General features: G+C 29.7%; 5 protein-coding genes and 1 non-coding gene across 9 annotated transcripts; 1 reads left to right on the plus strand and 5 right to left on the minus strand.

The window, feature by feature from the left end:
• Nucleotides 1-3,312: 3,312 nt before the first annotated feature.
• LOC114194004 (LEAF RUST 10 DISEASE-RESISTANCE LOCUS RECEPTOR-LIKE PROTEIN KINASE-like 2.1) lies at nucleotides 3,313-13,948 on the minus strand. 3 transcript variants are annotated; one of them, XM_028084027.1, is made up of 4 exons: nucleotides 13,702-13,948; nucleotides 8,537-9,139; nucleotides 7,670-7,699; nucleotides 3,313-3,643 (listed from the first exon to the last, which is right to left on the minus strand). In XM_028084027.1, exons 1-4 carry the CDS (start codon nucleotides 13,874-13,876, stop codon nucleotides 3,627-3,629), a joined length of 825 nt encoding a protein of 274 aa, XP_027939828.1. In that variant the 5' UTR covers nucleotides 13,877-13,948; the 3' UTR covers nucleotides 3,313-3,626. The 3 variants fall into 3 exon arrangements, with proteins under 3 accessions (XP_027939828.1, XP_027939827.1, XP_027939829.1); XM_028084026.1 differs by lacking the exon at nucleotides 13,702-13,948 and having other exon boundaries at nucleotides 8,537-9,436; XM_028084028.1 differs by lacking the exon at nucleotides 13,702-13,948 and having other exon boundaries at nucleotides 3,313-3,800; nucleotides 8,537-9,436.
• TRNAR-UCU lies at nucleotides 13,345-13,416 on the plus strand. Its single transcript has one exon. It is a non-coding gene; the product is annotated as a tRNA-Arg (tRNA).
• Nucleotides 13,949-20,849: 6,901 nt separating the features above from the next.
• Nucleotides 20,850-27,993, minus strand: LOC114195204 (rust resistance kinase Lr10-like). Its single transcript, XM_028085595.1, has 3 exons — nucleotides 27,220-27,993; nucleotides 26,908-26,940; nucleotides 20,850-22,091 (listed from the first exon to the last, which is right to left on the minus strand). The coding sequence occupies exons 1-3, from the start codon at nucleotides 27,950-27,952 to the stop codon at nucleotides 20,968-20,970; spliced, it is 1,890 nt and encodes a 629-aa protein (XP_027941396.1). The 5' UTR covers nucleotides 27,953-27,993; the 3' UTR covers nucleotides 20,850-20,967.
• An 8,062-nt stretch (nucleotides 27,994-36,055) lies between these two features.
• On the minus strand, nucleotides 36,056-42,165 carry LOC114193863 (rust resistance kinase Lr10-like). Of its 2 annotated transcripts, none has more exons than XM_028083827.1 (3): nucleotides 41,209-42,165; nucleotides 37,929-37,968; nucleotides 36,056-37,316 (listed from the first exon to the last, which is right to left on the minus strand). In XM_028083827.1, the coding sequence occupies exons 1-3, from the start codon at nucleotides 41,965-41,967 to the stop codon at nucleotides 36,286-36,288; spliced, it is 1,830 nt and encodes a 609-aa protein (XP_027939628.1). In that variant the 5' UTR covers nucleotides 41,968-42,165; the 3' UTR covers nucleotides 36,056-36,285. The 2 variants fall into 2 exon arrangements, with proteins under 2 accessions (XP_027939628.1, XP_027939627.1); XM_028083826.1 differs by lacking the exons at nucleotides 36,056-37,316; nucleotides 37,929-37,968 and adding exons at nucleotides 37,390-37,409; nucleotides 40,934-40,963 and having other exon boundaries at nucleotides 41,193-42,144.
• A 9,153-nt stretch (nucleotides 42,166-51,318) lies between these two features.
• LOC114194305 (rust resistance kinase Lr10-like) lies at nucleotides 51,319-52,339 on the minus strand. The gene has a single exon (XM_028084433.1). It carries the CDS (start codon nucleotides 52,135-52,137, stop codon nucleotides 51,319-51,321), a length of 819 nt encoding a protein of 272 aa, XP_027940234.1. The 5' UTR covers nucleotides 52,138-52,339.
• Nucleotides 52,340-60,213: 7,874 nt separating this feature from the next.
• Nucleotides 60,214-61,896, minus strand: LOC114195540. The gene is made up of 2 exons (XM_028086046.1): nucleotides 61,046-61,896; nucleotides 60,214-60,300 (listed from the first exon to the last, which is right to left on the minus strand). The coding sequence occupies exons 1-2, from the start codon at nucleotides 61,599-61,601 to the stop codon at nucleotides 60,242-60,244; spliced, it is 615 nt and encodes a 204-aa protein (XP_027941847.1). The 5' UTR covers nucleotides 61,602-61,896; the 3' UTR covers nucleotides 60,214-60,241.
• Between the last annotated feature and the right edge of the window lie 10,193 nt (nucleotides 61,897-72,089).

A 72,089-nucleotide genomic window follows, 5' to 3' on the forward strand; every position in this document is an offset into this window, starting at 1 on the left:
TTCAGTTAGACATATAACGCATCTAGCTGAAAATTTATTTTCATTTTGAAATATATTTTTTCTTGACGCTACATCAACATGGGAGAGGCAAAGATGGTTACGTTAAATGAACTTTAAGTATTGTCTCACTGATATGTATCAGTCGTTGACTTACCTTTTCTATAGTATTATGTGTAAAAATAGAAAAAAATGGAAAAACTTACGGAAGCAACTCCACACACGTAAACCAAAATTCCACCACACTTTTGAAGTTGTGGGTTTGGAAAATTCAAAAATTAGAAGTGTGTTTCTCTTTTGGTCAAGAAAATTATTGTGTAATTCTTAACCAAAAACAAGAGAATTTTAGAATAATAATTTGCCCTTGCTTTCAATGTCCTAGGTCAAAAAATTATCCATCCCTTGACCATGGGAATCCCGCTTGTATTTATAGATAGCATACAACAATAAAATTATTTTCTCCTAAAATATCTCTTTAAAATAATAACAAACAACCTCTCCCTAAAAACCTACTCGAATATTCCCAAAAAATATTCTCTAAATCTCCATATTATGTACTCTCCCGATAATATCGGGCCTCAACTACCTCTGAGCCCCCTTCCAGCACCTCGGTTCTACCCCGAGCTTCCCCTACATCCATCAACTCGTCCCTTAGCTGAAATCACTTCTTCTCTACCACAGCTTCCCCCATCTCGGATTCAAACTCCTATTGTCCCTATTAGCTCGCTCTCTAACCGACGCCACCTCTGGATGAGTACAGTTTCGAAGAATTTAACAAAGATCTGCAAAATACAATGTCAAAATATCATTAATTGTATGGTTAGACCTTGACCATGATAATTCGTCATCTTGAATTAAGTGGCGGATCTTGATCAAAATTTATGGGGAACCAAAATAATATACTTCAAATTTTTATATTTAATATTATTGATACCCATTCGATGAAAATGAATAATACTTTAGTATAGCTATAATTATAAAACAAACTATACTATCTAACGGATTGTCCATCGTATGCGTAACAATGTTGTCATATTTTTATCTTCACTCATTTTTTATCAATTTTAAAAAATGAATTTATTCTTTTGTTTTTCATTAATATACCTATTTAAAAAATAAATTTAAGACTAAAAAATAATTTATCATAATATAACCAATAATTGAGAGACATAATTACTAAAAATTTATGATAAACAAGTCACAATTAAAAATTGTCTATAATATATATATATATATATATATATATATATATATATATACAAAAGGGTAATGAGATAAAAAGATAGTGGTAAATATTAAACGAATTTCATTACCAAGTGAGACGAGAGAAAATTATTTTTTTTCTTTTTTTAAGAATAGAAGGAGAAGATATAAAAAATGAGGGCGAGATAATAAGTTTTTTCTTAACTTTTTTTTTTCTTCGTAACATAACAAAATGAAATTAGGTAAAGGTGAAAGATAAATACAACATGTGAAAAACTAAAAAGACAATTAGAATAGAAAATAAAAATTATCTTAATAATTTATTTTCTTTATTATATTTGATTTTATATTTTACAATTTATTAACATTAAATGTTAACTCTATAATAGAAATAAAAAAATATCTAATTTTGTTTTTATTAACTTTTCAATATACTATGATCTAATTTAAAAAGATATATATTTAAAAAATTTGAAAAAGAATGAGGGGGGGGGGGGGGGGGGGGTGGCCCCTCCCTGCCTCAACTATGCTCCACCACTGCTTGAGTTATATATAAGACGACCTAGATTCTAAACACTTAAATAATAATTAATTTTAGTGATCGAAAATACATTTAGAGACCAATTTTCTAATTAGAAACCAATTGTTTTAATAGTTAATGTTAGTGACAAATGTAAGTACAACTATTTCAATGCACACAAATTTTTTTAGTGATTCATTCCAATGGAACTATATCTAGATGATCAAGACAATCTTAGCTTGATCTTCGACTAACACAAGAGAATCTACAATAATTATTATACTTGAATTCTTGAAAATACAAATCACACTACCCAGTTTCTTGAATCACACAAGAAACACTAAAACATATACCAAGAAACATTCTTGTAGACAGTGGCGGATGTTGTGGCAAGGAGGGGCCATGGCCCCCCCCCCCAAAATTTTGATTTTTTTTTATATTTTAGGTATTTTAAATTTTTTTATATTATAGATATTAGACAATATATTATAAGTTAATGATGATTAAATTAAATATTTTATTTCTTTTATAAATATAATAATTAATGTTAATAAATAATAAAATATAAAATCAAACATAATAAAAAATAAATAATAAAAATATTTATCAAGATGTTTTTATTATTATTTTTCATTATGGTTTGAGCTTCTTATAAATCATTTTCATTTTTTATTCTCACATGTTTTATTTTGTTTTTGAAGAGAAAAATATCTATTCTTTTGCTCTTATTTCACTTTGTTCTCTTTCATTCACGAGGAGGAAAAGAATGAGGTAATTCTTTCATCTTACTTGATCATGAAATATTAGTTTAAAACAATTATTTAATAAGTCTCTTTTATATTAATTTTCATTGTATGAACATAGAAGTAAAAGTATCTTACTATGTGTTTTCTTATAACCGGATTTTAACTGTAGTTCCATTATATGACTTGAGTTTCTCACGAATTGTTCTCATCTCCCATTCTCACCTATTTTCTTTTGTTTCTAAAGAGAAAAAGATCTACTATTTTTGCTCTCATATATAAGTTGTTGTCTTCCATTCTCGAAGAAATAAAGGAGAAGGTAATTCTCTCTTGTATCACATGATAGTGAAATATTAGTTTAATAATTTATTTAATGAGCTTGTATATTAATTTTTTATTTTATGAACATAGAAGAAAAAATATTGTACTGTGTGTTTTTTATAACTAGATCTTAAGTGTGGTTTGATTATCATCCAATTCAAAGAAATCCCCAAATCCTAATGAATCCCCAAACTCAATTTGACAAATTATAAACCCTAAAACTCTCTAATTAAAATTAAAAGGCCAACATAGTAAAATAACGGCCACGTCATTGAACAGTACTCCACGTCATAAAAATGAACCATGCTTGCAACTGTTCCATTAACTATTTAGACGGAGTTAAGGAAAATGATCTAATTGAATGAAATTAACGAAAGGTAGGACCAAATTAAAAACAATTTCAAAAGTAAGACCAAACTGAAAAAACTTGACCAAAACCAGGATCAAATGACTATTTAAGCCTAAAGATTAATAAGCACAAATACTAAGTATTTATCAAACTTATCAACTTTATTATGCATTGTCAAATAGAATGCTTCACTATGTTCAATTTGTTGATTTCACTTAACCTAAGTGAAATCAGCTGATTGAATAATATTTCAGTCGATCAAATAATATTTCAGTCAATCAAATATGTTACTTGCAAAACTATAACAACAAGTCATTTAACCTATTAAAAACCATTTTAACAAATTGAAGGGCTACAACCAGACACAAGAAACCTATTTTATGTCAAATAGTCTTCAAGTGAAGCTCCATTTTCAAGCTTGAAGAACTTTGCATTTAGTCTAGTTCAATTTCCACTTGAAGCTTGATTAGATCAATCAACCTTCATCAATTCTTCATATCTTCATCAAACCTGTATCATTCTTTCATATCTTCATCAAATTTCTATGCACCAAAATAATTTTATGCTAACAATCTCCCCCTGATTTCATGAAGTCAACATCCATTGATTTCATGATGCCAACATCCATTGTTTTATTGTTGTACTCATAACTATTAAGCTTAAGGATCTGAAAAACAGTGAGAAAAACCAACATATATAAGATTTCAAACAATATTTATATATCATGATGACTTCCCCTATCATATATAGCTTGATTTTTTGTTTGAATTAGATTTACACTAGTGCAGATTCGGGCTTTTAAATTGCCCTTTATGCCTTGGTTACAGGAAACAAAAGCATATTCAAACGCAGTGCTAATTTTGTAATTTTAGCGAACTTTTAACCCTCGGTTGTCCAACTAACTGATGCATAAAGCCTTTTTGCCTCAGTTCTAATACAACTGGAGCATAAAGTCTTCCAGATTTTATAAAGTTCCTGCTATTTTGAATTTTTTTATTTGAATGCAACTAAAGAGATACTATAATCCTCTTCAAGGTATAAAATAGGATGATGGGTTAGATATGTTTTTAGTCCCTGAACTTTGACGCGAAATTGGAATTCTTCCCTGTCTTAAACTTTGATATATTTTGGTCCCCAAAACCTTAAAAATAAATAGATAAAGTCTTTTTTAACTCAATTATGTTAAATATTTTAACGTGTTAATTTTACATTGAAATACATTTACATTTATTATTTAAATAACAGGTACAATAAAAATGCAACAATAGATATTGTAGATATAAAAACATGGTTTTCATTGTTTAAATGAACAACAAATATAAAATTTCATTTTAATTCACCTTGTTCCTCTTTTTCTCTTTTCCACCGATGCAATGTGAATTCTCTCCATTTCTTCATGCAACCTTCTTCTCCTTACAATCCTACAACCTTCAACTACCTTAATTTCAATCACTACTAGATGAATTCATTCAAAATCATTTAGATAGAGCTAGTTGTTTGATCCTCTAAACTCATTTCATCAGGAAATAAAGTAGGTTTTGGAGGAATTTCCAAGTCCTCAATGCCTCCCTCAAGCATTTCCACTACTTTGTTCATTGAAGGACGATCGTTTGGTTTCAATTGTATACACCAAAGAGCAACTATGATAAGTTTTTTTGCTATTATCTTTTCCTCTTTAGTCAAATCTTTTATATCTATATCTTCCTCTTCTCTAATATGATTATAGATCCAAAGGGGAAAGTAAAGTTGACTTGAGTGTTCTACATGGGGATTTAGATTCTTCCTTTTGCTTGCCATCTCCATCAACAACATTCCGAAGCTATAAACATCGGCTTTATGAGATATTCCTCCAACATTATTGTAGAACAATTCTGGAGCCATATATCCAATAGTTCCTCTTGTTGTCGTCATTGTGACAATGCTATTATCTATTGGATATAGCTTTGCTAATCCAAAGTCAGAAACCTTTGGGATAAAGTTTTCATCGAGTAAGATGTTATGGGGTTTGATATCGAAATGCAAAATCTGCATCTCACACCCATGATGGAGATAAGCAATTCCACGAGCCACTCCAATTGATATATTATATATTTTCTTATAGCTTAAATCTATACTTCCTCTTGAAAATATAAGTTTATCAAGAGATCCATTGGACATGAATTCATAAACAAGAGCGCGCTTTGAGCCACTAGCACAAAATCCAATTAATTGTACCACATTTTGATGATGTATCCTTCCAATGGTTGCAACTTCATTTATAAAATCTTGTCCATTTCCTTTAGATTTACCTAACATTTTGATTGCCACAAAAGGTCCGCTCCGCAACTTTGCCTTAAAGACAAAGCCAAATCCTCCTTCACCTAATTTCTCTTTAAAACCTCTGGTCATCTTCTTAATTTCCTTGTATGAATATCTAATAGGTGCCAAATGATTTTGTTCAAGGTAGTTTTCAATATTCACATACGTTGATGCATGTCTTTTCCTCCATTTACATATAAAAATCACAATTAAGAATGGCAATCCAAACAAAATTTTGTAAGCCCATGCTAGAGAAATATAAATTCCAATATCTGCAAGAAATTTTTACCTAAGTCATTACATTTATATTGTGATATAATAAGGTATTTTTTAAAACAAAATTTGCATTCATAAAATAAAATTAATTATAGCATAAAAAATAATAATAAATTCCATTTTTGACACTATTAACATTGATGTGTTCTAAGTAGGGATGTCAATGGGGCAAAGTGGAGATGAATTTCGCTATCACATACTCATCGCCGGAGAGAAAATTTCATCATCATACCAAAAAACAACGAGTATAGAATTTTTGTCACATTCCTATCCCCACTAAGTAACAGAGATATATTTGTACCCATACCCGTATCCATTTTCTATATCAATTAATTAATTTTTATAAAATAATAAAAATTTACAATAAAGAAAATATAATATTATCAAATTATCAATATTAAAAGGAGGGTATTTTTGTTTCTTCAATGTCAAATATTTAGAAACAAATTATAATTATAAACATTTCAAATTAAAATATCAAATAAAATTTCATGAGAGTCAAAATATTTATTAAATTTGTAAACATTAATGTTACCTAGTTATTAAATATAATTTTTTTAGCAAAATATAAAAGGTAAAAAAATATTTAAATTAAAAATATTTTAAATGAATGTGATAAAAAAAATATTCATGACAATTAAATTATTATATTATAATAAATAAAATTTATTTATACAATTATAGTAATAAAATTACACATATGATAATAAGTTAGAAAATAAAAATAAAATTAAAATACTTTTTTGGTCCCAATTTTCGTCAAGTTTTTTCAAATAAGTCATAATTTTGGTTTTGGGTTCAAATAGGTCTCAATTTTCGTCAATTTTGTTTAATTGAGTCATTTTTTGCTAACACCGTTTAAATCATTAGCAGCCATCAACAAATGTATAATTAAGAATATGATAAGATGAAAAAAATCGTAGAAATCTAAGAAAAGTTTTTAAATATCAACCTAGTCAAATAATTAATAGATAATAAAAATGGTTTTAGCGAAACAAAAGTGTAACAAAAATTAATAATAATAGAATACAAAGATAATTTTTTTATATTATCTAATAAATAAAATGTTTATGCTATTGAACACCTAAATTAATAGTGTTAAACATTCTCATGTGAAAGAAAATATACAATAAATACAAATATTAAAAAAGAGTAGAAATATTTAAATGTAAAAAATAAAAAATATTTAATTGACATATATCATTTGAACATAATTACATTTGAACATTAATTACACAAAAGTTGTAATAAGAGAAAAAAATATTTTAGAGATGTGAATGAATTTTATGACGAGTCAAACAACTAAAAGAAATAAAAAATGTGGAGTATATATATATATATATATATATATATATATATATATATATATATATATTAAATCATGATGAAATAAAATAATAAAAGTATATTTTTTAGCTTATCTAATAAATTAGAAATATTTTACTAATTTAAAACAGAAAATAATTACGATATCAATTTCCATTTAATTTAAAAATATTAAATATTACTCGTATTTATATTCATACTCGTGCAAAATAAAAGTTTTCCATCATAATTAAAATAAAGTTTGATAAAAGCAATTATTTCTTTATCCCTTATCAAAATCAAAACAAATACTAAAAAAAGTATACATACAACAAGTTATCATATAAATATGATGATATATTACTTTCGACAAAACATCAAAAATAACCATCATTACGGAGAGATGTGAAAAGTTTAAAAATAAAAGAAAATTAAAAAAATACACCGGTTTAATCATAAACGGTACTGGTCCAAAGTGGTTGAAAATTTTTAGAAAAATACAGAGAATTGTATCATTAACCGTGGTCAAATGTTTTATTATTTGAATAGCATTTCTATTAATGATAATTTTAGAACTACTGTTAAAATGTCTATTTTAGTCATTGTCAAAAGCTCTACTCCTCTTGTACTTAAAGCATTGAGAAATTAAGATCTTACCAGCTGCTAGAATTGCTGCCCCCAATAACCCTGGAATCAAAGAAAAGATCAACTTTAGAATTCTGATTATCTCAACAGTTATTAATGAAAAGACCGTTTTCATATGAAAAGGTTATAGTGGTAAACAAGTTTAACAACTTTTTATTTATTTAAAGATAATAAATGTTAATTTAATGCACAGGTTCTTATAAATGCATGTAAATATAAAAGATAAAAAATATCATATTTCTTTGGAAAAGTTGGTTGAATTATTAATAAAATGATTCAACCTTTGTTTCGAAAAATTCTCAGAAGTGGTTAATAGGTGAAATATGATTTTCCTAATCATTTGAATATGTATAATTATGTAAAGTGTTAATTGAAGACAATCGATTATCAATTAAAGAAATTAAAAATATAAATAAAACTATGCTACAGCAGAATAAAAAAAATCAACTTAACAAGAAAACTAGACAAAATTAGAAAAATCGTACAAAGACTGTTAGTAGAAAGTGAAGTGATGTGGCATGTTAAAGGGATCAAACACTTTAAATTTTTCAAGGGATGATTACGAGAAATTCACATCGGTAGAAGTAACGAATTGTGTACCTCCTATATATTCACTTAATTCAATTGGTTTTTTTTTTTAGAAGATTAAAGCTACATGAGTAAGGAGTATAATAACGGGCTTATGCCACTCTGAATGAACGAATTAATTTAAATAGAAAGTTATTAAGGCTAAGATTTTATACTCGCAAATAAAAAAATTATATATAATTAAGTTTGCATAAATTAAAATGGTAGGTGATAAAACTAGTCAATTATAAGTTTTTCATTTAAAATAAGATATGTAATAATTTCATGAAATTTAATTGAGATCCAACTCACCTTTTCGGCAATCAAGATTCTGGCTCGCAGAGTCGAAATAGCAGAATCCATCTGGACAATAATTATCACATGCGAGTTGTACCCAAGAAATCTCAAATCCATAGGCCAAGCTCCAGTGCATGGAAGTGTAGGAATGGTTATTGAAAGTCCTCAAAGATGTCGGAGCAACAAGCTTTATGTCACACCCAACTTCCATGTCTGCAGCTTTCAGGTCACCACCAACAGCATATGCATAGCCCTTTGAGTCCCACTTCACGCATTCTTCTGTTTTCACAAACTTCCCATTCTCTCTCACCGAATGGTTACAACTCAGAAACACTATATGCTCGAAAATCAGATATTCCCTATTTTCATATGAACTTAGACCGGCTTGGTATGGATCCGTGTAGTAATCGTAAGTATCAGAGAAATTGGAGCGAGATAGAGAACGGAGAGGAAGGGAGGAGCAGTTATGGAGTTGAAGTGCAGGATCAACCACTCTCACTGTGTAGTTCTTGTAGTTTATTGCCTCCACATGGTATTTTGCAGAGTACAGATACAACACCGTAACATTATTCTCACAACCAAGCTCATACCTTTTGTTACCGCACTTCTCTGGGTCGCCTTTTAATCGAAATGGATAACTTATGTTGGTGATTTTGCCACAGGAAGAAGGGGGACAAACGTGTTCTTGCTCTTCCTTGGAAGCACAGATATGGTGGTGGAGATGTAGGAGTAGAAGTAGCAGTAGGAGGAACAATGCTCTCTCTCTCCGCATCGTCACCAAACTGTTTCTCATTCAATTCAAATGCAAAGAAATCCGAGTTAGATACTGATATCCAAAACAACACACACTCAATACATAACAACAAAATTGTTTCAAGACATAAATGATACTTAAAACGTAGACTTTGACTCAGAAATGCGGTGTCTATTTGGTTTCACATCTCATTTTAATGAATACAAACTTTTAAATACTCGTTGTCAATTCTTATTAGCTATTTAATCATGTAATTTTTTTAATTTTTTTAAATGGACTTCTTCGAGTTTCTAAAATCATCCTAAATTCTTCTAACTCGAAGCTTTTATTTACATGCTGTCTAAAATAATTTGTAGAGAATTAGTTTGGGAGCCAAATTGAATAAATAGTTCAGGACTTATTTAAATAACGACAAAAACCTGAATATAATGTTTACATAATACATTTGAATTTCTTTTTTTCTACTTTAAAATATCTGCAAATTATTCAAGGGCTAAAATTTCCACCACATGTGAAGACTTTGGAGAAAAGAATACTATACGTGTTGTAAGGTTGTTTATAGAGCCACAAATTCCAACAGGTTTGTCTTACATAAACACTTTACATGCAAATACATCATTGACGCAGTCAAATGACAATGTACATATAACTACTTAATAATTATTCATTAGTACGTATGTGGACAAATATAACTCACTTTTCGAAGGGGGATCGGACAGCGCAGAGACGAGCTGGATTATTATTCTATTTTCATCTGAGTTAAGTTCATACCTATATTTCTTTTTATATTCAATGGCTATAAATTCTTTATCTCATCCCAATATATAAATTTAATATTAATTCATTAATTTTTTTAAAAAAGCACGAAAAAAATTATGATATTACCGAATAGACAAAAAAAAACATTTAATGTTAAATATTTATAAAAAAAATATACTTACATGTTTTAAATTAGAGTATCAAAACATAATGAAATCAAAGTTAAATAATTATATAAAATATTACATAATTACACATAAATAAAATTTCATAATAATCAAAATATTTATAAGTCTATGTAAAATATTATGTATTTGATTAACAAAAATAAAATATTAAAAATAAACAAATTAGTGTTAGCTCAAATAAATAGAATTAGATTTACCCATCAGCTCAAACAAATTAGTGATGAATTACATAATCACACTGATACAAAAAAGTTTTTTACCTATCTTATTTTAGGTTTTTATGTCGGTTGAAGATTAAACGTAATATTATGAGATGTAAATGTACGTTTATTAACTTTATAAAGCTGTAAATTATAGAAAAAAAAATTGGCAAAACATACTAAAAAATAAAAAAACATACAATAAAATTAGACCTATCAAAATGGATAACCCGACCTGACCCGACTCGACCTACCACGGGTTGATCACTTAGCGAGCCAACCCAATCCAACTCACTTATTAGCGAGCCAAAAAAATTCCAACCCGGCCCAGCCCACCATAGGTTGGTGGGTTAAACAGATTGGTTCACATGTTCACTTAATTAAAAAAATATAATTTTTTTATTTTTTTAGTCAAAAATAAATTTTAATTCTAATTAAAATCTAAATAAACTTTAACACAATCCAAATACACACCAAAATAAAAAAAATATAAATTATCTACGTGTTTGCCATAAAAAAACAACCTAACATGACAAAAATGCAAAGTTTAACCTAATAAAAAAAAACTTGTGTGACCTTTTATTTGTGGGTTGCTGTGCTAACCTGGTTCACCACAATTCAACCCGGATGAGTAGGTTTCTAGGTGAGTCAAGAATTTGTAAAAACAATTCAACCCAATTTAAATCAAATCCGTGATAAGTCAAGTTGGCTCGCAGGTTCAACCCATTTTGAAAACTCTAGATAAAACGATGTAAACAAGCATAGCATCTTTTTCGGTTAGACATATAATGCATATATCAACCTAAAAATTTATTTACATTTTGAGATATTTTGATTTGTTTATGCTACATCGGGAGAGGCAAAGATGGTTACGTTAAATGAACTTTATTGATGGCAAGCTGCTGTAAGTTTTCGATGAGATTTTTAAATTGAATAATGTCGTAAAAAAATTCAGAATTTATCAGAAAACTAAAACTCGAACATTTTAACAATTTATAAGATCATATAAGTCTTACAGTGTGACTTCTGGATTCCAATATTGAAATTTTTCAATATATAGGAAAAAAAAGGACATTCTCATCATTTACGTATTTTGAATTGAAAAAACCTAATCTGATTATTCGATTGGAACCTCTCACCAATCGAATACCTAGATTACAGAAAAAAAGGATTTTTGGTTAAAAGAATTATTGATAATTTGTAATAAAATAATCTACTCTTACTATCAATTCATTTTCGAAACTCATATATCTCTCCTCATATCCTAAAAAAACTTCATTTTTTAGAAACTTAGTATCTTAGTATTAAAAGAAACAAAATATGTTGTAATATAAGAGAATCTATTCTCTTTCTTTGTCGTTTTTTAATTATCTTGGAGATTTCATAATGCTTACTCTAAAACCTTTTGTTTATACAGTAGTGATATTTTTCGTTTCTCTTTTCATCTTCGGATTCCTATCTAACGATCTAGGACGTAATCCAGGACGTGAAGAATAGAATAAGAAAAAAGTGGATTCTGTGTTTTCTTGCTTGTGCGGAATTTTGAAATATTTTTAGGATTTTCTCTATTTTAACATCTTTAACTAGTAAATAAAAAAAAAACAAGTTCAAAAAAAAATACCAAATTATCAACGGAAAGAGAGTAGTGATATTTTTCGTTTCTCTTTTCATCTTCGGATTCCTATCTAACGATCCAGGATGTAATCCAGGACGTGAAGAATAGAATAAGAAAAAAGTGGATTCTGTGTTTTCTTGCTTGTGCGGAATTTTGAAATATTTTTAGGATTTTCTCTATTTTAACATCTTTAACTAGTAAATAAAAAAAAAAAAAACAAGTTCAAAAAAAAATACCAAATTATCAACGGAAAGAGAGGGATTCGAACCCTCGGTACAAGAATTTGTACAACGGATTATTCGACGCTACAATCCACTCAACCATCTCTCCCCAATTGAAAAAAAAAGAATTACTTTGTTTATGTTATATCACATAAACAAGAAGAACAAAAAGGGAGCTTAAAAAAAAGAGACTTGCTTTTTTTTATTCTTTTTTATCTTATCTATCTTTTTTTTATTATTCTATATATTTTAGTTTTCTTTTTTTCTTTTTCTACAACCAATGAGCCCGACCAGTACCTAGTCGAGCTCTTTTTCTTTTATTCCCATGAATATTGAAGAAAAATTCTTTATTTGAATATATTTTATTCAAAAAAAAATATTTGTAAAAATATTTGTAATTAAAAAAAAATAAGAGATACGGATAGATTCCTATGAGATAAAACCAAAATAAGATAATATATTCCTATGAGATACGAAAATTTTCTTCTTTTCCTAAAGATTTTCTGAAATAGAAATAGAGAACGAAGTAACTAGAAAAAAACATAGATTGTTAGAATATTGTTCTTCTAGAGGGATCATCTAAAAAGCAAGATATTTGAAACTTATTCATACAAAAAGGCTGACATAGATGTTATGGGTCAATTTTTTTTACTGTCCATCTCTTCATTCCGTAAAGGAGCCGAATGAAACAAAAGTTTCACGTTCAGTTTTGAATTAGAGACGTTAAATCAAAATGATGAATCAACGACGACTATAACCCTTAGCCTTCCAAGCTAACGATGCGGGTTCGATTCCCGCTACCCGCTTCTATTTTATTCTATTTAAATCTATCTTTTTTCTTCGAGAATGAATCTATAATTCTTAAAGAATTTGTCAATTCTTCATTTTCATTTCTTAATTTAGTTTTAGTTATATATATTCAATTATATTCAATTGATTTATCTTTTTTATTTTATTTTTTCTTTTATTCTAAATATTTTATTTATTTTATTTTATAATTTCTAGAATTCTTTATATTTGTTTGATTCTTTAATCTTTTTAATAAGGTTTAGTTAAAAAGGTTAAAGAATCAAATATAAAATAGAAGCATCCATTGTCTAATGGATAGGACAGAGGTCTTCTAAACCTTAGGTATAGGTTCAAATCCTATTGGACGCAAGTTGTTTGCATATCTAATTTCAACCTGGTCCTTCTATTTTTTTTGATTTATTACATTTTGATTTGAATTTATTATATATAATATTCAAATGAAATAAAAACATATTAAAAGATACTAATTATAAAAATTGGAAAATTGAATTACAAAATTATTGAATGATTCATCAATTTTTTTCTACTTGTTCCTGGGATAAAAAGAGTTTCATCTGTTCTTTAATAGCGTCCTTTAAAAGGGCTTCTGCTTCCCAGTGAATGTCTTGGTAGAAGATATGATTTCTGGGTCGCCTTTTAATCGAAATGGATAACTTATGTTGGTGATTTTGCCACAGGAAGAAGGGGGACAAACGTGTTCTTGCTCTTCCTTGGAAGCACAGATATGGTGGTGGAGATGTAGGAGTAGAAGTAGCAGTAGGAGGAACAATGCTCTCTCTCTCCGCATCGTCACCAAACTGTTTCTCATTCAATTCAAATGCAAAGAAATCCGAGTTAGATACTGATATCCAAAACAACACACACTCAATACATAACAACAAACAACTACACTCCCTTTTACAAAATTGTTTGAACACTTATGATACTTAAAACGTAGACTTTGACTCAGAAACGCTGTGTCTATCTGCTTTCACATCTCATTTTAATGAATACAAACTTTTAAATACTCGTCGTCAATTCTTATTAGGTATTTAATCATCTAATTTTTTTAATATTTTTTAATGGACTTCTTCGAGTTTCTAAAATCAACCTAAATTCTTCTAACTGGAAGGTTTTATTTACACGCTGTCTAAAATAATTTTTAGAGAATTACTTTGGGAGCCAAATTGAATAAATAGTTCAGGACTTATTTAAATAACCACAAAAACCTAAATATAATGTTTATATAATGCATTTGAATTTCTTTTTTTCTACTTTAAAATATCTGCAAATTATTCAAGGGTTAAAATTTCCACAACATGTGTAGACTTGTGGTGAAAAGAATAGTATACGTGTTGATAAGCTTTATAGAGCCACAAATTCTAACAGGTTTGTATATCTTACATAAACACTTGATATGCAAATACATCATTGACGCAGTCAAATGACAATGTACATATAACTACTTAATAATTATTCATTAGTACGTATGTGGACAAATATAACTCACTTTTGGAAGGGGATCGGACGGCCCAGAGACGACCTTGAATATTATTCTATTTTCATGTCTGAATTAAGTTCATATACCTACGTTTATTTTTATATTCAATGGCTATAAATTCTTTATCTCATCCCAATATATAAATTTAATATTATTTAACTAATTTTTATAAAAAAAATCGCGAAAAAATTATGATATTACCGAATAGACAAAAAAACATTTAATGTTAAATATTTATAAAAGAATTATACTTACATATTTTAAATTCGAGTACCAAAAAATAATTAAATCAAAGTTAAATAATTATATAAAATATTAAATAATTACACATAAATAAAATTTCATAATAATAAAAATATTTATAAGTCTATGTAAAATATTATGTATTTGATTAACTAAAATAAAATATTAAAAATAAAAAAATTAATGCTAGCTCAAATAAATAGAATTAGACTTACCCATTAGCTCAAATAAATAGAATTAGACTTATATAATGAATATTAAAAACATTTATAATTAAATACATTAACTATAATAAATATTAAAAATAAATAATGTGGTCAAGTTGACACTAATCTTATTTAAATTGGTATTTATAATTATTTAAGTTAGTCAGACTAAGTTATATACATTATGAATTCATGTCATGTGTGTTTGTGATAATAAATATAGATTATTTTTAATCTAAAGGTACAAGTTTCAAGATGATAAATTTCTTCACTCATAATTGTTCTCTCTCACTTTCTATATAAAATCTCTTTGTTATATTGGTTCTCATTCATAAATCTCATCTCTTCGTACTCATCTCTTTCTACCATACTAATCTCCTTCGGCCACAATAGTTTTTTTCAACCATACTAACCTTTCTCATCTACACACATCTCATTCATCTATATGTTTCTCCTAATCTCAATTAACCATATTCATCCTTACAATTTTTTTATATATATTGTTGTTTATATTTATTGAATATGGAGTTATCGTACCAAAATATTGTTTTCATTTGAAATTATTATCATTATCATTTGTCAAATTGACACAAATTAAATTAACATTAAAAATATATTTTGTTTAATATTGACTTAGCCAACGTTAGACAAATTTAAAATAAAAACTCATCAACATTGATGTTCCTGCAGAGAACAAATAAGATATGTCAGACACAAGCGTTACCTTACTCCGATCCGCTATCTTCTCAGTAGGCTTCCTCCCGGCCGACACATGTCGTCTGTGGATATCTCGGTGTGAATTGATTTGGACCCGAGGGGGATTACCTACAGAAGAGACTCTGATGCTCAAGTCAACAAAATCTCTTAGAAAGTCAAATCTCGTAATTAGAAAAGTAATGAATGTGTACCTTTAATTGCTGGGGTCCATGCTTATAGGTTTATTAATTATGTCCTGCCACGTCATGGGCTGGGCTCCTGTTTGGGCCATAGATGGGCCTGAGTCATGATCCAGGTTTCTTAATTTGAATATCGTGGGCCTAAGGGCCTTATTAGTAGTGCCCTGAATATGCTAAGTTATTGCTAAGTTCGTGTTTAGTTATTCTCAGTTAGCGGCTTAGGCCAGTTACTTCTTTGGCGGTCTGGGCCAGGTACTTATCATTCGTTCATACATGGTAATTATTATTCGCGTCCTTGGTGGTTACGTAGACGGACTTTATGGATATAACTTGGCTAGGCGACTAGGTGTGGTACACATATCAAGGTTAATGACATGTACATTTGGTATCAAAGATCCCTACCAACCTGTATATTAATAGTGTCGAACATATAATTTCATTTATTAAAAACATTTGACTTGACATTCTCTATCTAACTACACTTTATAGCGGTATTAGGTCAAATATTATTATTATTATTATTATGAAAAATGATATTTTAACCCACTTTTTTTGACCTACTTTTAACCTATTACTTCAATCACCATTAGATTATCTTTTTTTATTCTTTTTAATGATGTGATGTGATGATTTAATGGTGATTGAAGTGGTGGCTTAAAAGTAGGTCAAAAAAAGTGGGTTAAAGTATCATTGTCCTATTATTATTATTAACATAGTGTAGGTAAATTAAAATGATAAAAATTCTTCCTGACAACTGTGCTATAAATTGTTTACTCTTTGACAAGTGTATCAAATCGTTGTTAGTAAAATTAATGGAGTCCAAGTATTGTTTTTCCTAAGTCAAATCGTTCTCTTTGACAATTATGATTATTTACTTATTTTAACAACAGTAAAAAGTGTAACATCCCTACTTTTAATAAACTGTATTATTTATTTTAAATGAAACAATTAGAAAATATTTTGTTTTTACTAATGTTTCGTATTTTATCATGATGTAGTTTTTACTTATTGAAAATAACAATAAGAAAAAAAACAAAACCAGTAATATATATATATATATATATTAAAAAAATATTAGGTAAAAATATATTAATTAAAATATCATTAAATAGGTGTGTATTAAAAGTAAAAAAAAATGAAAAATCTTTTAAGGAGTTAAGAAGATAAGGAGAGAAGATATAAGAAAAAAAGAGAGAAAATAAGTTAAAGAGATAAACATTATCTCTTCATTAATGGAAGTAATGATGATTATGCCATATATATATATATATATATATATATATATATATATATATATATATATTATATGGATATGAAATGAGAGAAGTTACATGAGGAAGAAAGGAGAGAGAGAGAGTTTAGAGCAAAAGATTTGAAGAGATCCTAGTCTCGTCAAATATTGTTAGTGTGTCCTTCAATTAATAAGGTAAGGGGAGAGTGAGGTCAAGTTTTTTTTTCTATGTTAATCTTGATAAACTCGTCTGTGTTATATTAATATTTTATTTATTTTGAAATATATTTACTTCCATTTAACTTATTTTTATTTATTATCCTCTTCATTTTTTTATATTTATATTATTTAACTTATCTCTAGTTAAGTATTGACACTATTTATTTATTTTATTTAATCTATCTCCAGTTATGCATTAGTCTTATTTTATTTAATTTATCTCTAGTTACGCACTAGTCATGTTTATTTATTTCATTTAATTTTATCCCCAGTTATGCACTGATTCTGTTTATTTATTTCATTTAATTTATCTTCAGTTACGTACTGGTCTTGTTTATTTATTTCGTTTAATTTATCTCTAGTTGCGTACTGGTTTTGTTTATTTCTTTCATTTAATTTATCTCCAGTACACACTAGTCTTATTTATTTATTTAATTTAATTTATCTCTAGTTACGCATGGGTCATGTTTTACTTAATTTATCTCTAGTTATGCACTAGTTCTGTTTATCTATTCTATTTAATTTATCTCCAGTTACGCACGTGTCTTGTTTATCTATTTTTTTTATTTATCTCCAGTTATACACGGGTTATGTTTACCTATTTTATTTAATTTATCTTTAGTTATGCACTGATCTTGTGTATCTATTTTATTTAATTATCTTTCGTTACTTATTGGTCGTATTCATTTATTTCATTTCATTTCATTTATCTTCATGCACGAATCTTTATATTAATTTATAATTTATTTTATTTTATAACATGCTAATCCGTATATAGTTAATTATTTAAAGTTCTTACTATGATTCTTATTTTATTTTATCATTATTTTATAATTTGAAAAATATAAAAAATAAAGTAAAAGCAAATATTATTTTATTCAGTGAATTTGGATAAAAGAAAGTTACATATATGTTTTATTGCCATTCTTTGTGTATGGTGTATATATATTATTGGTCAAAAATGACAACTTGATAGTCATAACATTTTATGATCTTTGAATATGTCCAAGAGTACGTAAGTTAAGAAATAATCTTAAGTATGATTTCCAATAAGTGGAGATCAAACCAATGTGAGAGTGTTTGTATTTAGGAAGTCATAGTTTGGTACACTATGGGATGAAAGGCAGGGACCATGGTGGGGTCTAAGGAAGTTTTACCAAGTAGGTGAGTATCTGGATAGTTTACTAAACAGATTTTGTTCTGGTACAATCAATCGATTGAAACTGAAAAACAGTCGACTGAAATACTGGGAAAAATGCAGAAATGCGAATTTGAATTTTAAACCAGCAACAATGCTCAAGAATGATCAAGACCAGTTCCAAATAATTATACAAACATGCTCAATGCTGCAAATGCCATGAAAACATGCAAGAACATGAAAAAGATGATTAAAGCACAAGTTCTTGAAACTTTAAAATGAAAATACAAGAGAGAAAGGTTAGAGAAGAGAGGACACCATGAGATTTTTATACTGGTTCACTCAAACCTGAGCTACATCCAATTTGTCAAGGCAACCTTAGCTTAACTTTGCACTATTTCAAAAGTTTTACAAAGTATCCACCCTTACACTTCCAAAATATGCAAAAACACCACAAAAGACTCTTGAATCACACAAGAATCACACCAGCACAGAAAGAACCCTCTTGTAGACCTGGAAAACCACTAGGCACACACACAAAGCTTGAGAAAGATCAAACCTCAGTGGTAACACAACCTAGCCTACCACAAACCACTTTCTCCAAGCTTCAAACCAAGCCAAAAGCTCTAAGAATTGATCCAAGATCAATCTTCAACAGCTGCAACACCTATGATCACGAAGGAGAGAGTTTCCACAAGTTTCCAGAACAAAATCGTGCTCTAAAATGATCAACAGACCTCTCTTTTGAAAATCACAGCTTTTATAGTCAAACTGGTACGAAATTCAACATATTGATTTTCAAATCGATCGGTTGATTTCATTTGACTTAAGTGAAATCAGTCAATTAAAAACTAAATCAACTAATTGAATTTGTTGCAGTTTAAGACTACTGCAACCAACCTTTTAACCTGTTAAAAGTCATTCAACAAATTAAAAGAGACATTTTTACCTGTTGAAAAACCATTCAACAAATTAAAAACATAATAAAGACCAAACTACATCTAATTAATGTTATAAGGTCTACAACATGAATTACAAACTACAAATACACTTTCTTAATGATGTAACTACATGGAGAGCACACGTTCCAACCTTGATAAACATAGTTATCATCAATTCTCCTTTCCTTCATCAATGTAGGCTTCATTCCAATGGTAATGGCTTCAAGATAGTTCAAAAGAGCTTCATTCAATCTTCATCAAATCTTCAAGAAGCAAACCACCTTGGCTTCTCATGTCAACACCAATGCTTTTTTAGAAATACTCAATTACCTAATCACTTCCCAAAGTAACTTTTGATGGTCATAATGGATCATCAGAAGTGGAATATGGATCCATATGTCTGGTATAACGAGATCTAGTTTTGTGGTTGTAGGTCCAATTCTAGGCCCCTAGTGTTTGTATTGTTTGTTGAGTTTATTAAGATTGATATTTAAGGTTTATAAAGACCTCACTCCTTTCATATTTTTCTTTCATATGTACCTGTTGCATGAGTAGGAGAGGAACTTGCTCAGTGTGAGTTGTTTGGGATATTATTGGTGGATCTTGTGAAGGTTGACTCGTGGATAATTTCTATTAAAATCTTTAGGAGATATTAAAAACATAGATAATCTTTCATTCTGATGTGGAACTCTTAATATTATTCAAATACATATTTTTGTAATATTTCACGAACAATTACAGAGATGTAAATTACTGATATATAGTTAGATATAAAGTTATGTTATTTTTAGTGTCCTCTCAAGAAAAATCTTATTGTACAAAAAAAAATCTCATTTTTATCAAATAAATAATTATTTAATATAGTAGTCGAGGCGTCACATTTAGTGGTATCAGAGTAGTTCCTTCTGTCAAAACCTTGGGTATGGTGCATTGGAAAAGTTACACAAAGTATGAATTCATTACATTCAGTCCTAATGAAATGGGAGTTTATCTACTCCTATGCATGTAAAACATACGAATTTGATGAATTCTAACGAAAGAATTTTATGTCTTTTAGCCCTAGAAGTGCCTTTGATCGAGTTCTGATTTTCTTCTACGTTTCCCACCAAAGAACCCCTTTTTGCTTTCATTCTCAACACTTAAACCATAATCAGAAACTGTCTGCTTGTTGAGCGAAAAATAACTTTTGGTTCACTTCCAACTCCTCTATCTCGTTGAGTGAGACGGATCCAGCAGTTGGGCGAGACACTTTTCTTGTTGGGCAATTGTTGGTAATTTGGCTAAGCAATATGGTTCTGGCAAACAACTCTAATATTCTCAAATCTTCCATTTTCCTACAGAATAATCTCAAAGAAAAAGAAAATACGAAACTTAAAAGAACACATAACTCCAACGTCTATCTATTAAATGAACACAAACCACATGAATAAAGGCAAATAATAATGGTTAATAAGCATAAATACTAAGTATTTATCAAGATTATCAACTTTATTATGCATTTTCAAATAGAATGCTTCAATAACGAATTAGTTGCATACTTGCACTTTACATGAAATAGTTAAGAGAATGTGTCGTGGATGCTGAATTTATTGTTTGATCATTTGTACTCATTTCATCAGGATATAGAGTAGGTTCTGGAGGTATTTCCAAGTCTTCAATATTTCCTTCCAACATTTTTACTACTTTATTCATTGAGGGACGATTACTTGGTTTCAATTGTATACACCAAAGTGCAACTATGATCATCTTCTTTGCTATTTTCTTTTCCTCTTCAGTCAAATCCTGTATATCTATATTTTCTTCTTCTCTAATATGATCATAGATCCAAAATGGAAAGTACATTTGACTTGATCGCTCTGCATGTGGATTTAGGTTCTTCCTCTTGCTTGCCATTTCCATCAAAAACATTCCAAAGCTATAAACATCAGCCTTATGGGATACTCCTCCAATATTTTTGTAAAACAACTCCGGAGCCATATATCCAATGGTTCCTCTTGCTGCAGTCATTGTCACAATGCTATTTTCTATTGGATGTAACTTTGCTAATCCAAAGTCAAAAATCTTTGGAATAAAGTTTTCATCTAATAAGATATTATGGGGTTTGATATCAAAATGTAAAATTTGCATCTCACATCCATGATGAAGATAAGCAATCCCACGAGCCACTCCAACTGATATATCATATATCTTTTCATAGCTTAATTGTTCACTTCCTTCTTTTGAAAATATAATTTTATCAAGAGATCCATTAGACATGAATTCATACACAAGAGCACGTTTTGACCCACTAACACAAAATCCAATTAATTGTACCACATTTTGATGATGTATTCTTCCAATGGTTGCAACTTCATTGATAAAATCTTGTCCATTTCCTTTGGATTTGCCTAACATTTTAATTGCTACAAAAGGTCCACTACGCAGCTTTGCCTTAAACACAGAGCCAAATGCTCCTTCACCTAACTTTTCTTTGAAACTTCCTGTCATTTTCTTGATTTCCTTGTATGAGTATCTAATAGGTGCCAAACTATTTTGTTCAAGGTAATTTTCAATATTTTCAAACATTGATGCATGTCTTTTCCTCCATTTACAAATGACAAGTGCAACAATCAGTGGCACCCCAAACACAATTTTGCAAGCCCACGCCATGATAAAAATTTGGGAAATTCCTGTAACAACACTTTATTTAAGTAAATAAACATCATGATGGATGGGTAAATAACAATTTCAGTACATAGTAAATTTAGAATGGAATAATGTATTAATTTTTAAAGAAAAAAAATCAATTTAGTATGTTAAAAAACAAACTTAAATTTGTTTCTTAAATTTGATATTATACATATCCCTTTCTACTACAAGATTGCAAAAGAAAAATCTCTAAAGCAAGTATATAAGCCTATCGAAGATAATATGTTTAAGTAAATTGTCTTAATATTCATATGCATATAAAAAATTAACTAATTGTATCTAAATTCAAAAATAAAACAAACATGACAATTTTGAGAACTAATTTATAATTTTTTTTCATTTATTAAAATTTTCTATTATATTAGACTTAATTAGTACTTTAGTCTTTATATTTAGGTAGATAGTTCAATTTTTTTTCTAGATTTATTTTTTACCCAACTGAGTTCCTATCTTTTTTTTTTTTAAATAAACCTAATGTGGTCCCCATTTGTTAACTGTAAGGCCCACTTAAATTATGCCCTAAAGTTTAAGGGTCTACCTTGGTCTGTTGGGCCTAAAGCTGACCCATAGGGTGCCCAAAACCCCTAAACCAGTCTAACCCTCTCATTTTTGTCCACTTTCAAAAAAAAAAGGTTTCCCTCCTCCCCACTTAGGACTGCAGCAACGCTCTGCTAGGGTTTGGTTTCTAGTTCTCTTTAAGCTAGCTCAACCTCATTCCTACTCCATGTAAGGTGATCTTTAACCCATATCTTCTCCTCTTTAGATCTATTTTTTATGGTCCAACAGAGGTTCATCTAGATAACCGTGTTTCTCTTTCTGGTTCAGTATTTCTAGCTCACGAATTGGCTCTTGGAGTTTATGTGTTCCTCGTATTTTCTGAATGTTTATCTATTTTTGGCTTACTTCGTGTTAGTATGGGTTGTGTGCTACTATGGTCATATGAAATGCCTTGGTATGTTGTTTAGGTTTGTATGTATGGCTGATGCAAGTAAGAACAATAGCAAAAACTAATACTCTCACCCAAGCGAGCCTGTCTCGCCTAGGCAAGAATAGTAGAAACTGGCCCAGGTTCCTGCTTGAGCTCTCATTTAGGCGGAGAGCTTTCGTTTTGAGTGAGGTATTATCTCGCTCAGGCGAGAGCGGCTCGCCTAAGCGAGAGCTCGTGGGAGTATGGTGCTTGTCGCTACAATTGTAGCCCAGGCGAGGAACCTCACCTTTGAGCGAGGGGTGGTCTCGCTCAAGCGAGGAGGGCTCGCCCAAGCGAGAACTCGCGAAATCCTGCAGAGCTATCTGTTGGCAGTCTCGCCTAAGCGAGGCCCCGTAGCTTGAGCGAAAGACCCCTTTCGCCTGAGCGAGGGTCCATGGCTTGAGCGAGACTGGTGCATGGATTTGCTCTGTGACTGTCCTTCCCTCTGTTTTTGGTTGATGATCATTTGTATGATTGAGTTACTTTGTTAAAGCATGAATTGGTTGAATATGCATGTGTTAAGTGGTTTATGGACTGGAATTGATGAGTTTGGTATGGTTTTTGTATGGAACTTGATTAGGTGGTTGGTTATAAATATTGGCATGAGATATGGTATGCATGATAACTTTATGTTTGGTTGGTGAGACATGATTTTGGTATGGTTTAGGACGTAATTTCATGAATCTCTAGGTGAGATCTCATGGTGGTGCCTCATGGTCAGGATGTAATTCCACGAAGGTTTCGTGGTGGTGTCTCATGGTCAGGACGTAATTCCATGACCCTTTTTGGTGGGAGCTCATGGTGGTGTCTCATTGTTAGGACGTAATCTCACGAAGATTTCGTGGTGGTGCCTCATTATATAATTTAATAAGGATTCAAGTAAGGATTGCATCCTGAAACTCTAAAGGGTCAGTTAGTCTCACCTAGAGCGTACTGACTAAAGTGATGAGAGTAGCAAGAGACCCTAGTCTTTGGCAAGATAATGGCCTTAGATGTTTGAAGGCTAACCTTGTACATGGTAGGGTGAAACCCATTGGCAATGGCTTTGCAGAGCAGTAGAGGCCACCACAAGTGCAAGCATCCAGTGAATCTGACTGGTTATATGTATCCGGATAATTGAGTCTTAGAGTCTTTCTTGTTGGTCTTCACATGCTTGGTGGATTTATGTGTCTTTGACTTTAAAATTGTATGCAATTGTATGATAAAACATTTTCCACTCTAGTTTACCCTTTCTATTTGTTTGTGTGTTCTATGTGTGGTTTTCTCCTTTTTGCGATGATCATCAATTTATTGATGTGAGTAGATGTGGGAACTCCTCGTGGTCATCAGGGTGATAGAAATTCCGCTGCGTAGTTATTCTTAGGTTGGACCCTGCTCCGAGTATTCTTTAAGGCCGAGGCCTATGTACTACCTTGTATTTTGGATACTGTTTAACTTTTATCTTGTTTTGTTAATGACATCGTAGTGTGCCTTAGACTTTCTCTCCAAATATCTTAGATAACTGTAAGGAGTGATATTTATACTTCATAACATTGCTCTTTATGTTACTTTGTGTGATGTTTCATTTAATTAAGCCTATTTATTAAATGGGATGTTACATTAACAACGTTGAATTAGCTAATGGCCGTGCAAAACTTTGCATGTAGTTCGCAATTGCATGTTACATTACATGGTTGTGGGTATTTATTTGTTGAGGTTAAATATTTTTTTCTAGGTTAGATTTCCATTCTTTCTCTAACCCTACCTCCTTCTCTTTCTCCTTTCTTTCTCATATTCAAATCCCAAACCCACTATCGAAAAATCACTTCATTGAATACACCAGTATGAACACAAACTCGAACAAACTAGATCAAAGCAACTTATGACTTGGATTGAAGAAGATGGTCAAAAAAGCTGAGAAAAGGCACACAAATGAGGAAATTGAGGACAATTGAAGATAAGCTATGGATGTAATGGTTCAATCAAAGAGAATAATAACAGTCTGAGAAGGAAAGTTGCAAAATTATTAGAGTCTATATAAAATTATTAGTTGATGACAAAGAGTCGATTTAAAAGGTGGCATTTTATTGTTAGGTGAAAAGGTTGTTTAGGGTTGGGATGGATTGGAGCCATCAGTCTAGTGGTTGTAGGTTATGGCTATGATAATCAAGATTAGAAAGGAGGAGACGAAGACAAAGAAACAAAGGTTGCTTATGAGTTTTATGATGTTTTGGGCCATAGTTCAGTTCTGCCACTGGTGCTACGGGTGATGGAGTTAGAGTCCTTCATTTATACGGTTTGAAATCTGAATATGAGAAAGAGAAGGAGGTAAGGTTAAAGAAAGAGGTTCAAATCTAACTTACGAAAGGAAAATAAACTTCCACCTTAGTAAATAAATATCCACCCTTTGTAACTTGCAAATGTCAATTATGTTTCAAGTTTCCTCTATTGTTAATCAAATTAACGATGTTAACAAATGAGACTACATTGAGTCTACTTTAACAAATATAAGCACTTAAGTTAGTCAAATAAATATAAGAAAAAAATTTAAGCATCAAAATAAATACAGGGAACAAATTACTAATTAAGTCAATATATTATTATGAAATTATTCATAACATGTTTTCACATACTATGGATTTGTTCCTACAACACGTGATATTGAGAAAAAAAAAATACAAGAAGACTTAGAGCATAAGAGACTATAGCAGTATTAATATCAAGTATTTTATTACAGTACAATAAATGTTTAGTGTCAGCCAAAAGTTAATGCTAATAATTAAAAGCTAACCTTAACTAAGAAATAACATCATACTAGCATCGCTCATATGTAGTGAACTCTAATACTACGTACACTAGAGTAATGGATTCTTAGTAAGAAGATCAAAGGTTTATTGTTTCAACCAAAAATAATACATGGGTTAATTTGGAAGTCAACGGACGAGAGCCATACTTGATTAAAGAGAAATTGAAATGTTTAAAAGAGATTGAAAAATGAAATTTCAAAAAAGATATCGAGAGATTGAAAAAGTTATAAATAATCTCAAATAAGACCATGGACTTGTAAGAGAAATTTTAGAATGTACTAATATAAAACGGGTCTTTGTTGAGGAAACGAAAGATAAGGACATGAAAAAAAAAATTATGATAAATTGTTTGAAGATATTAAAGCATCACATATTGTTCTACCTAATGAATTCATTTCGAAACTGCTGGTAGGAAAAACTTCCTTAGTTTGGACTTATCTCAAACAATAACTGGGAAAAAAAAGTCACAAATAGATGTTGTTTAGTCTTATCACTCACATCATTATTAAAGATACTAAATAGAAAGGAATTTGTTATCGTGAGGGCCAGACATTGTGTGCTAAAGCAAATCGAAGTGAATAAACCTAATTAAAGAAGAAAAGTAACTTTGAATTTTATCATTTTAATATATCTAAGTCCACCTTCAAGAAGAAGAACTTGTTTTGTCATGAAAAATTAAGTCATCATACACTATAACTAAGAACGACAATGCTATTAAGACAAATATACTTGATGGAGAAAATACAATTTCTATCGTCATTTTTCAAATAAACATTGTGACAAATGTGAAGCAACAGATGATAAAAACTCTTGAACTATCACCCATTTGCCTACATTATTATTTCATAAAAGATATTATAAAAAATCAATTAAATATTAAAACACTCTAAAGTATTAAGTAATGACGTCATTATTCATCATTTATTAAAACATTATTCATCATTTATTACTTTCTTTATGTACACATAATAATAATTACCGATATTCTTATTATTATTATAATAGTTAAAGCAAAGGTAATTTAAGATGATAAAATATTCTTACTTGATGCTTGCAGTATCAGCACTTGCAGTATACCTACATATAGCACAAAAAATTGAAAGAAATATAAATTTCAGAATACTGTTGATCCCGACTTCTATTCTACCAAGAATACTTTTGCATAATTTTCCATTTCATAAAGCTGTGATGAATAAGGTTTTCTTTAAAGAGGCTCGAGTTCAGACCAGTACAGGTAAAATATAAATCTAAAAATTGTTTGAACAAATAGAACAAACACAGTTTCATCAATAATGATGAACTTAAAATAAAGATAAACATATGTGTGTGACAGTTGATTTTAGGATGATGACTCACCAAAGGAGCATTTAAGCTTCCGCCTAGAATAGTCGAAATAGCAATCGCTTGGTGAGAGTCGACAATGATTCTCGCAGACGAGTTGTACCCATGAAATCTCAAATCCATAAGCCAATGCCCTGTGCATGGAAGCGTAGGAATGATTATTGAAACTCCACAAAGACGTTGGAGCAACAAGCTTTACGTCACAGCCAACTTCAAAGTCCTCTGCTTTTAGATCACCACCAACAGCATATGCATATCCCTTTGAGTCCCACTTCACGCACTTTTCTGTTTCCACATACTTCCCATTCCCTCTCAATGAATGGTTACAGTTCAGAAACACTGTATGCTCGAAACTCAGAGCTTTCCAATTACCATATGCTCTTAGACCGGCTTGGTATGGATCCGTGTAGTCATCGTAAGTATCAGAGAAATTGGAGCGAGAGAGAGAACGCAGAGGAAGGGAGGAGCAATTGTGGTGTTGAATTGCAGGGTCAACCACTCTCACGGTGTAGTTGTTGTAGTTGATTGCCTGAACATGGTATTTTGCAGAGTGCAGATACAACACCGTAACATTGTTCTCACAAACAAGCTCATACCTTTTGTTACCACACTTCTCTGGGTCGGCTTGTAATCGAAATGGATAAGAGACGTGGGTGATGTTGCCGCAGGAAGAAGGAAGACAACGAGCATGACTTCTGTGGATTAGAAGCAGCAGTACCACCAACAATGTTGTCTCTCTCCACATCATGTCTGATCTGTTTCTCACTCAATTTCAATTTGGATTTTAAATGCATAGAAATCACAAACACCATCGCTGTCACTTTATATATATTTATATATATGCGACACAACTTTGACTGACAAACGGCGTTGAGGCATTGATCCCTTATCTATCTGGTTTCCACTATTGATTTTACTAAAATAAATGTTTAATCACTTGTGTGTTAAGCGTGGGAATCATTTACCAATTTTTAACTATGTTTCTAAAGTGTTTGTTTATTAGGGTCTTAGTGACTAGCTTTTTAATTGAAAATTTAGAGTTTTCTAGAGAAAATTTTAGTGCTTTTTACACTGTCATAATTGTTACTTTATCAAGATTTTAAAGTGTTGAAAGTAACTTTATCACATTTAGAAAATGGGTAATTTGGAATCCATCTTATAACTCACTTAAAACTTTTGTGTTAATGGATTCGGTTTAATTTTAAATGAAATGTAAATTCTTTTACTTCACTTGTCGTCAACAAGTTATTGACTACAGAAAATTTGTGGTAATGGGAATGGATGAAATTCCTTCGATAAATATAATTTTTGGTTAAATTCTGACAACATATCATTAATTACATATCACTTATTTTTCATCGAGCTCATATTATCGATAGATTTGGTCATCAATATTAAATTTCGATAATAATTAAATTATTAACAAATTTATTTGTAGATAATTATATTATATATAACCAATGTAGAGATTTTTATTCTCTGTATCCAAACAAAATCCGTCAATAATATATACAATATCCAATAAAAATGATAATTTACATATTATTGAATTAATCATATAATTATTGAACTAATCATATTATATAATGAGAAAACTTTTAATTATGAAAACTCCAAACAATGAAAACTAAGAACAGTAAAATTTTCTAATAATAAAAACTCCTAATAATGAAAATTCCTAAGAAACTCCCAAAGAACGAAATCTTCTAACATTGAAGGACTTAAATACTATCACCTAAAACATCAATACTACCACCTAGGATCTTGAATGCGTAGATCGGTAAAGTACGCTTTTTGTGTATGATTAGTGTTTGAGATTGTTTTAATTTAAAATAAAAAAAGTCAATTGAATCTTAACGATGAAAACTTCTACCAATAAAATAATTGGACATCTTAAACTCAATTAGAATGACATATCAAGTTTACGGTATGTGTACTTAATTACATGTTTTTCCTTTTCTTTTTCTAGATAAATATAGTAGTTTGTGTCTAGTTAAATTCCAATCAGTTAAATCTCATATTCTTCCAATTGAGTATAAAAAAAGTAACTTGTTATTTAAATCTTCAAATCTCTATAAGAGATAAATCTCCATGAATTTAAACATCTCTCTGCAATGTCTTCCACATTCACTTTCCAATATGTGTACATTGAAATCAACTTGCACTCCAATCATTGAACTCAGGTTGCAAATGCTCATCGTCTAAGGTCATTTGATAACCCAATAACCTTTTTATAATAATAAGAATAATGATAGTAAAATTTTAATTAATTATTTATATTTTAACAAATAGTTGAGTACTTGATCATCAAGTAATTATATAAATACTACTACTTTATTATTATATCACTAGATCAAGGAACCCCAACCCGCTGGAGTAAGTCTGTTTCCTCGTAACCCCGAACTGTTTCTCAATTAGTGTGAATTTGAAGTGCATACAATTTAAAGTTAGACATTGATATTTTAAACAGCACTGACTTTAGTTATATACATAACTTCAAAGTTTTAGAAAAAAAATGTTTGATAGCTAATGATAGTCAGAACGTAAACTTTGACCCGGAAACCTATCTAGTTCCACTACTGATTTTAATAAATAAAAACGTTTAACTACTCGTTTAATTGCACGTGTTCTTGTTTAGGAATTTCCTCATCAAACTCTCTCTTTCCTTACACTTTTACTATCTCCTCTCAACAAGTGATTCATAGATGCTATTTATTGCCTTCTTTTTCCTAAATCAATACCCCTCATCTTTTTTTTCTTTTGTTAATTCCAATTTTCTAATTTTAAAAAAATAGTTAGTCTCGTAATTATTGTTGTTTGGTTGAAGACAATTCTTCTCGTAAATATTATCGTTACTTTTTTTTAACAAGTATATTCTTTTTATTTTTAATGTCGCTTGAAATAATAATTTTCGTTAGAAGCAGAAAATGACAATAAATATTGAATTATATCATTTTATCTTCATAGTTTTGTTGTCTAGAATTACCTTTTTAACGATGAACTATTATTTTATCGATAGTTGATATAATGTTGAGTATGAAAGGAATAATACAAATACTCACAACTAAAATAAAAGGAACAAAACTGATAATAGACAAATAATTAATTTTATTAAAAGAAAGAAAACTACATGCTTTCTCTCTAGTTTCAATGAGAAAACAATGACAATCTCTCTTGAAAATAGGAAAAATAAATACAAGAAGAACCTTAAAGGATAAATTATCATTCTCTCCATTTTTCTCTCAAGCACTAAAGTAAAAGGAAAGAAAAAGAAAAGACTTTTTGGGATGTGTTCCTAAGGAAACATTGAACTCCTTTTATAACATGAAAAATAAGTCTCAAGGTAAGTTTCTACGATGTGAAACTTTTCTTCTCACATTCTCCCTTTTGAAAACTTTGATGAATTTAATCAAATCTTCACACCATGCTTTATTAGTTGTCATCATCTTGCTTATGCAACACCTAGGTTCCTTTGATGTATCTAAGAATCCTCTTAATATTACTCAACCACTCTTACTACTTGTGCAATGCCTACTCTTGTACAAATCGTAGCATACATAAGGTTATTGCCAATGTATATGGTACTCGAGACATCTCCATCCTCTTTGTGTCACTACTAAGACTCATACTTGAGGATAACTTACAATTAATAGGAAGTGGACTAAAAAATGGCTTGCAATCTTGCATTTTGAAATGTCACAAGAATTTCAATAAGTAATTCTTCTGAGAAAGCCAAATCTCCCTAAAATCTTGTTTGTCGATGTCAAGTCCTTCTCATCAAGCTCCCTAGCCAACTATGCCTTCAATTCATGGATTCAAGTTCTTTTAGGGCCTACCACCAACATGTCATCCACATATAACACCAAGATAAAAAAAAAAAGTCATCCTCAGCAAATCTATTATATCAGTACAATGGCTTGAACTTTGTTTGTTGTTACTGAGGCTACACAATCTCATCGAGTAATCATCAACGAACAATGAAAAATATTTTGCCCCTCTAGGGATGATATCGGTGATTCCCACAAATCAGAATGAACAGAGTCTAATATGTCTTTGCTTATGGTAACAACTTTAGCAAACTCCAATCTATGTTGCTCGCTTATCACACAGTGATTGCAAAAAGATAAATTAACCTCCTTGAGCCCATGTTAAAGATTATGTTTCAGAAAAAAGTTTGAAGACTTATGAAACTTAAAAAAAACATAGACTTTCACTGAGAAATGGCGTGTCTATTTGACTTCTACAACTAACTTTAGTGAATACAAAATTTTAAATATGGAAGCAATTCCACACACGTTAACCAAATTCCACTACACCGTTGAACCTGCAGATTTGAAAAACTCATAACTGAAAGTTTGTTTTACAAGAAATTGACAATTCTTTATAGGTGTAAAATAATCTTAATGAAAAAAATTGGTGTCAAATGTCAAAAACATCTTATTATATAGTTTGATCTTGTGGATAGGACCTTGATAATGTTAATGAAATTATGATAGAATTATACACTTGAGTTATATAGGATGAACTAGGAGATCGTCACGACTAATTATTAATTGAGAAAAATAAAGATCATCAAGCATTTTTCTTATAGAAAAGTTAGCACGAAATTTTAAACCCACAAGTTATATGCAGGTTTCAAATTTGGAAGATGTTCTACATATAGTTTATGTAGACAACAAACTTTCTATGAAAAAATTTGATTCACCTCTTATCTTTATTGAATTCATATTATTCACAAGACAATTTATAAACTTATATTTTTGACCTTTGTACTCAATCTGCTAACACATTTACTATCCACAATGGTCAAGTCATTAACTACTATAAAGACTCTCACAGCTAATTCATTAAAGTTTATTCTAAACCTAATAAAATTTTCCTATAAAATTAAATGTTTCTCTTATCCTTCATCTTGGTTCCTTTGGTCTTCATCCTGACTTTCCACGTCCAATAACTTCTCTCATATTGTGTTTGTCCCTTTCATGAATAGTCAAGTTCTTCGCTTGCTTCATGGCCGACTCTGCTTTCATTATGGCATGCTTGTTCTTTGCTCTCTCAATGGTTGACTTGATCTGCTATTTGGATGACTTGTTCCTCTCTTTGGCCAACTTCTTCTTCTCTCTGGCCAACTTGTTACTCAACAAGTTTGTTGCTATCTCAATAGTCAACTTGTTCTTAACTGGATTCTTGTCACTAGGCCAAGATCCTTTTGAGAGACCGAGCAATGTTCGTGTATTATTGTGCTTAATCGCACCTATCTCCTCATTTATCTCAAGTCACCATGTAATGGAGGGGGGGGTAGAACAATGAAGTAGAACAAAACACAAGTATGAGGGACTGAATATGCTCTCTGTGTATTATTTACGTATAATAGGTTTTGACAAGGAGAAGAAATTGCCATCAGCAATTACAAAGAAAACAAAGGAAGAAATGTGACAACATTCTCTACTCTCCCTATGACCATCATAGCCCTATATTTACATGAGGCCCCACATAAAATCCCGCAAACGTGAATTCGTTATTCTCTCCCTCTTACTAATCCTTTGCTCTCCCTCATGTTCATTAGTGACCAGCTGTCACACGTTCCCGATAGAATTCTCAATCGTGGTCATGTTTTCCAATTTTTTCCCTGCCTCATTTTCTCATATAACATTGTCACCCCTGTTAAAAATAACCTTGTCCTCAAGGTTAACATCTGGATATGCTTCTTTGAGTGATAACCAATCTTCCCAAGTAGCAAGCATCTCTTCCAAAGCTTCCCATTTAATTAACACATGTTGCACTTCTTTCTCACCTTTAATAATAATTCTTGTTTGTAAAATAGTCATCGGTTGCAAGGCTGGACCAACTTCATTAGTCAACATGGTCAAAGGAATATATGGTTTGATATGTTCACCATAACAAGGCTTCAACTGTGAACAGTGGAATACAGGATGAATTTTGGCATGATTTGGCAGCAACAATTTATAAGCAATAGGGCTCACCTTCTTTATAATTGGAAATGGTCTGAAGTACCTCATTCCTAGTTTCTGGTTTTTTCTTAATGTCACCCAATTCTGTCTATAATATTGCAACTTGACTAACACCATATCACCTTCGTTGTACTCAATATTCCTTCTCTTTTTATTTGCATTCTTCTTCATTTGTTGTTGAGCTTTCATTAAATCATTTTTCGACTGAGATAGAATCAAATCGCTCTGTTGCAACATCTCCCTAAGTTCCATAGGGTCATTGTTATCCAAAACATATTTATCCATTCAAGGTGCTTCTCTCTCATACACAACTTGAAAGGGAGTCGACCCTCTACTAAGATGATAAGATTTATTATACCAAAATTCAGTTCATAATAAAAACTTTGACCAAGCTTTTAGATTATTATATGTGAAGCAACACATATAGATCTCTGAGCAACGATTAATTGCTTATGATTAGGCCATCTATTTTGTTCCTCATTATTTTCAATTATCCTTCTAAAAAAAGGTCAGTTATCATGTTAACTACTATGTCATTTAATATTATCACAAAATAATATGTAGAGACAACTACGCAAAATGAAACATAAAATAACAATCAAATCACTTAATAAACATGAAAATTAAATAGTAGTAATTCAATTAAAAGAGTATATAAATTTTTAATGCTCAATCGACCAAAAACATTAATAAAGATTTAACTAAAATATTCAAAACTTGAAAATTAATTAAGTCTTTTAAATATAAGTAAATTTTATCTCTAAGTAATTATTTTAGAAATTCTTATTAAACCTTTATTTTAATTTTAGACAAACTCACAGTATTGCAGGAATCATTTACCGTGATGGTTATAAATATATTACTAATGCAAAGGGTATAATCTAACCTAGACATGTTAAAGTGAGCCAACCCGACACATACGGGTTCACAAGCCGGGTTGAAAATGAGTGAACTCAATCTATCTCACTTTATGGTGAGTGAGCCAAAAATTTTACAATTCGGTTCAACCCACCACAAGTTGGTGGGTTAAGCGGGTTGATTCACCAACCCACATAAAAAATTATTTATATATTTATTTTTAAGTATTCAGATATTTAAATAACTTTTTAAGCAACCCATGAGATGTTAATCACAGTAAAATCAAGAATCAATGTCTTCATCATGCTCACCACTTATATATGATGAATTGTTTCCAAGAAAGTGTCCATATTGTTCAAGAAAACATAACTAATAACACATTTTATGTCATGCTATTCAACAAAATATAAATAAAAAAAGCTACACATTTTTGTCATGCTAATTTAGAAAAATTTATTTATGAGACGGTTGCTTGAGTAATTTACTATAAAAATTATATTTAAAAATTATATCAATGTATATAACTTGACAATCAAATTAATGAAACATTCAAACTATTCAAATATTATTGAGTAACATTCTTACATTTAAAAGTATGAAATTGTGAACCTATTTAATTAGAAGTAGTAAAAAATTATTAAAAAATTAATAAAAAATTGTAAAAAAATGTTGGTGGGTTGTATATAACTTGACAATCAAATTAATGAAACATTCAAACTGTTCAAATATTATTGAGTAACATTCTAACATTTAAAAGTATTAAATATTGAACCTATTTAATTAGAAGTAGTAAAAAATTATTAAAAAATTTTAAAAAAATTGTAAAAAAATGTTGGTGGGTTAAGTAAGTGAACTAATCCTTAACCCAGTTCGAATCCGTTTAACCTGTAAGTTAAGTAAGTCAGGTTGAGTTCAACCCATTTTTAAAAAAAATTAAATTTTTCTAAATCCAATCCAACTCGAACCCGTGATAAGGCTCACAATGGTTGAGAGAATGAAATCCTACATCACCTCACAATTTTTCCCGAAAGGATAAATCAACCTACGGCTCACTCTCAACGACCAACAACCATAACAATAGGCCAAAAATATATACACTCCAAACCAACCAACAATATAGTGAATGGGTTAGTAGTTTGTTTAAGATTAAGAAAAAAATTGATAATAAATAAATAAATATTTTTAGTTTCTGTAAAATTTACTAATTTTATATTTGCTTTTAATAAACAAATTTAACGTTTGATCCTTAAATATTTTACATATTTCGTATTTGGTGTTTAATGATTAATATTAGAAAAATAATTTTAATGACTTTAGCATTTCTGAGTCAAATAATGTTTGTTCACTAAAGAAGTTGAACATGTCATTGGTATATACTGTTTTAATGACTTTTTCCCCCATAAATTACCTCATTTTTTTATCCTTGGGTTAATTCCTGAACATATTCTTCTTGGACATGGGAACAAGAAAGTGGCAGAACGAATCACTAACAATGGCGGAGATGGACTATGTAGCGGTGTAGCGGTGGAGATCTTATATATATTAGAAGAGCTATGAGACCCTAAGCTAATTATTATGAAAATTTTTAATTTGTTTATAATGATAATTAGTAAAATGACTTACTACTATGGTCGACTGCTTAAGTGGTTAATGGCATTTTTGAATTCTCAATCCGATTATCATTAATTTTAAAACTTTAAAATATATATTTATATTTTTTATAAAATATCAAACCTAATATATTTTTAATAGTCAACGGACCAACTAGTAGAGAATGGACTCGGTTGATAGCATAATTTATTAATTACAACTATCCGAAAATAACGACTTCAAAGTATAAGGTTAACTATTGTTACATCTTGACAAGCTATATATATACAACTTCACACAGTCTATGGTGTGCATTTCAAATAGTATACTTTATCAAAGAATTGAATTAATTTACTTTACATGGATTAATAAGAATAAGTTGCACTACACTACTATTGAAAGCATATTATTTAAAAAACATTTACATCTATTATTCAAATAACAGGTACAATAAAGGTGCGGCAGTAGAATTCTAGATATAAAAACATAATTATTATCGATTACAAAACTACAAATATAACATTTCACCTGCTTCCCTTTTTTCTTTTTTTTTTTTCACCAATGTAATGCGAATTCTCAACCTCTTTTTTCTTGCAATCCCTCAACCGGCAATTACTTTGATCAATTTCAATCACCAGCAGATGAATTCATTCAAAATTGTTTAGATAGAACTGGTAGTTTGATCCTCTAGACCCATTTCATCAGGAAATAACGTAGGTTTTGGAGGTATTTCCAAATCTTCAATGTCTCCTTCAAGCATTTTCACTACTCTATTTATTGAGGGACGATCGTTTGGTTTTAATTGTATACACCAAAGTGCAACTATAATCATTTTCTTTACTATTATCTTTTCCTCTTCGGTCAAATCATTTATATCTATATCTCTCTCTTCTCCAATATGATTATATATCCAAAGGGGAAAGTAAAGTTGACTTGAGTGTTCTACATGGAGATTTAGATTCTTCCTCTTACTTGCCATCTCCATCAACAACATTCCGAAGCTATATACATCAGCTTTGTGGGATATTCCTCCAATATTATTGTAAAACAATTCAGGAGCCATATATCCAATGGTTCCTCTTGCTGCTGTCATTGTGACAATGCTATTATTTATTGGATATAACTTTGCTAGTCCAAAGTCAGAAATCTTTGGGATGAAGTTTTCATCCAATAAAATGTTATGGGGTTTGATATCAAAATGCAAAATCTGCATCTCACACCCATGATGGAGATAGGCAATCCCACGAGCCACTCCAACTGATATATTATATATTTTTTCATAGCTTAAATGTATACTTCCATCTCTTGAAAATATAAGTTTATCAAGAGATCCATTGGGCATGAATTCATATACAAGAGCGCGTTTTGAGCCACTAACACAAAATCCAATTAATTGTACTACATTTTGATGATGTATTCTTCCAATGGTTGCAACTTCATTGATAAAATCTTGTCCATTTCCTTTGGATTTCCCTAACATTTTGATTGCCACAGAAGGTCCGCTCCGCAACTTTGCCTTAAACACGGAGCCAAATCCTTCTTCACCTAACTTCTCTTTGTAATCTTCGGTCATGTTCTTAATTTCCTTGTGTGAGTATTTGATAGGCACCAAGTGATTTTGTTCTAAGTAATTTTCAATATTTTCATATGTTGATGCATGTCTTTTCCTCCATTTACATATGAAAATCATGACTAAGAATGGTAATCCAAACAAAATTTTGTAAGCCCATGCCGTAAAAGTAAGAATGACAATTCCTGCGAGAATTTGTTGCTTGAGTAATTACACTGAAAATGTAATATAATATAGTATGTTAAAAATAAATTTTCTTTCGTGGAGACACTATAAGTGTTATGTCAAAAGAATGCATTTTCTCAAATATTCCACTTTGAAGAAAGAATTGAAATATCATCCATTGAACATTCCTGAAAATGATTTCAAGCAATTGATATCATATTGGAAGAATGATAGTATCATGGTGTGAACATTTTGTTATAATTTAAATCATTTGAGTGATGTTTAAGCACTAATAGCTTTTGGTTAAGATGCTATAATACATTTATATTAATGTATGTTTTCCTTTCCAAACTACAGAGCATTAGTAAAAAGAATGCAATGAATAGGGCTAAGCAAAAGTGTGTTCTTCATATATGACCAATCAACTTTGCTAAAGTTCGAGCTGAATTGGTATGGTATTATTTGGTTATGTCTCATGTTATATGTAAACTAATTTTTTATTTAAATTAGTAAAGTGCTGAGAATGGTGATGGAGAAGAAGTTAGTAAAGTTAAAATGTTTATTAAAACTCAACAAGGTCATCCAGGTTGTAAAGGAAAAGTGATGGATGAAGAAACACTAGATGCTATTGTAGGTTCATTTTTACTTATGAAATATGTTTGAAAGCTCTGTATATTTTACTTATTGATAACATTGATATTATTTGTTAGTCTAACCTCTAAAGTTCTATTGAAGACTCAACTGAATATAGGGAACAAACATTTGAGTCATTATTTGGGAAAGAAAAGTCTAGTTGAATCTGTTGTTACGGGAGGACCATCACACCCACAATATTGAAAAAAAAATCAAGAAATTGATGTTATCCGTAAAGGACATACCATTGAAATGAAAGCTATAACAACGAGGATACAAGGTGTGGAGGCAATGATGAAGTTTATGCTTAAGCAACAAAATCCTGATTTGGATGTGAATGACATAGAAGAAATGATGGTACATATTTGAATCTTATAAGTTTGTCTAATATGTTTTAAAGCCTTTCATAAATTAGTAAATGACTAGTCACAACATTTATGTCTCCAATTAACATAACTCTAGATAAATTCATGACTTAATCTTTTGGTTAAATTACTCTTTTGGTCCCTCTATTTATCAAGTAATTTAAGTTTGGTCCTCAAGTTTTTCGTTATCTCAATTTGGTCCTTATTTTCTTGAAAATGATTCAATTCGGTTCTTGCTGTTAATTTTGACCATACGGTGTTAAAGTGAACGCCACGTGTCAATTTCTATTTTTTTTATTTTTTTTATTTTTTTGAATCTTTTTTAAATTGTTTTAAATTTTTTATTTTTTTACACGTGTCACTTCATAGTTGTGTCATGTGTCAAAATGACTCAATTTGGTCCCTATATTTGATTTTAGTTTCAATTTAGTCCCAATTTTTGTAAAAAAGAAGCAATATTGTCCCTCCTTAAATTGACACTCAATTTAACTTTTTTATAAATCTTACTATGATATTCTTAATAAAATTGACATTTTTATTAAATATTTGTAGAAATATTTTAAAACAAGTTTTCTTCTTCCTTTTTTACTTTTATTATTAAACAAAGTTAAACCCCAAACTTAATTTCAAAAATTAACAATTTTGTCATCTATATAATGGGATCAAGTGTATCATATTATACAAACTTAGTGAAGGTTAAAAATCAAATAACTTGTCACACATAAGTTTAGGAACTAAATTTCAAGTTCAAAACAAAAACCAAAGTCTAATGTTTTGTATAGAATTTAAAGTTAATTTAAAATATTTATAGAAATATTTAATAAAAATGTTAATTTTAGTAAGAATATCACCATAAGATTTATAAAAAAGTAAATTGAGTGTCAATCTAAGGAGAGACAATATTACTTCATTTTTACAAAAATTGGAACTGAATTGAAACTAAAAACAAATATAGAGACCAAATTGAGTCATTTTGACATGTGACATAACTATGCAGTGTAAAAAATTCAAAAAAATTCAAAAAATTCAAAAAAAATAAAAAAAAACTAAAAAATTAGAAAAAAAATTGACACGTGGCGTTGACTTTAACACCGTCTGGTCAAACTAACGGTAAGAACTAAATTGAATCATTTTTAAGAAAATGAGGACCAAATTGAGACAATGAAAAATTTGAGAACCAAAATGAAATTACTTGACAAATAGAGGGAACAAAAAAGTAATTTAACCTAACCTTTTTAATTTTTATGTTTTTTCGGGATGGAATTGAAGGCGATTTGGAAAAGAGGACTCACAAAATATTAAAATAAATTCAATCTTTTTGTTAAATATGAGTCGTAATCTCTTTTAATTTTCCAAGTGTATTAGATGACATCACACTAGCTTTTATTATTAGTTGTACAATTATGATTTCACATATACATTATGGTATTTTCACATTATTTATAAATGTTATAAGTTTTACTTATGTTATTCTCAATTACAAACTTATACAAATATTGCTTTAATTGTCTATTTTGTTAATTATTTTGTAATATTGAATAAATACTTTTAAAAGTTTATATGACATCTCTTATATTGTTCAGAAAAAATTGGTGGATTACATAATTAATAATTCTTTTCATAATATAACTCTAATCTAAGAGAATAAGACACATTTAGTGTTGCCTAAAATTCAATTCCACAATAAATAAACAACATTATTAAAAGTGTTGCTTATAATTATTAAAAGAGTATAAAACATCTAAAATATATTGCCTAAAGAATAGATAACGTGTAAAATATTATGCCTAAAGAATAGACAATGTCTAAAATTATTGTCTAAAACATAGGCAACATCTATAATATGTTTCCTAAAAATATGAATAAAGTGTTGTCTATGGAGGAAAGGCAACGGTTTTTGAAAAATAATTATTTTAAAAATTAAAAAAATCATTGCATTTGAACTATAATCACGACTGTAAACTCCACCGTTGAAAAATCGTTCTCAAAGCATTGTCTAAACTTTAAGACAACAAATTTTTTAATTCAGGCAACACTTTTCGATTATTGTTAATTAAAACTAAAGAAATGGTATAGTGTAACATTACGAAGAAGTAAGTTTAATGTCTACCATAAACAACTATTAATAAATTCCACTTTTGACACTATTATCTATAACCAAATTTGTGAGTAACATTAGTGTGTACTAAGAGCTAATTCAGTAATGGTTATCAAAACTATATTATGTTAAGTTCAGTTTTAATTACAAATAGTTCAGTTTTTTTGGTATAAAATAATGCAGTTAATCATGGATCAGTCCAGTTTAGTTTATTATGCCCACCTATGTACCATAGATCCTGCAGTAGGCCAGACAATGATAGGTTATCTGTACTAACGAATGGAGGAAGAAAATTTTGAGAAATGAGGAGAAAGTCATCTCACGTAACTAATTCTTGTTATTATTCTTAGTGCCAAACTAAAGCCTATAAATTCTTGTCTCATGATATTAAGTAGTGGTAAGATTGTGTAAGCTTTAATACATATGTCTCATATATAACTAAAAGAATAGGTAAATTATGATGATAAAAATTTCTTACCTGCTGCTGTAAATACCAGACCTTGTATAGCTATAAAATGAAAGAAATATAAATTTTAGAACACTGTTGATCCCGACTGCATGGTACCAAGAAGACTGACTATTCGCATAATAATTTCATAAAGCTATAATGCATGAGCTTTTCTTTTACAGCAGCTTCAGTTCTGACGAATACAAAAAATAATGAATTATTACTTTTTTTAATTGATTGAATAAATAGAACAAGTTTGTGTGTGATACTTGTTTTAGAATCCACTCACCAAAGTTGCAACCAAGCTTCTGTTTAGAAGAGTCGAAATAGCAGAATCCATGTGGACAATAATTATCACAGGCGAGTTGTACCCAAGAAATCTGAAATCCATAGGCCAAGCTGCTGTGCATGGAAGTGTAGGAATGGTTATTGAAAGTGGTGAAAGATGTTGGAGCAACAAGTTTTATGTCACACCCAACTTCAATGTCCTCTGCTTTCAGGTCACCAACAACAGCATATGCATAGCCCTTTGAGTCCCACTTCACGTACTCTTCTGTTTTCACATACTTCCCATTCTCTCTCACCGAATGGTTACAACTCAGAAACACTATATGCTCGAAAATCAGAGATTCCCCATCAATACCCGGATCTAGACTGGCTTGGTATGAACCCGTACGGTTGTAAGAGTAAGTATCAGAGAAATTGGAGCGAGAGAGAGAACTCAGAGGAAGGGAGGAGCAGTTACCGAGTTGAAGTGCAGGGTCAACCACTCTCACTGTGTAGTTCTTGTAATTTATTGCCTCCACATGGAATTCTTCTGAGTTCATATACAACACCGTAACATTATTTTCACAACCAAGCTCATAACTTTTCTCACCACACTTCTCTGGGTCGCCTTTTAATCGAAATGGATAAGTGATGTTGCTGATTTTGCCACACGAAGAAGGGGGACAAACGTGTTTTTTGTGGGCCTTGGTGGCACAAATATGGTGGAGAAGAAGTAGAAGTAGCAGTAGCAGGAACAATGCTCTCTCTCTCCGCATCGTCACCAAATTGTTTCTCATTCAATTCAAATGCAAACAAATCCAAGTTATACTGATATCCAAACCAACACAGACTCCATGATACATAACAACAAACAACTACACTCTCCCTTTTAGAAAATTGTTTGAAGACATAAATGATACTTAAAACGTAGACTTTGACTCAGAAACGCTGTGTCTATTTGGTTTCACATCTCATCTTAATGAATACAAACTTTTAAATACTGGTCGTCAATTCTTATTAGGTATTTAATCATCTAATTTTTTTAATATTTTTTAATGGACTTCTTCGAGTTTCTAAAATCATCCTAAATTCTTCTAACTCTGGAAGGTTTTATATACATGCTGTCTAAAATAATTTTAAAGAATTAGTTTGGGAGCCAAATTGAATAAATAGTTTAGCACTTATTTAAATAACGACAAAAACCTAAATATAATGTTTATATAATGCATTTGAATTGTTTTTTTGTACTTTAAATATCTGAAATTATTGAAGGGCTAAAAGTTCCACCACATGTGTAGACTTGTGGTGGAAAGAATATTTATTATCCGTGTTGATAGATAAGCTTTATAGAGCCACAAATTCTAATAGAGTTGAACAGGTTTGTCTTACATAAAACATTTGATATGCAAATACGTTGACGCAGTCAATGCACATATAACTAATTAATAATTATTGATTAGTACGTATGTGGACAACTTATACAACTCATACTTTTGAAAGAGGATAGGACGCCGCAGAGACGAGCTTGGTTATTCCATTTTCTATCTCTCAATTAAGTTCATACCTATATTTATTCTTATATTCAATGGCTATAAATCATTTATCTCATCCCAACCCTAGCGGTTTTCAGATAAAATTTAGGAGTGTCATGATAGAAAATTAAATATATTTTTAGTTTATGAACTTCGATGTAAATTTAGAATTTGTTAGTATTTCAAACTTTAATATATTTTAGTTCTCAAATTTTAAAATGAATGGATATAGTCTTTTCAACATATTAACTTTTTTTATATGTTAAACACGTTTTTTAATAGATATTAAAACGGAAACGTGACTGTAGATAATGCAAATGTTAGCATGAAATGTGTCTATACTTTAAAAGAAATTTAAAATAATTGGATTAAAATGACTATATCCATTTATTTTTAACGTTTATGGACATAACTATGTTAAAGTTTCAGATAAAAAAATTTTTAATTTCACATCAAAATTCAAACATTAAAAACATATATACACAAAAAATATATAAATTTTTAAAAAATATCAAATAATTAAAATTAATATATATATATATATATATATATATATATATTGGGTCCGCCCCTGCATCCAAATATAAATATTTAATATTAATTAATTAATTTTTATAAAAAATCACGAAAACAATTATGATATTACCAAATACTCAAAAAAACATATTTAAGATTAAATATTCATAAAAAATAATAATTACATGTTTTAAATTAGAGTACCGAAAAATAATGAAATCAAAGTTAAATAATTATATAAAATATTACATAATTATACACAAATAAAATTTCATAATAATCAAAATATTTATAAGTGTTATGTAATTGATTAACTAAAATAAAATATTAAAAATAAATAAATTAGCTCAAATAAATAAGATCACTTTTAGCCCAAATAAATATAAAAAATATTTATAACAAAATACATTAACTATAATAAATATTGAAAATAAATAATGTGGTCAGTTGACACTAATTTAATTTAAAAGTACAAATTTCAAGATGACGAATTTCTTCGTTTATAATTTTTCTCTCACTTTTTTTATAAATTTTTTCGTGTGATGAGGTTGAACATAAAGAGAATAACCTCATGTGGTATGATATTCAGATATATATAAACACCATATTAGCTAATCTCATTATTAAAGTACATTTATACTGAATTGATTAGTGCTTCTTTGGACAATGAAATTTTGACATTCTCAACACTGAGGTGGTAAGGAAGAAGTGTAAAACTAATTAAGAATCTTTAAGAGTTATGATTCTCATTCGATAAAACATAATAGAGCACTAACATTGATCCATGGGAGATCCTATGAATATGCGTTCTTCAGATTTGTAATCTTGCATGCTCTTCAATCACCGTTTCCCAATCTATCTCTTTGACTTTTTTTCTCTTCTCACACGTTCTTGATGGGTTACTGTGAAAAGAACCTTATGGTCAGAGACAGAACCCCAATTCCTTTTATACCAACGTCCATCAAGTTGGTTTTATTTTATCTTTATCTTTATCTTATTTTATTATCACTTTCCATAATAACCAATAAGTCTTTATATTTTATTAAATCACAATTGGGCACATCATAATATTTCAAATGAGTCACTAATAGAATTAATTCCTCAATTAATTCTAACAAGAAGATCATATATGCCATTATCACTAGGTGAACAAACTTCAACATTTTCTTGACAAGGGAATATGTGTTTGGCAAGCATAAAGATCACAGTCAAGTACCACATCAGTGAGGAGGATTGGATGAAGTTTTGTGCCAATCGATTGGATGAATCTTGATACTTTCGTTTTTTTTCTTGCACCTCATAAACGTGATAGTAATACCATCACCTTTATAAAAAAGATGAGATAACAGTGACAAAGGTTCGAGAAAGAAGTGGAGAACTCTACTCTGATTGATGCACTGGTGGAGCTTCATGCTTCTTTGGGGTTTTGTTCTCCCAAAACTTTTTACATACATAAAAATTAATATAAAAACAATTTTTTTTTAAATTTTATTATATTTGGTCTATTCAAATTTCTATATTTTATAAATAAAATTTTAACACACTAGATTGATAACGAAGACAGTTATGAGCGTATCTCTTAACGGAGTGAAGAGATAAATTTCGGATTATATACGGTATGGAATGTATTTAAATACATTTTAGATTTTCCATTATAAAAGGTAGTTTTGAATTTTAAAATATCATCATCTTTTTGAAATGCATTCCAAATTATGTATTTTGTAAAATATTTTCGGATCTACAAAATCTTCTGGAATGCATTTCAGATGAGATGAGTTTACGTGATTTAGTGATAAGAGGAGAAGGAAGAGTAAAGAGTGAAAAGAGTATTTAGGTTTATTTAATTTTTTAACAAAAGGTTAAAGGAAATTTAAGAATTTTTAGGGAGTGCAGAAAGAAAAAACAAAAATGGAGGTACGGGAAGTAATTTCCTTATTAAGAAAAACTTTCCAAGGAAAAGTTGAGGGGGAAGATGGTATGTATAGTCACCTTTTATGGAAAAATTACAAGAGAATATAACTTCTTCAAATTATATCTTTATTATATTTTTATAATACATTAAAAAAATTTTAAATAAGAAAATTGAAATATTTTTATTATATATTTTGTTCCAATTTACTTTTTAAGTAATAATTTTTTAAATTGAAATAATTACTTTATTAATTTTATCTGTAAGTGACTTTTTTTAAAATTTAATAGTACTCTTTGATTTAATTATTTTTTAAATTAAAATAAATATTTATGATAAAATATTATAAATAAAACATATCTATAATAAAATTATAAAAAATATTTATATTTATTTTTATAATTATAATAATAATGTTATTATTTTTTACTGTAAAAAAGGTAAATATGTATACGTTATATGTAATTGTTCCTTCTAGCAGTAAATAATATTTTTACAATTGTATTAAAAGTAAAAACAAAAATATTTTCTCGATTTGAGTAAGATAACTTTAAATAACAACTATATAGGAATAGAGAAATATAAAAGTAAATATTTATCATTAGTTCGTTTTAAGATTTTGGAATTACAATCTAATCATTGGACTCGTCCACTACTTTTATATAAAGGGAGTTATTTGTTTTTAGCATTTGGTTTAACAAATCTTGTATTTTCTATTTGATATAATAGGTGAGTTTTTTTATTTAAAAAGTTATTTTAATAAAATAAGCACATTTTTTTTTGTTTTCTTACGCTTATGTAATTTTTTTAAAATAAATAAATGTTTAATAACTAAATTTTATCTCTAAGTAATTATTTTAGAAATTACTTATTAAATAAACCCCTATGTTAAATTTAGACAAACTCCCCATATTTCAGGAATCACTCAATATAAGTATTATTAAATATATTTAATACTAATAATGCAAAGAATATAATCTAACCTAAAAACTTTTCCCAAAAATATATATCCTACTACAGCTCACTCTGTCTCTCAACTTTCAGCAACCTTAATAATACACTTCATGCCAAATAACATTATATTTAGTGGGTTGGTTTGTTTATTTTTAAGAAAAAATCTATATAAAATAAATAAATACTTTTAGTCCTAATTTTATCCTTAAATATTTACAGATTCTGTATTTGGTACTTGATTATTTTTAGGAAAGAGCAGAAATTGATTGATGTTTGTTCGTAAATAAAAAATATATAATTGATTTTTGTAAGAAATAGTTCTAAATATAATTAGATTCTGGTCATTTTGAAAAGTTATAACAAACATTAAAAAATTTATTAATTTAAAAAACAATGATTTTGCGCTATCTCATTATAAATTATTGAAAGAACTGTCGCTTTTTAAAATTAGCATGTTGGTTCCACTTAGCCAATAAAGATAAATAACACTATCATAATAATATGATTCATTGATTCTACTTTCTCTTCTTTATTTATTTTAACAAATATGGACTGGGCCTGGCCCAAAAAGAGTGAGGAATTTTTATAAATCTACACACAACTTTCATATGGAAAGTGATACAATCTTTTTATAAATTCTATCTTTATTCTTCAATCATGGGCCTAGGCGGAATCATGAAGATTACTCTAACCTAATCAGTGGTGGAATTTGGAAAAAAAAAACTTAAAAGGTGCCAAATTAGATCTTTTTAAAATTTATTACATGCAACTGTAAGAGTTTTAGGTAATCCGTTTTCATAGTCTTTAATTTTTGAATTCTCATGAAATTTTTCAAGTTTGATCGATCTATATATATAAATCTTCTTCTTAAAAAAAATAATTATTTTATTCTTTATCATAATTTTTCTAATATAAATTTACCACCTCTCACCTATTTAAAAAAATATGAATTTGTCACCACCTAATACACAGTAGACAAATTTATCACATGTAAGAGGTAAACATATACTTAAAAAAAGTACAAAATAAACCAATTCAAAAGAATAGATTAATTGATCTAAAATATTCTTTAACTCATCAATTTTAATATATTACAGTTTTATTTTGAAAAAGAAGTGATATTGAAAGTAAAAATTGAGATAAAAAGAAGAGATAGAGATACAAAATAAAAAAAAATAAAAAAAAGAGAGAAAGTATGTATGATATTTAAAAAAAACTTAAAAAATTAATATAAATAATATAATAATATATAAATAAATAAAATAATAATATATAAATAAATAATTTAAATATATATAACAAATTAAATAAAAAAAATTGGGAGAGTCATGGTTATCCTATTATGGTGAAGGTTCGCTACCGACTCTGACTCTAATAGCATAAACTTTATTGAAAGTGTATTTTCATATGTTAGTATCATTTTCTTTGTCAGATCAGGTAAATTTAAAAATAGATAAATAATCTAAAAACTCAAATATATAGATAAAGGTAGAAGAATAGTTTTAGAAGGTTGAAAAACTAAATGTTAAATTCAATTATATTAAAAGTATATATTTGAGAAGAATAAATAGATTATATAGAAAAATGAATAAATAATTGAAAATTTAAATGCTACAAAATTAGGAAAAGAAATGTGACTAATAAAAATCATAATAACTCACGAAATACTCAATATTTAAAGGTATCATAAAAGATACTTGAATCTTTTATTACTAAAAGGTCAACCTAATAAATAGATTTTTTATTTATTTATCAAGTTTATTTATAGAAATTTTATTGTCTTTCTCTGAAAAACTTTTTCTCTCAATTTTCTTTGCTTCTTTTTAAGCATTCTCGTCCATCTTTCATCTATATTTCATTTAGAGACTCATCTGAGTTCACAGCGGAAAATCCTACAAATTCATCTTATCGAAATCTCAATTATAGTAAGTTTTCCTTTTATCCTTTTCTAGAGTCCAATATGTTTTGTTCTTGCATGTGAGCATAACGAGCTGCATGTATCTTGATCCTCTAATTTGGTTCTCTTTGTGTATGTGTGATCTTAGTTGTAGGTTGAAATCATCGATCTGATGCTCTTTTGAGCAGATAGAGTCCCTGACACGAGTATGCTATGAAAGAAGAACCTTGAAAGTTATAGGAGTCTAAATCAAGGTAAAGGGAGCTAGTATTTTTCTAGTAATTTGTCTTATACTGTGAATTGAATTATAATGCTTTATAATGTTGCATATTTTCATTTATTAGGTTTCAGGATTTGTTTAATTTGGGGTAGATTATTATGTGGTTGCATTGGATGAGAAAATTTTTGAATTGGATGAGTAACTTTGATGAATTGTGTGTGCTATGATTTCTTTCTATTACGCTACTCAAAGGGTTTTGTCTAAATGAGATTATTTGAACTATAAATTGACGATTTATTTACAAAAAGAGTGGAGACATTAAGACAATTCAATTTGGGCATCTTAGTGTAGAAAAAATCAATTTACATGAATTTGTCGAAGTAGTGTTGGGCACCACACTAGTACAATCGGGCGCTGGTCTTCAAATCCCAAGTCAAAGAGCTCTAGTGAACAAGAAGCTTTAGTAGTCTTGGCACTTTGCACTCTGGTGACACCATTAGGTGCCATCGCAACAGGGAGTATCATGGGGCATTGGTGTTGGGTGCCTGGAAACCATAGTAAGGCGCTACTTGGAATTTTTTATGTCAATGGCCTTTGAAGTTGTTGACGACGGGTGTTGTGATGCTACGAAAAGCAATGTCCTGTTTGGATATGTACATTTGTTTTATTGCTTTGATGTGAGTTTTTATTTAATAAATGATAAATGAAGAGGTATGAATGTTTGATATTATGAAATTTGCTTTATGTAGCGAAATCTTTCTTTGTGGTTGATTGTACAGATTAGAGTAAGAGTTAGTAATGTCTAAGGTGGAGCTGCTAATGGTTGAATTATATGTGATTGATGGAATGACTCCGATTACGACTATCCTAACTCGACTAAGTATTGGACTCACATAGAGACAAATACTTAGAGTCAGTGTTGAAGGAGATCATCATGTAGCTCTAACCTTAATGGTAAAATTTGCATATGAATGATTCATTTTGTTATACAAGTTGGTTTGGGGTATGGTCATAGAATGGCGAGGTAATGGCCTTGAAAAAGTGACGGTGAGAAGGTGCATGGTCTTAGAGCCTAATCAATACATTGAGTCCTCTAGGGGTATTGTTTATTGTATGATGACTTTGAAAGAATGTTAAATGTGTCATATGAAATTATGTGTTGGTTTGAAGTATTACTTATTAAATCAAATGGAGTATGAATACAATTATATGATAGACCTTTTATTACGACCATAATGTGTATCTCTATATCAATATATGCATGACATTTTATTATGGCTATAATATCAAATTGTGAGTATAATTTTGATGGCTTTAACTTACTCTGTTTTGTGTTTTCTGTGTGTATGGTTTTACCTTTGTGTTATGATTATGTTACTCACGTGAGCAAAAGTGTTGATAGAGTTACTTTTCTATTTATTTCACTGACAATTTTAATTTGATTTAATTCACATGTTTTTTTTTTCACTCAAAATTTCATATGATTTTGTTATTTTTGTAGAACTTTACAATTTACTTGCCCAACGAGCTTAGGTGCTTGCTGAGAAACTGCAAGAGCAAAGCTCGCCCGACAAGCCATACACCTCGCCCAACAAAGATAAAACAAAGAGCTCCATGATACTACAATTTCAGGTGATGCCCAACACCCCACTTTAGGGCCCATACACCCAACAAAGATAAAACAAGGAGCTCCATGATACTAAAATTTCAAGTGGTGTCCAATGCTATCAAGACAATGCCTAACACCATGCTTTAGGGTCAGTGGTGGCTTTGGAACCTAGCACTATAGCCCCTGGAGGTCTCTGGAGTCCGTTTTCCAGTTGGTGCCCAATGTTATATAGTTCACGCTTGATGCTAGAAACCCTTGGAACCTTGTGGAATCAATTTTCCAAATGGCACCCAACGATTCTTAGATTTTGCCCAACACTTACCAAATTTTCATAATAAGATACTCATATTAGATTGATCCACTAAGTCTATCTTAGTTCTTATACCTTTTTTTGTACAAAAATAAGTTTATTTGAATTTAATTCACACTCATGTAGCACCAATTGACCAATTTGTTGCATTATATTAAGATCATCACATTTACCCAACCCAATTTCTATGAAACTGTGAAATCAAACATACATATCTACTCTACAAACAAGTTCAATGTCCAACTCATGTTGCACACTCTCATTGTCATTATCACAAAATGTGATCAACATAGAACCAACACAAAATCGAAATAACAATAACATAATCAAATTACTAAACTACAACATAACTTTATCATCTCCACCATAAATTTAAAAACAATATTCTTTGTATTTCTTACTAGTTTTTCTTACCTTAAAAGTAATTTTTCCTAAAGCTAAAGCTTCACAACTCAATAGATTGAGTTACCACAAACTAGAGACCTAGTGCAATGTATCAAAATAAGACGTAAATTTAGTATATGGAAGATTGAGTTGAAAGGATCGTTTCAACCATCTCTACAAAGATTGATTACTAAAACGCTACAAAACTACGAGATGAAGAATTCTATGGAGTATATATAATCTTACATTATTTTAAAATTTGATCGGTTCAAAATGCTCCTTAGCACTTTAGCTACTCAAAGATTGTATTTATTTAAATTAGTGTAAATTTAGTCCATAATAATTTAATTTAATTTTGGGCAGTGATACATAAACACTTCATCTTTTTTTCTCAACACCCATTTGACATGAATGAAAATAGAATTTTATGTTAAAATTTAAAATAATTTAGGATGAATCAACTAGAAAAGTAAAAAATATTATTTTTTTTATTAGGTGTTGGAAGGGTGTAGAAAAATTAAGAGTGATAAATGTAAAATTTACCTTTACATGGGGTTAGAAGTCGTATATCAATTAGATATAAAGTTAATTTACAGTATATGAATATGTATAAATCTCACCTTATAATTCTGTTTTGTGGGGTTGACTTAGACTTAAAGTCCATTTATTAACATGTATTAGAAATATCTTAGACCATTAGAGAAAGCATATTATTTGAAATACATTTACATTTATTATTTAAATAACAAGTATAATTACCTGCAACCTCCTGCTACCTTTATTTCAATCACTACCAGATAAATTCATTCAAAATCATTTAGATAGAGTTGGTTGTTTCATCCTTTACACTCATTTCATCAGGAAATAAAGTAGGTTTTGGAGGTATTTCCAAGTCCTCAATGCCTCCTTCAAGCATTTCCACTACTCTATTCATTGAAGGACGATCGTTTGGTCTTAATTGTATACACCAAAGTGCAACTATGATAAGTTTTTTTGCTATTATCTTTTCCTCATCAGTCAAATCTTTTATATCTATATTTTCCTCTTCTCTAATATGATTATAGATCCAAAGGGGAAAGTAAAGTTGACTTGAGTGTTCTGCATGGACATTTAGATTCTTCCTCTTGCTTGCCATTTCCATCAACAACATTCCAAAGCTATAAACATCAGCTTTATGGGATATTCCTCCAATATTATTGTAGAACAATTCTGGAGCCATATACCCAATGGTTCCTCTTGCTGTCGTTATTGTGACAATGCTATTATCTATTGGATATAACTTTGCCAATCCAAAGTCAGAAACTTTTGGGATAAAGTTTTCATCGAGTAAGATGTTATGAGGTTTGATATCAAAATGCAAAATCTGCATCTCACACCCATGATGGAGATAATCAATCCCACGAGCCACTCCAATTGATATATTATATATTTTTTCATAGGTTAAATGTATACTTCCAGTTCTTGAAAATATAAGTTTATCAAGAGATCCATTAGGCATGAATTCATAAACAAGAGCACGCTTTGAACCACTAACACAAAATCCAATTAATTGTACCACATGTTGATGATGTATCCTTCCAATGGTTGCAACTTCGTTGATAAAATCTTGTCCATTTCTTTTAGATTTACTTAACATTTTGATTGCCACAAAAGATCCGCTTCACAACTTTGCCTTAAAAACAGAGCCAAATCCTCCTTCACCTAACTTTTCTCTAAAACCTCGAGTCATCTTCTTAATTTCCTTGTATGAGTATCTAATAGGTACCAAATGATTTTGTTCAAGGTAATTTTCAATATTTGCATAGATTGATGCATGTCTTTTCCTCCATTTACATATAAAAGTCACAATTAAGAATGGCAATCCAAACAAAATTTTGTAAGTCCACCATGACAAAAGAGTATAAACGATGATACCTGCAATTTTCACCTAAATAATTACACTGATAATGTAATATAATAAAGTATTTGTTAAAATAAATTTTGAATTCATAAAAAAAAAAATTTAATGCCTAGCATAAACAACTACCAATAATTTCATTTTTGACACTATTATCTATAAATAAATTTGTCAATAACATTGATGTGTCCTAAGATCTAATTCAGTAATGGTTGTCAAAAATAAAAATAGATTTTTTTAAAAAAAAATCTCTTTAGCTTCTATGAACTTTTAAAATCAATTTGTGTTCCTCTAACCCTCATAACGTATTTTGTTTTCCTCTAATTTGAAAATCAGAATTTTTTTTTTATCTTAAGTAGTTAAAGTTTAATAATATCAGTTATAAAGCTTTATTTATATAACTTTGAGAATTAAATTTTTTTATTTTTTATGAGAAACATTTTAGACAAATCAAAACTGATTTTTTAGAAATGTGAAGTACATATAGTTAAAGCATAGGTAAATTAAGATGATAAAGTATCAATTTTAGAATCTTATCGATCTCAGTACTCTCTTTTATCCCTATATTCATTTATGAGGAAATTATGACAATATATACAGCAAAATCTTACCGGAGTGAATAAGCATCCCTGTAATGAGTAGTTCGATTGAACCGTCTTAATGTAAAATGCAGTAAGCTATTATTTGGTTAAAGTAAAACATTAATTTGCTTCAAAATTAAATGCTAATTTTGTTTCATGTCGATTAAAATAAGAAGTTATGCAAACTTTACGGGAGCTGCTTTATTGTATTATATAAGTTAAATTGGCTATATTATGCAACACATGTTACAAAGTCACTTGTTAAAATTATACACCTAATTAATATGATTAATCTATATTGAATACATTTCGATGAGGCGTATTTTCATTAATAAATTAATATTAACATCACATGTATGTAGAGATATTTTATTATATAGTTAATTGATTTAAAACTACATATATTTATAGAGAAAATAAATTATTCACAACTAAGTATCAAAACTATTTTTTATTAATATTATGCTAAAACAAGCCATTTACTAGCTAGATTAGATTGTATAAAAAGAGTAATGATATTTTGACACATATTATATTTATTTAACACACATTATAGGAGTAAAATAATCATACAAAAGTGAAATTTTGTATTTGTTATAAAAAGAAAGAGTAAAATATATTGTCAAATCAATATAAAAAAATTTAGGTCAAAGTATTGTTACTCGTATGGAAATTGTTATCGAAGTCTCTTATAAATAAGTTTAACTTTATAACGATGATTGTATAGAAACCATCATCTCATTACATATCCAAAGTATGTGAAAGAAGAATCGTCAAACCTATGGAAGATGAATCATAAAACCTATGAAAGACGAATCGTCACTACCAACAATAGTTGGGATTGAGATTGATTAGTAAGAATGTTCAAAAATTAATTATCTGGACAGAAATATAAACAAGGTAATGGAAAGAAAACATGGTGGTTGTATCAGACATTGAATGGTCAACCATCAGAGGGACTGACAAGAAGAAGACAAGGTCATAGATGGGTACATAAGATAAAAGTTTACATCATCCTCGTTGTGATTAATCTTTACCATTGTGACATTCTATTTTAAGAAGTGGACTAAACACTTATATATTATGAAATTGCCTTCTCTCTAGTTGATGTGAGATTTCCAACACACTCTCGCACGCCAAGACATATCCATTTCGTGCGTGGGACTAAAAACTAATGGGTAGTTTGATAATAGCCTGATAGCAGGTCGAATAATAGACTCAACAAACATCAATTTTTGCTAGAATAGGCTATAACTAATGGCTTTGATACCATGTTAAGAAGTGGAGTTTGAGCCTAACTCAACCGTACAAAATCGACTTGTAAGGCAAGATTTGCATCCACTTATATACTATAAATTGCCTTATCTCTATGTGGGACTTCCAACATTCTAACCCATTTTCTTGAATACTCTGTACCCTATTTCCTATTATGATTACTCTAGTCAGGTATCTCCTCCATGAATTCACTATTATATCCTCCATGGCTTTGTTCTTTTGCATTATTTCAAAACCATTGATTTTCAAACATTTTGATTGTAAATAATCCATGAATTTCTTACTCGATGAAGTGCTTGACAAATTATCTTCATTCAATTTTCTTCCCAACTACCATTCCTATATGATAAAAGCTCTCATGATGAAATTCCTGCTTCCATTGATACTCGATAAACAATATCGTTGATCTCCCTCTTTGTTTCACATCTATTTAGTATATGTACTCACAATCTTGTATATTCTAGTTTTTTCCATGCCTTAGTTGATCTATCTACAACTAGCAAGGTGTCAATGGTTGTCATTATTGTCTTCCTAAAACAATCTTGCCCTAAAGAATGATAATGGTATGCCCTTACACTTAACCCAAACATTCTTATTTCCATGACAACATGCTTTGATTATAGAAACACCGATTCGAACAACGTTTATTGCCATTCATTGTCTTCCTCTACCACCTTGCTTATTTTGGTATCATCTTTCTTGATTAGCAACACCAAATCATCTTTTAAGTTATGCACTTTCATAGATTTCAAGCCAAATAGAAAGAAACTTTCTTTTAGCATATATCCACTTGGTTGCATCATGCAACCTTCTACTAAAAAAACTCATATTTCCTACCAATTTTGTTTTGAAATTTTTTTTGTAGGAAATACTTATAAATTTTGTTATGAAAAAGAAATTTGCAGAAAATTGCTGCCAATTTTTTTGCAAAATATTTTGTATAAAACACTTTTCGCAACAAATTTTGTAAGAAATACTTGCGAATTTTATAATTTTGTAGGAAATAATTACCCACGAAGGAATTACCTGCCAATTAAAATTCTTAGAAAAGATAGCAGGAAAAAGCCTTTTCTTGCAAATTTTTTAACAAATTTGCAAGAAAATTCCCATGTAATATGAGAATTTGTAGTAGTAAACTTTTCTTCAAATATTATTTATCTTGTTCCTTCACCTAGAACTTTGTTCCCTTTCATCTACTTGTTGAATTTTTTTTACTTGCAAAGAATATTTAAATTTATAGTAAAACACATAAGCTATTATAACCCATTTACATAATAATTAAATAAATGTTTACCTAACAAAATCCCCTTGAAACTTAAATGTTTTTCTTATCCTTTATTCCAAACATCCTCTTGCTAGTCTTGAATAGAGTGGTCGGTAATGGCTTCGTGAACATATTAACAACTTGTGATTAGCTTCCTATGTACTCTAACTTCACATTTCCTTCTTCCACTTGTTCTTGGATGAAGTGAAACTAAACATCAATATGATTTCTTATCTCTTGATTGACTGGGTTCTTTGCCAATTCAATGGCCGATTTGCCAATCATAGTCCCTTTTTCTCGCTTCATTTCTAGCTCGGTTAAAAGATTTCTAAGCCAATTTTCAAGGCAGACACTTTAGGATGCTGTAAAGTATTCAGTTTCGCAAGTTGACAATGTTACAATAGGTTGCTTCTTCGAAAGCTAGGTGAACGTTGTATATACAAATGTGTTTCTTTTATCATCAACACCTGCACACTAGTCACTGTCCGAGTAGCCAACTAGTCAGTAATTATTCGTCCTAGTATACATTAGGGCCAAGTGACTTTCTTCGTCTCACATACCTTAAAATTCTTTTTGGGTGCCTTCCAATGAGTATACCTTGGCTCCTCCATATACTAACTTGTTATTCGAATACATAACATAGAATCTGGTCTTGTATTTGTAAGATACTTAAAACTTCCAATCAAACTTTGGTATTGCTCGAATCTACACATTCTCCATTTCCATACTTAGAAAGTTTTGTACCTGGTTCCATACGGGTGGAAACTGGGTTGCAACTTGTCATATTAAACTTTCTTAAGACCTCTTCAACACACCTTTCTTGGGACACAAAAATGCCTTTCTCTCCTTAAACGACATCCAAACCAAGGAAATATTTCATAAGACCCAAATCAGTCATCTCAAACTCCTTTTTCATCAGTTCTTTAAACCTTTTAATCAGCTTGACATTATTCCCCATGAAGATAAGGTCATCAACATACAGAGCAACAAACATCACATCTCCTCTATTCTTCTTTATGTATAAAGCATGTTCATTCCATGCTCGAGGAGCTTTTGCAACTTCTCTCTTTTTTGGTTGAGACCCTAGGTGTGGTGGAGGCTCTTCTGGTGACCAAGATAGCTCATTTCTTCATCTTTATGGGAGGTTTCTCATGGTAAGCAATTATGTTCGATTGCATTTGTGTATTGAGGTTAGTTTTTTAAACTTCTACTTTTTCACATTAAAAAGTGTGTTTGTTTTTGGAAATTCAATAGTGTCTCCCTTTGTTACTTATGGGTTTTTTCTAGTGGTTATGGGTGTTTCGTGGTGATAGCTCTTATTGCATTAGTGTTTTTGTGGGTCAAGTGTGTCATCGAGGTATGTGTTGCATATCTCCAGGGTATGTGTTGTATATCTTCATAGATCGTCATTGTGTAGTTGGAGATTGTCATGGGTGTTTCGTGGTGGTTGCTCCAGTAATTTACTTTTAAAAGAACATCAAAAGTTTACGTCAATTGTTAAGGATCCAACGTAAAAAAATGTATCATGCATAGCCGTCAGACCTAAAATTGATGTAAAAAGTCCAAAATAACATTTGTAAAATACTTTTGCTACTTTAGTGACAACAAGATAACATAAGTGCAATTTGACTATATTTATCTCTATCTTTTAAAAAGAAATGTATACCCACCCTCATCTCATTCATATTAGGTCTGAAATTTGTATCTTATCTTCAATCCCATTAGATAAAAAGTATATTCGTAACCACTCCTCGCATTATTTGAAATGTTAATTAAATATTTTCTTATAAGAAAATAATAACCATAGTAAAGAAAACAATAACAATTACACATATTTGAAATTTCATGATAACTACAATATCTATTATTTTTTAAATGTCGAGAGTGAAAGCATCTAGAGATTTGGGTGAACTTGGTAGATTTCAAACGAGTTGAACTATTGAATGAGAGAATGAAAATTTTGTGTACAAAATTTAGAGCTCTATGAATGAAATGAAATCAAGAACCAACAAAATAAAAGATAAGATAAGTTTTTTAGCTTATCTCATAAACCAAGGATTTACACAATTTAAATAAATAAAATGAAGGTTTACGTTTCTAAAATGTAGTTCATCATACGAAGAAAATTACAAGGAAAAAAAATGTGCATTTGATGTTACAATCAGAAAAAACGTACCTTAGAAATTTTAATGAACTTGAAAAACATCGATTAAGTCTTGGAAGAGAATGTAAAATTGTATTGTAATAAAGGAAGATATTTTCAAATTAAATAAAACAACTGATTAAAGAAAATAATAGGAATAAGCTTTATAGCTTACCTAATAAATTAAAAATATTTTACTAATTTAAAACAAAGATAACTACGAAAAGGATATATATATATATATATATATATATATATATATATATATATATATATTACGAGAGTTTTTTACTACTAAAAAAACTCATATTTTCTGTCAATTTTGTTTTGAAATTTTTTTTATAGGAAATATTTATAAATTTTGTTATGAAAAAAAAATTTCTAGAAAATTGCTGCCAATTTTTTTGCAAAATAATTTTTATATAACACTTTTTGCAACAAATTTTGTAAGAAATACTTGCGAATTTTATAATTTTGTAGGAAATAATTATCCACGAAGGAATTACCTGCCAATTAAAATTCTTAGAAAAAATAGCTGAGAAAAGTCTTTTCTTGCAAATTTTTTTAACAAATTTGCAAGAAAATTTCCATGTAATATGAGAATTTGTAATAGTGTTTCAAATTAAATGAAACAATTGATTAAAGAAAATAATAAAAGAAATTAGCTTATCTAATAAATTAAAATTATTTTGTTAATTTAAAAAAGAGACAATTACGAAATGTAGATACTAGTTTCCATCTAATTTTAAAATATTAAATATTACTCATATTTTTCATGCCCATACAATATAAAAATTTTCTATCATAATTAAAACAAATTTAAATAAGAACAATTTTTTATCCCTAATCAAAATCAGAAAAAAAAAGAGTATACATACACAAAGAATTTATCATATAATTATCATCATATATTACTTCAACAAGAGATCAAAACATAACCATCATTACCGAAAGAGGTGAAAGTTTTCAAAAATAAAACAAAATTAAAAAATTCACCGGTTTAATCATAAACGTAGATGAAAGTGGTTGAAAATTTTTAGAAATATACAGAGAATTGTATCTTTAACCGTGGCCAGATGTTCTATTATTTTAATAGCATTTCTATTAATGATAAATTTAGAACTACTGTTAAAAAGTATACTTTAATCATTGTTAAAAGCTCTACTTCACTTGTAATTAAAGCATTGAGAAATTAAGATGATAAGATCTTACCAGCTAACAAATTGAGTAGAAATAACTGAACTTGTATCAGTTAATTACTAACCGAACTGAACTTCCCTTCTATTTTTTCCTTTCTCTTCTACATGAAATTGGCATTTTGTTTGATCTGTATAAAAATAAAAATATTTTCCTCTAACTAGAAGAGACTTAATGGACTAATTCTTGCGACACCTCCATATTTCTCGTAAATATAAAATTATCACTTTTTCTTCAAATATGTAATATAAAAGTTAAATGATCTTTAGAATTGTATAATTTAGAAAAATAATAAATTATATAATTAAAAAAATCATATAATTAGAAATTTATTTATTTTTTACTTTTATACATAATTTAGAAAAAAGAATAAATTATATAATTAGAAAAAATTAAATCATATAATTAGAAAATTATTTATTTTTTATTTTCAGACATAATTTATAAAATTATAAATATATTTTAAATTGTATAATAAAAAGAAAAAAGTACTTTCTGTATTATAGAATTTTGTAATCAATTCATTTTTTGGTTGTACATTACTTTCAATCTCAATCAATTAATTCACTAATTCTTTTGTTTCTTTATATATGCACTCGTCTAAGCAAATCACAAACAACAGTGGGTTATTTTTGTTTTAAAATTATATAATTAAAAATTTATTTTATTACTTTTTAAAATGTTTAATTTTAGATTATACAATTTCAAAATAAAAAACAACTTTTTTATTTTTAAACTACACAAATGACAAAGTAATAAAAAATAACTTATATTTGAAGATGTATTTTTGAGTTGAGACAAATTTTTCTTATCTACTTAGTTTTATGTTTTTTTTATCTACACAAATGGCAATGTTAGTTGAATAATTTAGTTAAACAATTTAAAAATAGTACACAACTAGTTCGGTTCAAAAAATATTGCAATTTTGTTTAAAATTAGTATAGTTCGATTAAAAATTAATACACTTTAGTTTAAAATAATGTAGTTTAGTTAAAAAATAGTGCAATTTAGTCCAATATTAATGTAATTAAGTTCAAAAATAGTGTAGTTCGGTTAAAAAATAGTGCAATTCGGTTAAAAAATAGTGCAGTTTGAAAAAAGAGTTTAGTTCACAGCAGTTCAATACATATTGCAATTCAGTTCAGTGTAGTTCAATTCAATTTAGTTTGTTAGAACGAAAAACAGTTCAGTTCAGTTTGTCTGAATTGTTTTTCAGTTCAGTGCAGTTCAAGTGAACCATTTTTTAGTTCAGTACAGTTTTTAATGGTTCAGTGCAGTTTGGTATAATTTGATCAGCCCTAATAAGTTTAGAGCTGCTGTTAAAAAGTATAATTCAATCATTGTTAAAAGCTCTACTCCACTTGTAATTAAAGCATTGAGAAATTAAGATGATAAGATCTTACCAGCTAACATATTGAGTAGAACTCCAATTCCCGTAAACTCTGAAATGAAAGAAAATATCAACTTTAGAATTCTGATTTTTCTCAGTTATTAAAAAAAGACCGTTTTCGTAAGAGAAGGTTAATTATAGAGGTAAACAAGTATAGCAGCTTTTTATATTTATTTAAAGATAATAAATGTTAATTTGATGCAGTGATTGTTCTTATAAACGCTTGTAAAATATAAAAGATACAAAATATTATATTTCTTTCCAAAATTTGGTTAAATTATTAATATAAATGATTCAAACATTAATTCGAAAACTTCTCAAAAAGTGGTTAATAGGTGAAATATGATTTTCCTAATCATTTGAATATGTATAATTATGTAAAATGTTAATCGAAGACAATCGATTATCAATTAAAGAAATTAAAAATATAAATAAAATTATGCTACAGCTGAATAAAAAAATTAGTTTAACATGAAAACTAGACAAAATTAGAAAAAATAGTATGATTACGAGAAATTCACATCGGTAGAAGTTACTAACTGGGTACCTCCTATATATTCAGTTAATTCAATTGCTTTTGTTGGAAGATTAAAGCTACATGAGTAAGGAGTGTGTAATAACGTGCTTATGTCACTCCGAGTGAACGATTTATACACGCAAATAAATAAAAAAAAATATATAATTAAGTTTGCATAAATTAAAAATGGTAGGTGATAAAAACTACTCAAGTATATAAGTTTTTCATTTAAAATAAGATATGTAATAATTTCATGAAATTTAATTGAGATCCAACTCACTCAGTAGTTGGCAATCAAGATTCTGGCTCGCAGAGTCGAAATAGCAGAATCTAAGTGGACAATAATGATTATTCTGGCAGGCAAGGTTTATCCAAGAAATCTCAAATCCATAGGCCAAGCCCCAATGCATGGAAGTGTAGGAATGGTTATTCAAACTCCTGAAAGATGTTGGAGCAACAAGTTTTATGTCACAACCAACTTCAAAGTCCTCTGCTTTCAGGTCACCAACAAAAGCATATGCATAGCCCTTTGAGTCCCACTTCACGCACTCTTCTGTTTTCACATACTTTACATTCTCTCTCACTGTATGCTTACAATTCACAAACACTATATGCTCGAAACTCAGAGATTCCCAATTTTCATATGAACTTAGACCGGCTTGGTATGTATCCGTGTAATAAGTGTAAGTATCAGAGAAATTAGAGCGAGAGAGGGAACGGAGAGGAAGGGAGGAGCAGTTATGGAGTTGAAGAGCAGGGTCAACCACTCTCACTGTGTAGTTGTTGTAGTTGATTGCCTGAACATGGTATTTTGCAGAGTGCAGATACAACACCATAACATTATTCTCACAACCAAGCTCATACCTTTTCTCACCACACTTCTCTGGGTCGCCTTTTAATCGAAATGGATAACTTATGTGGGTGATGTTGCCACAGAAAGAAGGGGGACAAAGGTGTTCTTGGTCGTCCTTGGTAGCACAAATATGGTGGAGAAGAAGTAGCAGTATCAGGAACAATGCTCTCTCTCTCTCCACATCGTCACCAAACTGTTTCTCATTCAATTCAAGTGCAACCAAATCTAAGTTAGATACTGATTTTCAAAACAACACAGACTCAACTATATCTATAACTATCAAGGACCACATTTTTCCTTTCACAAAACAGTTTAAGACTTAAGATACTTAAAACCTAGACTTTGACTGAAACAACTTTCCCATCTGGCCCTACAACTGATTTTAGTGAATACAAAATTTTAAATATGGAAGCAATTCCACACACGTAAACCAAATTCCACCGCACCGTTGAACCGGCGGGTTTAAAAAACTCAACTGAAAGTGAGTTTTACAATAAATTGATAATTTTTTATTGGCGTCAAATGATCTCAATAAAAAAAATGGATTGTCAAATTAACATTGTCCAATGTAAAAAAACATCTTATTGTATGGTTTGATCTTGTGGACTTGGACCTTGATAATGTTAATGAAATTAACAATATTCATAATAGAATTATACATTTGAGTTATATAGATGAACTATAAGATTGTCACGGCTAATTATTAATTAAAAAACAGAAAGATCATTAAGCATTTTTCTTATAGAAAAGTTGGTAAGAAATTTCTAACACATGTTTCAAACTCAAAAATATAGTTTACGTAGACAACAAACTCTCTATTATGAAAAAAATTGAAGTCATGTTATACTCAAACTGCTAACACATTCATTACCCACAACAATTAATTTATTAATTATCCACAGTGACTAACTCGTTAACTACTGTATTAAAAATAGGATTAGAAAATAAATATGTAAATTCCTTAGGCGTGTTGGAAACACTGGCCTTAAGGATTTATCTGCAGTATATGCGCAAATCTCCCAAGGTACAAAAGGAACATCTCAAATATATCCCGAGGATAACAGAAACTAGCAAGATGAACTCTTTACAGAGTAAGTAATCCAAGATATAAGAGAAGAGAGAAAAGAAGAAAAATAAGAAAAGAAGAGATGAGAAAATTTATTTGTGTGTTGATCATTATTTGTAAGATGTCTTATTGATTTAGGAGATTTTGTGCTAAAAGAGGTGGATTTGTTCTTTCTATGGATTTGATGGAATCATGATCTTATTGACAGAATCACTCACCCTTTTGTTCATTACAGAGGTATGAGATTGTGAGTGGCATCAAAGACGTAGAAGATACAAATGAAGCAGACAAAGTCATGGAGGGTAAAGTTGTTTACTTTTGTTTACCATAGTAGCCTTGTGCTTTTTCTCCTGATGGTATCTAAATTACCCTTTTAATTTAGAGAAAGGAATACCTAAATTCTGGCTAACTGCTAGGAAGGCTAATGAGAAATTGGTTGAACTGGTAAGGGAATTTATGTTCATATATATTCTACAGTTTCCATTTGTTTGAAAAGATTGTAGGTTAATCATGTACTTTTCTTTTCCCTTTTGTTAGATCATTGAAGATGACGAGGGGGCCCTCTAATATCTTGAAGATATAAAGTGGTGTAGACTTGAGGATTCTAAAGGCTTCAAGCTGGAGTTTTTCTTTTCTGCTAATCCTTATTTCATTTATATAACATCATCAAGTGGCACATCCTAAGTAAAACCACTTCAAATTTTGATATTAATTAAGAAACAACATGTTTCAGTGCAGCCCCTGTGACAATGTTCTTGCCATACGTTTTTGTGTGTCTGAGAGATCTTTGGACCCCATCTTGGAAGTGCCACCAATTGGAGATTTGTTTAATAGGGTAGTTTCTAATGAAGGTGGTGTAGAGTTAGCATGGATTTCTAGCATTTTTTTGGACCAAAATGTAGAAGAATTGTTAATGCTGCTTGAAACAAAAAGATGCTTGCAATAGGGTGAGAATAAAAGAATGAAACAAGCAACCATGTTCAATGTCATTTGTTTCAACCAAGATTACTTGATGGACTCAATTATAATTTGTGTACTTGTCCTTTGAGCTATGCATAGGTATCAATATGCCTTTTAAGACCTTCGAATATATGTAAGTAATTATTTTTTAATGTTATTCTTAGTATATTTTTGTTTTGAGATGATGATATATAAACACTTTAATATATTAAACTTCTGTTCTTTTTTCTATTCTATTATTCAATATTAGGTTTGGTTGCAAATAATGAGAAGAAAACAGAGGAAACTTTTCTCCAAGTGCTCAAGGGTTTTTTAATAAGCACTCCTGTAAAGACTCCTTGCAGAGTATCATACTTCTTGCAAAATTCATTATGGCAGACAGGTATGATAGTAGGTTATTGGAGCTAAATATAAGTGGAGGAAAACTGGAAATTATGGATCCAAGTATGTTATTGGGAAAGTGAAAATACTGCATCTCATGTTGTAAATCAGGTCTTCATGATAACCTCTCAAATTTTCTTAGACTAGATAACATGTTGTAAGAAGGCATTGCTACATTTTATAAGACTAGAAAATTAGGTAGCATTACTACATTTCAGACTAAGATTTTCTTAGACTAGATAACATGTATAATTTATAGTTTTTCTGTCAAACATTGTAGAAGAAAATTGAGTGTACTTATATGTGTGTGTGGTGTATGATGAAATAAAAGAAATGGTTAACTTTATGATTTGTTGATAAGTTTGATTTGTTGATACGAAGGAAATGATTATGCTATAATTGATAGATAGAAGTCAACTATAATTGGTACTGTAAGAAGCACTATATTATATTCTAATGCATTCAAGTTTTCTTTTCATAGTACATTCTTAGTAGGTATGGCAGCAAGCTCTATGTAATAATATCACCATCGAAACAAAGTTCTGCATATAAATATTTTGGATATTTAGCTTCTCAAAAAGTCATTTTGGATACAAACCAGCTTTTATAGTTGTTGTTTCTTTCTTTTATAGCCAATACAATACAAATACCTATAAATAAATAAGACCAACTTTAATTCAGTTTAATTCACTTTAATTCTGCTGTACTTCCAGGAATTCTTCCAGCAGTCAGAGACCACCTAAAAACAAACACATTGTTTTTATTTACTACACTTCTTAAAAAGGGTAAGATTCAAAGCATGTTAACAACAAATTTTCTCACCTTTTCCCAACCAGTTTATACATCCTGATGATAAGAGTTTCCTCGTCTTCAGAAAAATTTCGGTTTGTTGTGTCAACTCTAAGAGACTCAAATTGTTATGATACGTGTAAACACTATTCACTAAACATTTTCATATATATGATGATTGTAGTAGTTTCCACTTTTCCATAACTTTATACATGCCAGTTAATAATTGGGTACCTTTCATAGACTCTAAAGTGTTTTTAACTATCTTATTCTATCAAAAGTTATCTTTTTTCACATTCTTTATTATTATTATTATTGTATGAAATTATTAAAAGTTATAAATTTTCCAATTTTCAACTTCTGAAGTGTACACTAGACAATATTATTAAAGAAAAGTTACAGCAAAAGCAAGTTAGCAATCAAAGAAGATTTTGAAATTACGTTCCAAAAGTAGTTGGTGTTCCATGAGAAAACACTAAAAGAGTGACCCACAAGAAGAAAAAAACTGCAAAGATTAACGTAGGTGTTTAGAACCACAAGCATTATCGGGAGTTTTTGGAATCTTATGTATTATTGGGGGTTTTCAAAACCCCATGCGTTACTAGGGGTTTTCGGAATCCCATGCATTAGTGGGAGTTTTCAGAACCTCAAACATTAATGGGGGTTTTCGAAACCCCGGGTATTAACGGAGGTTTTCAAAACCCTGGGTAAGTTGCGCTACTTCCAAGGGTTGCCAAAAACACCCGGTAATCTGTTAGCCACGCTTGCTCTTTCGGGGGAATTCCAAACCCCTGGTAAAATCATTAGTGGGGGTTAAAACCCCCAGAAACGCCAAATATAACACACGCTAAAAACAATTATTTTTGTAGTGACTCTCAGGTCTCAACACCCAATTTCGTCCGGGTGAATAAATTTATTTTCAAAAAAATAAAAAATAAAAATAAAAGTTTTTAGTTAAAAATAAAAAAATGTGAAACAATTTTTTTTTCAAAACTTTAATTTTAAAAAAAAAGAAAAAAAGAGAGATGAATAAAAAAGAAATAAAAAGGGAAGAGCCCAATTTGTTATTAATTTTCATGAGCCCAATAACTCAAATATTTTCTACCTTTGTTTCTGATAGAGAAATTAATTATATAATAATAAATAATAATTAGAAGCAATATCTCTTCAAATGGTAGAATCAATATTATTAATTGAGATTAATTTTGTGCTCTGATTTGTTATTAATGATGATTGATTTTGTGTTATGATTTGCTACGATTTGATACTCATAATTTGATACTATCATGACCAATTTCTTCCTTATATTGTTCGTTACAATTAAGGTCGAGATTGCATTGATATTGCAAGGTGTGAGTATAAATACACACTCTGTCATGACTGAAAAAAAAAAAAGGATTCTCTACACTTCTCTAATTCTTTCCCATCACCACTCGCACGTACACACCTCCTTTCTTATCTCTCTTAAAAAAAACATAATGAAGGAGGTAGAAAAAAAAGAAGAAAATATTCTCTACCCTCTCTCTTCCTCTCATTACCACTCATATAGACACCTCTCATCTTTATCTCTCTTGAAAAAAAAAACACAAAAATATTATAAAAGAAGCCAAGTAAAAAGAAAAGGCATAAGGTACGTCATTGTTAGTTTCTTTTTCTTTTGATTTTTTTTTAACTTTCATTATTTTGTTTAAATCATACAAATTGGTTTTTTTCCTATTTCTTTGGTGTCTGCCCGACCGCTCGCGTTGCATTACACCCATTCTAAACTTTTGTTTTTTCTAAAAAAATATATACAAATGATCTAAAAATAAAAAATTGATTTCTTTTTGTTTACTCATTTATATCTATTTGGTTGCTCACGCCGCAATGACATCCACAACTACTTTAAAATAGCTTTAAAAAAATATTAAAAATTTATAAATGATTAAAAAATAAATAAAAGATTAGAAAAAAGAATTTATTTCAAGTATCTAGCCGGCCACTCGCGTCGCGTGACACCAATTTTAAAATAATACTAAAATTTAAATAAAAAGGTTTTCAAAATTATATAACAAATTAAATCATTTTTCAAATAGTTTTCCAAATAATTTTTCAAAAAGAACTACGTAACCCTAATTCTCCATTCACACGGAGATACGTAGGAGCGAGGATTAATCCTCGTCGGGCCCAAAAATTCAAAAAAATATTTTAGTTTTTTTTATACATTCTTTTATTACTAATTTTGGGGAAAATTAAATATTTCGAAAAACCACATAACTTTTGCACATTTAATTAAAAGTACCGTCTTAGGACGAGCGTTGTGGGGTGCTAATACCTTCCCCACGCCTAACTGACTCTAGGACCCAAATTTTGGTTTTTCGCAAACCTTGCTCTTTTTTATGTTTTTCCATAGTTTCCTATAATAACTATGGTGGCGACTCCAAAACTCTTTTCTTTTTCAAATTTTATTTTTTTGGTTTGTCGTCTCGTCGCGATTTCGGTTGCGACAGATGGCGACTCCACTAGGGATATTAGAGAGTCAGACCATTTATTTGGACATGCAAAATTGATGTGGTTTTTCTTCATATTTTTTCTTTCTCTTTGTTTTTGGTTTGTGTTTTTTTTTATATTTAGAATAATTATATGTGTATATTCTTCTTTATTTTTGTATTTTTAATAATTACCAGGTGTGGGTTTGCGTATACATTGTGTTCTCCCTTCACACACACACACATTTTATTCATTACATGAGTGAGGCCCTATACCCAGGTTTGAGTTGATTAGAATTAGAGGGGATTGTATAACAGTGTCACAGTGGATGTACTTTCCAAGTGGCATTGTGAGAACCCCAGCTAGAGTTGTTTGCTTCATTGGTACTCCCACTTCTTGTTGTTTACCAACTGTCGTGGGAAATGCCATGAAGTGGGCCATAGCTCTAGTGACCTTGATATTTAGGTATTAGGTAACTATCCTTGTGAGCACATATACTTTCCCTTAGAACTTTAAGCATCAAACCCATGTTAAATAAAGACACTAAAGGGAGACTATTTGTGTCCTTTACCCTCACCTTTCCTTGTATATAATAATAAATGCATCACAATCACACCATTATTAGCCATAAACATACATTTCATTAGCATATCATGTGAATAAGTGCCCTGTGAGGCACAACAAACATGCATTGCATTCCATTTTGTGGTCATTCATGATACGTTATCCAAAGATTCAAACACATAGCATGCATCAACATAAATTTAAAAAATAAAAAATAAAAAAATTTATACTACAATAAGTTCAAATTGTTTCCCACTTCTCTTATCACCAAATTCTTGGAATCTTTCTTATGAAAAATGAGAAAAATAATAAAACATTCTTTGGTCAAATCAGTGGATTTAATAAGGAAATAAAATTTTGTTTGTTATCACTTCTTTTAAAATACCCATCTAATCTTGCATGCATGAAATTGCTTAAATCTATCTTCCATTCCATCTCTCTTTCACCATAAACCTTGTTTTCTTTTCCATGGAGAATCATCATAAAGGGGACACATACCTTAAAAAGGATTACCATAAACTCTCTAAACACAAAAAAAAAAGTGAAGAAAAGTCTGCTAGACTAAAAAACTTTGAAGGACAGTTTAGGCAAAAATAAGACAAAAAAAAGTGAAAAAGAGAACCAAACAAGGAACATCCTGTCACATGAACTAGATTATTTTTCTCTGAATTAAAGTTTTTGTTGAGAAAAAACAACCATGATTTGAAATGATGTGTGGCCATGTTTCTTTATCCAAAATAAAAAAATAAAAGTAATTATCCTTTGCTACCCAATTTGAGCCTTCCAAAAAGATTTCTTTTAAATTACCCTAAACAAGGGTTACCCTCACACTGAGGGTTGACATAATATTTGCATTTGTTTCATCTGAATGGTAGTTCACCAATACAAAAATATAAAAAAAAAGGAAAAGAAAGAAATGATATGGTTATATCAAGAAAACAAAAGAAAAAGGCAAGCAAAAGGTGAACAAAAAAAGTCAAATGAATTCTAAACATTATTCAAAGATCCTTGTTGAAACAATCCTCACATCACTTGTTTGGGCCTTTACTATCATTTACTTCCATACCACTAGCCTTGGCCACAATACAAGCCTAATAAAGTCCACACAGATCAAATATTGGTTGTCATCTTTCGAAGGTTTTAATTTAGAGGAAAATTTTGATTCGCTAACAAATTTGTTCTAAAAAAAAGATAAAAAAAAAGATTAAAAAAGTGTGTTCAGAGATTTACTTTTAAACACTGGGGCAGATTATTTTTGAGTGACATATTTTCAAAGCTTCAGTAAGACAATTAAGCTAAATTTGGGTTGTCCCCTTTCAATTCATTCCTCATGAAATTCCATTTTTGCTCATACAGTATCCTCCGCTCTAAGCCTAAACCTTGACCAACCTTAACATAGTCCATCTTTATCAATCCCAAACCCAAATTGGGGTAGTCACTTTGTTTGTGATTCATATATTCCCATCATTCATTTTGAATTGGGGCATTTATTTACATAGAAGACTGTGATCACATTAGAGACAACTTGTGAAGACCCTGTCGTTTTTTAATCTCCTCATTTGGGAAAAGTCAAACCTGCTTTTGCACCCTAAGACCGTCCCAGGCTCTCACACTAAGGGCAAATTTTTTAGAGCCCCTATAATTTCCCTCATACCATCAATAACTAGGGACAACCCAAACAACTTTTGTGCCCCGAGACCAATTCAAATTAGGGCAACTCCCTAGTTAATCTCCATCACCTCATCCAAACCTTTTCAAACCCTTGGCAATTTCATGCATGTCATTCAAATAGTGTTTCAAAAGAAATGATTAAAAAAATGATTCGTTAGTAGCTGATTAGATCAAAGAAATGATTTGGAAAAGTAAAAAAATATCAAAGTAGAATGATTCCATGAATTCGAAATAACAATGAAATGGGGAACAATTCGAATGTTTTAAAAAAAATGCAAAAGAAAATTCATACATAAGGTAATTCATACATTATACCAAGCCATGCATACATGAGTCATTCATCTTTTTGAATAAAATAGTTTACATCTTTCCAATCAAAACCCTCTTCACTCATATGAATGGTTATTGAATCCTTGCGTTTTAGAAGGAAGAAAATTAAAAAAAAAAATACACAATTTGGTTTCTATGATATTTCTCAAATTTTGGTCCTTTACATTTATATGAATGACCAATATACCCTAAGCCCAATTTCCATTGGCCCCTAAGTCCAATTCCCACACTAGTTCCTAAGCCCAGATTTCACACTAACCTCAAGCCCAGTTTCCACACTGGCCCCCCAAGCCCAATTTCCATTGGCCCCCAAGTCCAATTCCCTCACTACTTTCTAAGCCCAGATTCCACACTAACCTCAAGCCCAGTTTCCATGCTGGCCCCTAAGCCCAGTTTCCACATTGGCCCCTTAATCCAGTTTTGTCTGGCCTCACAGTTTTTTTTTCTAGCCTCTAAGCCTAGTTTTCTTTGCTTTCAAATTAAAATAAAGGAAAATGAAAAAAAAAACAAATTTCACCCATGCATCCACGCATCCATGTATGCATCATCATATAGGTTCAAAAAGAAAATCATAACATGTCATGCATCATCAAATCATCCATCATACTCCATAAAATCATTGAAAATCATTTCAAAAAATAAAAGTCAACAATGATAGTTTTTTGTGTAAGTCTCACCAATGTTAGACATTCACGCAATGTTTGTCGACACTTCAAAAGCAAAGTTCAGGTTCTCTTTTTATACATCAAGACCCTCTGCAAAGCAATGGTAATTGATTTCTTATGTCACATCGATGCCCTCTGCAAGGCAATGGTAATCGATCTCTTTACATCAAGACCCTATGCAAGGCAATGGTCATTGATTTCTTATGTCACATCAAGGTCCTTTGCGAGGCAATGGTCATCGATCTCTTTATATCAAGACCCTCTGCAAAGCAATGGTAATTGATTTCTTATGTCACATCGAGGCCCTCTGCAAGGCAATGGTCATCGATCTCTTTACATCAAGACCCTCTTTAAAGCAATGGTCATTGATTTTTTTTGTCACATCGAGGCCCTCTGCGAGGCAATGGTCATCGATCTCTTTACATTAAGACCCTCTGCGAGGCAATGGTCATTGATTTCTTATGTCACATCGAGGCTCTTTGCGAGGCAATGGTCATCGATCTCTTTACATCAAGACCCTCTGCGAGGCAATGTTCATTAATTTCTTATGACACATTGAGGCCATCTACGAGGCAATGGTCATTGTTTTTTTTTCGAATCGGGACCCTCTACATGGTAATGGTCATCAAATTCTTTAGATATAGACCCTCTCCTCAGGATTGGTCTAATCTCTTTTTCAAAAAGTCAAAGTACAAAAAGAATATGGTTTGTTAAATCGTGACCCTCTACATGGTAATGGTCACTGAATCTTTTGGATATAGACCTCTCCTCGGGATTGGTCTAATCTTTTCTCAAAAAATATCAAAAAAAAAAGAAAATTTTCAAATCGAGGCCCTTTACATGGTAATGGTCACCGAATCTTTTGAATAAACCCTCTCAACGGGATTGTTCTAATTTGGTTCTTTCAAAAAGTAAACAAAAAACAAAAAAATTGTTGTGTCGAATTAGGACCCTCTACTTGGTAATGGTCACCTAGTTCTTTTCTTTCAGATACATATCATCTTCACGAGAATGGTCAAGTCTGTCTTCAAATTTGTCTTCTTTTGAAACCCGAACGAAATTAGTGTTTTTATCTTTACTTATCTTTTATTACGATAATATGGAAAAATCAACTTTTCATATTATCTAGTAAAATCTAAGTAAAGAGGGGTAGCTGTCAATACTCAATTTCGTCCGCGTGAATAAATTTATTTTCAAAAAAATAAAAAATAAAAATAAAAGTTTTTAGTTAAAAATAACAAAAATGTGAAACAAATATTTTTCAAAACTTTAATTTTAAAAAAAAAGAAAAAAAGAGAGATGAATAAAAAAGAAAAAAAAGAAATAAAGAGGAAAGAACCCAATTTGTTATTAATTTTCATGAGCCAAATAACTCAAATATTTTCTACCTTTGTTTCTGATAGAGAAATTAATTATATAATAATAAATAATAATTAGAAGCAATATCTCTTCAAATGGTAGAATCAATATTATTAATTGAGATTAATTTTGTGCTCTGATTTGTTATTGATGATGATTGATTTTGTGCTATGATTTGCTGCGATTTGATACTCATAATTTGATACTATCATGACCA

The sequence above is a fragment of the Vigna unguiculata genome, chromosome 8, assembly GCF_004118075.2.
Source record: "Vigna unguiculata cultivar IT97K-499-35 chromosome 8, ASM411807v1, whole genome shotgun sequence".
Classification (NCBI taxonomy): domain Eukaryota; kingdom Viridiplantae; phylum Streptophyta; class Magnoliopsida; order Fabales; family Fabaceae; genus Vigna; species Vigna unguiculata.

What these genes read in the sequence shown, in the direction of transcription:
- LOC114194004 (XM_028084027.1), bottom strand. Translation starts at nt 13,876, where the DNA reads ATGAGAAACAGTTTGGTGACGATGCGGAGAGAGAGAGCATTGTTCCTC. An exon ending in TTATCCATTTCGATTAAAAG is followed by an intron (nt 9,140 to 13,701) that starts GCGACCCAGAAA and finishes TTCGATTAAAAG; the next exon opens with GCGACCCAGAGAAGTGCGGT. An exon ending in GAATCTTGATTGCCGAAAAG is followed by an intron (nt 7,700 to 8,536) that starts GTGAGTTGGATC and finishes CTTTGATTCCAG; the next exon opens with GGTTATTGGGGGCAGCAATT.
- LOC114195204 (XM_028085595.1), bottom strand. Translation starts at nt 27,952, where the DNA reads ATGATGTGGAGAGAGACAACATTGTTGGTGGTACTGCTGCTTCTAATC. An exon ending in GAAGCTTAAATGCTCCTTTG is followed by an intron (nt 26,941 to 27,219) that starts GTGAGTCATCAT and finishes TGCTATATGTAG; the next exon opens with GTATACTGCAAGTGCTGATA. An exon ending in GCTGATACTGCAAGCATCAA is followed by an intron (nt 22,092 to 26,907) that starts GTAAGAATATTT and finishes GTGTTGTTACAG; the next exon opens with GAATTTCCCAAATTTTTATC.
- LOC114193863 (XM_028083827.1), bottom strand. Translation starts at nt 41,967, where the DNA reads ATGAGAAACAATTTGGTGACGATGCGGAGAGAGAGAGCATTGTTCCTG. An exon ending in TCGACTCTTCTAAACAGAAG is followed by an intron (nt 37,969 to 41,208) that starts CTTGGTTGCAAC and finishes TAGTGTTTCTTC; the next exon opens with ATCCATCACTTTTCCTTTAC. An exon ending in AACCTGGATGACCTTGTTGA is followed by an intron (nt 37,317 to 37,928) that starts GTTTTAATAAAC and finishes TACCATTCTTAG; the next exon opens with TCATGATTTTCATATGTAAA.
- LOC114194305 (XM_028084433.1), bottom strand. Translation starts at nt 52,137, where the DNA reads ATGTTAAGTAAATCTAAAAGAAATGGACAAGATTTTATCAACGAAGTT.
- LOC114195540 (XM_028086046.1), bottom strand. Translation starts at nt 61,601, where the DNA reads ATGGTGTTGTATCTGCACTCTGCAAAATACCATGTTCAGGCAATCAAC. An exon ending in TCTTGATTGCCAACTACTGA is followed by an intron (nt 60,301 to 61,045) that starts GTGAGTTGGATC and finishes CTTTCATTTCAG; the next exon opens with AGTTTACGGGAATTGGAGTT.